This window comes from Patella vulgata, chromosome 9, assembly GCF_932274485.2.
Source record: "Patella vulgata chromosome 9, xgPatVulg1.2, whole genome shotgun sequence".
Lineage (NCBI taxonomy): Eukaryota > Metazoa > Mollusca > Gastropoda > Patellidae > Patella > Patella vulgata.
Window position 1 is genome coordinate 34,503,764 of NC_065887.2, and position 72,089 is coordinate 34,575,852.

General features: G+C 35.2%; 5 protein-coding genes and 1 long non-coding RNA gene across 12 annotated transcripts in view; 2 read left to right on the forward strand and 4 right to left on the reverse strand.

Annotated features, from left to right (window-relative positions):
* Positions 1–295: 295 nt before the first annotated feature.
* LOC126831889 (malignant fibrous histiocytoma-amplified sequence 1 homolog) lies at positions 296–13,430 on the reverse strand. Of its 2 annotated transcripts, none has more exons than XM_050562540.2 (5): positions 13,302–13,430; positions 11,408–11,509; positions 7,600–10,717; positions 7,041–7,139; positions 296–5,297 (listed from the first exon to the last, which is right to left on the reverse strand). In XM_050562540.2, exons 3-5 carry the CDS (start codon positions 10,697–10,699, stop codon positions 5,014–5,016), a joined length of 3,483 nt encoding a protein of 1,160 aa, XP_050418497.1. In that variant the 5' UTR covers positions 10,700–10,717; positions 11,408–11,509; positions 13,302–13,430; the 3' UTR covers positions 296–5,013. The 2 variants fall into 2 exon arrangements, with proteins under 2 accessions (XP_050418497.1, XP_050418496.1); XM_050562539.2 differs by having other exon boundaries at positions 13,380–13,424.
* A 5,288-nt stretch (positions 13,431–18,718) lies between these two features.
* On the reverse strand, positions 18,719–25,257 carry LOC126831876 (inositol oxygenase). Its single transcript, XM_050562525.2, has 2 exons — positions 24,393–25,257; positions 18,719–20,657 (listed from the first exon to the last, which is right to left on the reverse strand). Exons 1-2 carry the CDS (start codon positions 25,081–25,083, stop codon positions 20,482–20,484), a joined length of 867 nt encoding a protein of 288 aa, XP_050418482.1. The 5' UTR covers positions 25,084–25,257; the 3' UTR covers positions 18,719–20,481.
* A 1,564-nt stretch (positions 25,258–26,821) lies between these two features.
* Positions 26,822–30,147, forward strand: LOC126807798 (uncharacterized). The gene is made up of 2 exons (XM_050532626.1): positions 26,822–27,250; positions 28,353–30,147. Exons 1-2 carry the CDS (start codon positions 26,828–26,830, stop codon positions 28,797–28,799), a joined length of 870 nt encoding a protein of 289 aa, XP_050388583.1. The 5' UTR covers positions 26,822–26,827; the 3' UTR covers positions 28,800–30,147.
* Positions 30,148–32,201: 2,054 nt separating this feature from the next.
* Positions 32,202–42,464, reverse strand: LOC126807797 (bax inhibitor 1). The gene is made up of 9 exons (XM_050532625.1): positions 42,324–42,464; positions 39,988–40,096; positions 38,778–38,898; positions 38,422–38,470; positions 36,891–36,988; positions 35,749–35,828; positions 34,843–34,943; positions 33,880–33,949; positions 32,202–33,513 (listed from the first exon to the last, which is right to left on the reverse strand). The coding sequence occupies exons 1-9, from the start codon at positions 42,374–42,376 to the stop codon at positions 33,484–33,486; spliced, it is 711 nt and encodes a 236-aa protein (XP_050388582.1). The 5' UTR covers positions 42,377–42,464; the 3' UTR covers positions 32,202–33,483.
* Positions 42,465–51,798: 9,334 nt separating this feature from the next.
* LOC126807796 (CTD small phosphatase-like protein) overlaps positions 51,799–72,089 on the forward strand; it is a 28,904-nt gene continuing 8,613 nt past the window's right edge. The window contains exons 1-4 of one of the 4 annotated variants that reach the window (XM_050532621.1): positions 51,799–52,012; positions 68,098–68,252; positions 71,532–71,633; positions 71,957–72,013. In XM_050532621.1, coding sequence (XP_050388578.1) covers positions 51,937–52,012; positions 68,098–68,252; positions 71,532–71,633; positions 71,957–72,013 — 390 coding nt within the window. In that variant the 5' untranslated portion in view covers positions 51,799–51,936. Of the gene's footprint in view, positions 52,013–65,907; positions 66,128–67,679; positions 67,809–68,097; positions 68,253–71,531; positions 71,634–71,956; positions 72,014–72,089 lie in introns of those variants that run through there. The other 3 variants (XM_050532620.2, XM_050532623.2, XM_056103139.1) reach the window with 3 other exon arrangements.
* On the reverse strand, positions 66,658–70,500 carry LOC126807800 (uncharacterized). Of its 3 annotated transcripts, none has more exons than XR_007674175.2 (3): positions 70,393–70,500; positions 67,693–67,823; positions 66,658–67,513 (listed from the first exon to the last, which is right to left on the reverse strand). It is a non-coding gene; the product is annotated as an uncharacterized LOC126807800 (long non-coding RNA). The 3 variants fall into 3 exon arrangements; XR_007674174.2 differs by lacking the exon at positions 70,393–70,500 and adding an exon at positions 68,856–69,008; XR_007674173.1 differs by lacking the exon at positions 70,393–70,500 and having other exon boundaries at positions 67,693–67,976.

Genomic DNA, 72,089 nt, shown 5'->3' on the forward strand with positions numbered 1-72,089 from the left:
CTCGCTTCCGAGTAGGTCTTTAGCTGCCGGAAGAAAGAGAGAGAGAAATGGGGTTTAATGTCCACTCGACACAAGCTGGGTCATTTTGGGACTAACATATGGTTCACAATGGGGTCTTTAGCAGTGGGAAGAAACCGGAGAAAACCCAGGGGGTTGGGCAGTTGACCATACTCCTCGTTATGTCCAACTGGTGGGCAAATGTTTGTGACATTACACAATGTGAACGTCTAGATGGGGATAACATAAATTTCTTAACCAGCTCCTCTTTGCTATACATAACCAGATATATTTTATTTATTGTTAATTTTTTATTGCATTCAGATACAAAACACAAGACAACAATGAGTTCATTTAGACTTCTACAATTGATAGAAACCTTATAGTCAACATTAGTTATAGATTTAATATTTTATCTTTATAAGAATTAAAATATCTACATAATTCAGTCATGTATACACAATTTTATTTTAAAACAAAACAAATACTTGTAACCTTCATCGTTTTTATTTCTCATGTTTGTGGTCCAGGCCTTTGCCTGTCAATCAATATCTTTCAAATGCAGGGTTCAATTGAACTCTATTCAGTGACTCCTTGCATCCATAAACCAATATTTTTATGTTAACTGCTGCACTCAATGTCTACATTACAATAAAACATAACAAACATGATTTATAAATTGCATTAAAGAGTGGGTATACATGTATAATAAAATGTAACTTTTCAAACTCCAGGGTTAAAGTTGTCATATTAACTTGGTTAAAAAGCAAGATGTTCATTCAGTGAACTAACTGATATCTCAGCCACATATATACTCTATAACCTAAGTTCAAGTATTTGTGAAAGGATCTGGATTTATTCCTGGAATACATCTGTACCTAACATCACAGCACACCCACCCCTCATAACTTTACACACACACACATTTAAAAAGGCTGTTCAACCCTTTCAAACGTTTTCTTCACCAAAATTCTGTTTGCTCAATTGCTCTATATGTTCACAATGGACACTAATTAACAGCCAGTAATATTTTAGAAATTGATAATACACATTCTGACCATTATTCTCAGAAACAATTTTATTGTTTATAATAACAAAATCATTTAATTTCAAATTAAATATCTAAAATTTAATAATATTTCACCCACTCTTACTTTATTTTGTCCACTTTCCTAGTTTTTTAACTTCCAAATTATTCCAGTGTCCACACTTCTTCAAATTATTGGTTTTAAAACATTTATATTATAAACATAATAGACACAAATAAATAAAACTAATGTTTATATACTAATAGAGGTAAAGAGAGGTAGGGAGGGTTTAGGATGAGTACATTTGTTAAAACATCTCTATAATCTCTATTTATGTTCAATGTTTACACTGTATAACTTTGAGTAATATTATCCTGTTTCTAATTAATGAGAGAAAGACAATTATAGAATAAAAAATATTATCATTCTTCATATATTAAAGTAGCTAAGTCTCTAACTCAATATCATCCAAAACCTTCGACAATGAAAACACGAATTATTTGTCAATTTTAATCAACATTGGTGTTGTGATCTTACCGGAAAAAGATGGGCTTCTGATATCTAATATTTAAGACAAAAAAAACATATTACGATTGGTACACGAATCGTGTACCATAATGCGTTTCAGAGCAATTTGTAGCAAGCGACTCGAAGAACGAGGTTAAACATGTTCTACAAGTCATGTCAAACGGTGACCCCCATATTCGTATCTGGAGAACATGCGCAATAAATACTATCGGTGTAGACTAGAATAACCAGACACTAGAGATTGCCATTGGATTGAAACCTCTGGCGTATTTCGCCGAACATAACTGCTTTGAAATTAGAGTAAAAACGGGAACGATTGAATGTAAATCAGTTTATTTACATTCATATTACATTATTATATACATAGCGACCCATTTGTGTCAATTTGTAGGTCCCAAAATATTAGCGATTTAGCTCCTTTAAACTCAATTTAAATTGGTTTAACAGATGAAGAAAATAATAATAGTTTAAAAACTCTTATTATCATGTTTTTAATGAACAATAAAAATAAAATAATAGACTATAAATATATTATGTAGATAAGATGAGATTTTCTCAAGCATCACATAAGACATTGTTTTGATGTTAACAAATTTCATGTCAATGATTATTTGTATAGAATCTTGACCAACACTAGCCTTAATCAGTCCTGCCCACACTGTCTCAAGCAATGGATATTGATATTGGTCTGAAGGAAATATACTCAATAGTGGATATAGTAACAGGTTGTATATATATATAGTTCATACAATGATATATAGGATAGGAATTGATGTCTCAATCTACTAGCTAACAATGCATTCTGGATACTTTTAAACATAGGTCAAGGTCAAGGGTCATACTTATATTAAAGAGAGAGAGAAATGGAGTTTAACGTCCACTGGACATGTGTCAGGCCTAACATGTGGTTCAATTTTATTTCAATAATTCACTTGTGCAGAGGGGTCTTTAGCAGTGGGAGGAAACTGGAGGAACCCGAGAAAAACCACGAGGTTGGAAGTAAACCCTAAGTCCTTGTGATGTACAAACTGGGAATCGAAATCACGCCACTTGACTTGACAAGACCTTTGACGTTGTACAGAAAATTAACATTGTTGTTGCGCATTAGGCAATCTGTACTGGAGTGATCAAGGCTATATTATCAAAGGAATATTTCATTATCTTACATAAATACTAAGAAATGTCAAAAAGTTCTTGAATAAAAAGTTTGACACTCATGGATTATTAACTTAAAATAAAATGTAAAAAATATCCTGACAAAATGTTAACTATAGGTAAGTGTTAAAAAAAAGAAATCTGAGTGAAAACTTTAAACTCTTTTCAGAAACATAATTGTGTTGTTTACTTATTTCTACACATGGAAAGTGACAACCAATATAAAACTTGTAAAAAGATTACAACATTATTTTGAATATCTATAATACATAACCATAACCAACAGTAAAAATACTGTTGTATGATTATAGTGTCTATACTATCAAACAAAAAATTATAGAAACAAGAATTTCACCCAATCATCAACATCTTACTAATCTCAGCCTACTATTTTTTTCAATTAACCATTGATCTTTTCCATGGATGGTAAAATTTACAAAGAAGGACAATTATGTAGAAAAAAATATGATTATTAGTGGGAATGGGTGTAAGAATATGGCAGTAAATAGCCACCATAAGTACAATATGTTACCTGGGAAATTGGACACTTATAATCTTCAATATGTTATTAGTAAAACTAGAATTTTAAAATCTATCTTTTTCGGCATTTTAAAGAAGCTGTCCCAAGGCCTGAATTCAGTTCATAAAAAAATGACCCCCAGGTGAATAATCTTAACTTAGAATTTTTTGCATTTGACTGACTATCCATATCTTTAAGTAGTTAACTGAATATGAACCCTGATATGTTTTACCTAATAAAACTGCTTATATCTGCCTGAAACCATTATCCTATACTCAAGATAATTATATAAAGAAATACAAGGATTTAATTATCATCTGTAGATCCTGCTAACTATTTCTATAAGCTGATGTTAAAGTGATAGTCACTGTTATAAGGTCAATAATTACAATTACAGCAAATATAATATCACAGATGTCTAACCCTGTTAAATAATTTTGATTTTGAATTTAAAATTTCAGATTAGAAGGTTAATTGGATTAATATCTATATTTTTACTCTGTGAAAACCGTGGCTGATATTTATTTAGCTTGTACTATAGTACATTATATCCATTCAACAGATTATGGTATAAAAGTTACATTATGGTGTCTACATGTAACATGAGACAACAATAATAACAAATTAAGTCAAATTTGTTTCTATAGAAACATAAAAAATGATTAAATCTGTGATCTTTCTAATAAACAAAAGGTTGATGCGTGTTCAAAGTTTTATAAAAAAAATATATTTTACAGGTTTATGGGAAACAAAACTGGAATTGAAGGACTTAGCCCATTTTAATACCCCTTCGTAACTTTTAGAGACAGCTGTAACATGTATATCATTACAATCAACTCTTCTAGGTGACTACAAGGGCTATAACAATATCTCAATCTCTCATAAGATGTGTGGTGTTGATACCTCAATCAGTTATAGAATATTGTGGCAGCAATACCACCAGTTTCTATACTTAATCTGAGATACCTTAATCCTGATTCATATTTCAAGAAACAATTCAAGATGTAAACAAAAGAAAGCAGGGTTGTAGCTCAACTGAGTGTCAGTCCAGTAAACTCTATACTCGTAGTAGGATATACAATAAATACTGACTGGTTTCTTGCACAAGGCAGGGTATGCTTCCTGTTTTTGAATATATTGTCCAATACTACTTCTCATTCAGTAGGGAAATTGGGAGAGTTTATTGTCAAGCTAGTTGCAGAGGTCATTTGCATAGGAAAATTAAAACTATTGGAAATTTCAATAATTTTACATCTAACCCCTAGCCCAAGCTAGACATTCACAAGGCATTCCGTTAAGACCACATGAACCAGTTATCAGCAGTAAACTTAAACAATGGATTGGTATATAATTGGAACTTGTCTGACAATATACTGGAACTCTAGCCGAGAAGTACATCTAACTATTTCTATTGATACGTACATTAAAATTCTCATTAAATATACATAAACACACAAGTTAAAACTTGATCACTCTGTATACATTAAATATACATAAACACACAAGTTGAAACTTGATCACTCTGTATACATTAAATATACATAAACACACAAGTTGAAACTTGATCACTCTGTATACATTAAATATACAGGTTAATTTAAAATCATACACCAAAATGGTATACTTCTGTCTCTAACACACATGCTGTTGAAATCTCATTTACTCTTGAAGAGTTCTCCTGAAAGTCTGAAATTAGGCATCCACAGTTTCTTCTCCTAGTATTCCAGTTCTCTGAATTATTCACACCACAATAAACTAATGTATTAACTACCATACCTAAAGTTATCACAACTGAAACTTGTCTCTTATTTTTTCCACTATGTCCATACGCCCAATTTCATCACTTCCCAATACTCTTAAAAGTTCCTCAATTTTGTCATCATCCGAGTTATTGGAGCTATCCTTCCATTTACGTAAACAGTTTAAGATCTGTTTGTATGTTTGATTAGGATTATCTAGCTGAATGACTTCTATATGGCTCTGTGCAATACCAAGTTGACCCATCACCAATGACCAATTAAAACCAAGATCTGAGGCTATAAAAGCCAATCCTGCTTCAGATAACAAAACTGCAAAGACAATTTCAGAGTAAAAACAAAAATGAGGTTTTGTGTCTCATTGACAACATTTTGATCATTGTGAGACTAATACGTATATCAATTTATGATTTCTAAGGTTATGTTAGTTAAATTTCTACTGAGACTGTTTTGGCTTGAAATTAGTTTGGTTTGAATTGAACACATTTTCTATCCTCACTTCTGAGACAATAGTACTGGCCCATATTCGAAGCACTCAACTTTCCAGTTGGAACTACAATCTTGGCTCACTGGAAAGTTTATTTATTTCGCTACACAATAACCAAAATTTGATCTGTTGGTCAGAGCTGTATCAAATTTCATGTGGTATGTTTTAATAATATTGAACGAAAAATTTGCCAAAGCAGTTATAAATAGTAGCCTACTCTTCTTCTTCATGAGGGTTTTTACATGATAGTTTGACCTCATTCTTGACTAGAAAGCGTCTTCTTGTAAACCGCAGAAAACCACACCAGTGTTAGAATATCAGTAGGCCTAGTATAATATGTACAAGTATCTTTGGAGAAATTAGTCCGGGAGCTAGGTGGGTTTTCTTCAACATGGAAGGTGCGGAAGGTTTGGCATGCTAGTGGTGTATGGCTGGGCTAGGAGACCCCAGAAACCCAATTCTTAAGTTGCGCCAGTGGTGGGTGTGGTAGGAGGAGCCACCCATGGTACCCCCCAAAATGGGTTTATTCAACATGGAAGGTGCAAGTTCCACTTCAATGGCATTTGATAGAGGAATGTGCCCTGAATTCGGAAATATAACTTAAGAATAGGATTTTTTTGTTTATTGACTCCAGGCTAATCTTAAAATTTGACATCAAAAAAACTGTTTAGCAAAAAGGAGATCATTGTACTTTATTTGTGCAATTTAAAGAGCGGGTGAAATGGGGATTAATGTCCACTCGATACAAACTAGGTCATTTCGAGACTAACATATGGTTAAATATATTTCAATAATTCACTTGCGTGTAGGGGTTTTTAGCAGTGGAAGGAAACCAGAGGACCCAGTGGAAACCAACAAGGTTGGACATGCGACCCGACTCATTGTCACATATAAGCTGGAATTGAAACCACTCAACAACAGACCTTGTGATATAACATGCACACATGTAAGTAACCATTCGGCGAGTGTAATTTAAAGAGAGAGAGAGAGAGAAATGGGGTTTAATGTCCACTCGACACAAACTAGGTCATTTCGGGACTAACAAATGGTTTAATTTTATTTCAATAATTCGCTTGCGCGTAGGGGTCTTAAGCAGTGGGAGGAAACCGGAGGACCCGGAGAAAACCCATGAGGTTGGACAGGCGACCCTACTCCTTGTCACGTACAACCGGCGATTCGAAACCACGCCAGTCGACTCAATGACAGACTTTATGATACAGCGTGCGCACGCTAACCATTCAGCCATCCACCCCCCCTGTAATTTAAAGCTAAGAAAATGTTTGGATTGGATCAAAACAGTGAGTCACATTAGCATTAATAAGAGTTCCAGAAACAATTAAATACATGTAAACTAAGTGATTGTCTCATTGGAATTCTCCACTAATAACGTATAAACAGAACATACTACATGTAATTGATGAAATTAACCTGAACATCTTATTATAGGCTTCAGGTTAACACAAACTACAATACTTATACTGTCTTCTGATCTTACACAATGTATTATATATATCAAATAAACCACTAAAAACATATCAGTCATTATAAAAATATTTTAAGTTGTATACCTGATTTACAACTCATTCCATCTACATCATCAAGAGTTAAACTTGACATCAAAAACTCAGTAGCAGCTTTCATATGTTTCTGTAAATCAACTTGATCTTCTGGGGTATAAAAAAATAACAAAAGGAAATGTGAAAATAGGCTTCATTTTAAATTTCTGTGTAATTTTTAATAAGTCTGAAGCCACATGCACCTGTATGAGAATCTGGACAATCATGGTGACTGAATTTTAAATGTCGGCATTTTAGCTGATTTAACATCACTTATTCAACAAGAAAAATACCCAAGAAATAACTCTTTAATAAAAGAAATCAAAAGAAAGTACAATTTTGATAAATCAATATCATAAATCTTGCCATTAAAACGAGAAGATGATGACCTGATGATATGACATCCCGATCATTTCAATCTATACATGTATATCTATCCAACACTCTATATATTGAAATTGTTTTTAAACTCTAGCTGAATTTCTTTTTGTTAATTCATCATAGCTTTGACCAAATACTTATCTATAAACAAACTTCAGAAGTATTAAAACAAGTGAATTTTAAAGCTTACCTTGGTCTAGAGGATAAACAAAGCATGCTGGGATATCTTTGTTTTGAGCTTTCTTACACCAGTTTGCAACGTAGACGTTTTTAGGAACTGTTAACTGGAGCACTTCACCCGGGAATCGGAAAGGATCTTCTATATTATGCAAAATACAATGGCTACATACTAGACTTAATTCAAACCTAATAAATGGCCATTCTTGTAACAAGTTTAACAAATCCGATTTGGTTTTCAGAATAAGTCCCCACATTTCTTGTAAGTCTGATCCACGCACTGACACAGAAACAAACGTGGAACCGTCCACTGTTTTTCTCTTGACTAGCACTTTAGATAGATTTTTACGACCTAGAACTCCATACTTCCAGTTGATTCTGTCCGTGAAATAATTATGAAGTCGAACAGAAAATTTAGCAAAGAAATGTGGTGGTCTCTTATTCGTAAAATGTAAATGATAACAAAGTTCAAATTGATTTTGTGGTGTACGCTCCGGCCACGCATTTTGGACACTGTCTGGCATTTCTGGTTTGAAAAACCAAGGAAACTGCAAAATGCATACTGATGCTAGGCGATTTGGTGATAATGCTGATTTGGTAACCTCAAAGCACAGATCAAACTTCAACATTAATGAGATAAAGGTATCCAAATCATCGGATGAAAGATCAAAATGTAACAAACAGTAATGAAGAAGTTCATATGACATCAGTCCTTCTTCTAGAAAGTCTTCTTTCAGGGAATCAAATCTATTTCTGGTCAAACCAGCACTGTTACCATGAATATCTTCAAAGACTACTATCTCTTTAAAGTTATGTCTGAAAACAGCTCGGAGCATTTCTACCAAAGTTTCTGGTCGGTGAAAAATGATGGAGCGAAGCTTGGGATTTTTATCATACCAGACAATCTCTCCCATTCTGTGTAAGTACATCAATACCATAATCATACTAAGATCTGGAGAACCACCCATTGCTATCATTGATTGGTTAAAGGAACCCATAACTCTAATGAAAATATGAAGAGCTTCATTCCAAGGCAGGATTCTCTCTTGGTGAGCTTGTATCTCTTGTAAAAATCTATACCAGGATTTGGGTAGCGCCATCTCTTCGGTTTCTGTCAAATCATTAATCAGTCCTGCCCTAAACTCATCCAATCCTTCTAAATCTTTGGCGCAGCTGACTATTTGAATACTGTGAGGTAAAGCCGAGCGACTGCTCAGAATCTTCTCCATGTGATTCCTCTTTTCTTTTAATCTTTCAAGTCCAATTTCAGTGAATTCTCCACGGTTTAATCTAGCTTCTGGCATGTCCAATATTTTTTGTATCCGTGCAATCTCATTTTTCAAATCATCCAAGTTTGTCTTCTCATTCTTGTGAATTTTGCGCAAGATGTCTTCTACTTTTTCACTGATATCTTGAGAATTGCATAAATCAGCATGAGTGCCAACTATTTTAATCCTTGCTCCTGGTGCTCGATCCATGATGGCTTCCAACCAGTTACCAATTAATTCGTCGTATTCTTCGGATGTGTATTTCGACAAATCAAAGACTAAAAGGTGTAATGCTTCTGGCGTCAAGAACATATGGTGAGCTGCTGAGTAAATGTGATGGCCACCAAAATCCAAAATTTGAACACGTAATTCAGAGCGAGGTTCCCACAAATGACGCTCTAATACCCATGTTCTCTCATGTTCAGCAGTAAGATGGGAGTGGCCTAGAGTAAGAGCATGTCGTAGACTTGTTTTACCAGCTTTAACAGCTCCAATAAGAATCATCTTTTTGCGATGCTTGGCTTCGCTGATGCGTAACTCTTGGAGAAATGGAAACAAGGCGTGGACTCCCTGATCACAGATTGCTTGAGGTGGTCGTTTTAATTTGTTGTTCCACAAATGCAAACATTCGCTCAATTTTAATTTTTCTAGACGATCAAGCAAGAGGGGTAACTCTGTAAGATTGTTGTCATTCAAACTGAGATCGCTAAGGTTCTTCAACTGATAAATGAGTTCAGGGACTTTGTCCAATTTATTACTACCAAGATGGAGTGTTATCAGGGATTGGCACCGACAAATTTCATCTGGTATATCATGCAGACAGTTGCGTTCCATGCCTAGAAACTTGAGTTGTTTCAAATTTGAAATCCCATCGGGTAATTTTTCTATATAATTTTCACCAAACTCTAGAACCTCCAGATGACGTAAACTAAATAATTCTACTGGAAGTCGCAAAAGAGCATTTCTCTGCATGATTAATACCCTTAACTTTCTCAACTCACATACTTTGGAAGGTATTTCTGTGAAGAAATTCCCACTTAAATTGATGGTTCTGAGTTCTTCTAAGGTAAAAAGGGCTTCAGGAATAACAGAACAGTATCTTAATGCCCCTGTTAAGTTCAAATTAACTAACTTTTCACAATTGTGGATTTTCATTGATACGTACATCAAAAAATTACCACGTAGGTTGAAGATTCTCAATTTACGGAGATTACCAAATTGATCTGGAATCGTGTGGATTTTCTGCCAGCTCAGATCCAGTTCCTGTAACTCTGGTAAACTACAAACAGGTAATGGAACCAGTTCCAATCCTCCTCTCGGGTACCATTTACCTGCCAAATTCAAAATCTGTAATTTTTTCAGACGGGATAACTCATCTGGGACTTCTGATAAACAGTTGCCAGATAAATTTAATACACGAAGATTGGTCAGTTTTCCTATTTCTGGTGCTATAGACTCTATATAATTTTCTGCAAAACTTAACTCTATTAATGTGGTGAGGTTGTAAACTGCGGTAGGAATTTCCGAGAAATGATTGAAGCCTAGATTTAAGTCGGTAATGAGTGAACATTGATCAAAGGATTTAGGTAGTTTATAAAGGTAATTGCCAATTGCATGAAATATTAGCATGTCTTTAAGACTACCAAGAGCTGTGCCAGCTACAGGAAACGAGAACAGTTTGAGAAAAGGGACATAAAGTTCATCCACTTGGTAAGTATACAAAGCTTTTGGAATCCATCCCTTGTAAAATCCTTCTGGTATATTCAATATTCTTTTTCCATTTCTGTCTGTTAAAAGGAACTTCTTCAGTGTTTCTGAAGCTTGGCTTGTCGTCGGGCTGTCCATTATACAGCTTCTTATTGCCTGCAATATTAATAAAAGTAAATAAATATTTCTACAACCATTTAAGTATGTTTTGAAAATAAAGAGCTCATAAATAAAACTATAAATAAGCTTATACTTATTGATGTAAGTGCATTGCAAGATTTGAAAGTCTTCAATAAAACAATGTTGAATTGCTATAGTTTCATACTGTTGCTCCATGACATGCTAGGTGGACATTGGTGGATGCACTTTAAATTATGTTATCTACTTTTAATCTGACATTGCAGTTATGGTGTCTGGTGAACTACACTGTCCTTTACTCAACATACCAACATAACCATTTAACTTGTATGGGATACCCCGTCTTCATTAGCCCAGTTCGGAGCAGAACAGTAGGACATTAAACCTCATTTCATTTGTATGGGATACAACTTTTGAGACCAACCGAATTGCCATTGGGGTTATGCATGATGATGCTGTCCCTTGGTGCCAGAAAATGTTCATGCATACAGCATTATCTTAGGCTTTGGCCTACCACAGGTAGAATATATTATACTTTCTAATCTCTTGCTTATTTACATACTAATACCAGTTATACTAAAACAGGAGAAAAGGATTTTACATTCCTCAATTCCTATTCACAAATTATCTGAATACAAACATTGTTTAACACTTAAAATCCAAAAGGTTTCGATAAATAAAGGAATCATAAATTGTATTAAAACAAACCTTTGTCTATCCTCCTTGGTTTGTGGTTACAGTTTCTTCACAAAATTCATTTAGCTGTCTTTAGATGCCCATGCAGCCATGTTTTAAAATATTATACACCATCTGCAAAATTAAAACAAAAATCAATTTCCCTAATCATCGTTTTCTGTAAAGCCAATAAATTTTTATATCAACTACTAGCAATACATGTATGATCAAAGTAAACTGACCATGAGCAATTACTTAATTATAATTCTCACATCAGCTACATGTACACCTATTATTAGTGTTCATAGAAATATTCAAAAGGTGTCCAGAGTTTATTCAAATCAATTTTTGTTTTTCTTCAATCAATAGGAATTAAAACTAAAGGAATATTATCAATTTATACTTAGATTAAAGTAGCTAAGTCTCTAACTCAATATCATCCAAAATCTTCAACATTGAAAACACGATTTATTTGTCAAATTAAATTAACATTCATTTTGTGATCTTACTGGAAAAAGATGGACTTTTGATATCCAATTTTTAAGACAAAATAAACATTTTATCATTGGTACACGAATCGTGTACCATAATGCGCTTCAGCCCAGTTGTATCAAGAGACTCGAGGGACGAGGCTAGACACATTGCACCAAATCAAACAGCGTATGTAGACTGGAATAACCAGACGCTAGAAATTTGCACTCGCTTGAGACTGCTGGCTTATTTCGCCGAAAATAACTTATTTGAAATTGGAGTAAATACGGAAACCATTGAATGTAAATCAGTTTATATACATTCATACTACAGTATTATATGTGTTGCGACCTACTTTTGTCAATTTCTAGGTCCCAAATGTTAGCAATTTAGCTCCTTTAAACTTAACTCACTCAAAACAACTACCGGTATATAATGTCACCAATGTCTCAATGTTAATTAAGACAAATAGCAATTTTCAGATCATAGACTGTCATAACACTTTCACACATTTCAAAGCATCAACTCATGCAGACTTATTTATGCTAGTCTAAAACTAAAATATTTTCTCTGTATCACTATCAGTACAAACTCAGACTTGACATTTAGGAAATTTGATAAAGAACAAAGCAAAGGATATAATGTTTTAAGAAAAATCACGGTAATTATTGCAAAATTACAGCCATGGTGATTCCCGACAGCTGTGCCCAAGTCTTCCATCTAATAGCTTTATATCACTACCCTGTCCTTGAAACAGGAACAAGGTAGTGTTATCACTGCTAGCTACAATCCATCTTCAATAGACAATATAAATTTCTCTTCAATATGTATGCAACTAAGATAGGAATGATTATTCACCACCAGACTAAAATACAAATAGGTTAGAATATTTGTCACTTGGGTGGCAAATAACCATGCTGCCATGTACATGGAAGTGGCATAATACTGCATGTTAAAAGTTCTGTATAATTCTAGGGAAAGGGTAAAGTAGAATTATAAAGTGAAGTCAGTGAAGATAGTAAATAATGAACAACTTCTTGCCACACGGGTTACGAGTAGGCCTATCCTGAGATGACAGTACTAACTCATTCCTCTTAGCTTCATGTATTGGTAATATGACATACGGAAGTCAATCACTAGTAACCTAATCACTAATATTAATAACCACCAGTAGGCATATTCCAGTGCATATTTATCCTTTTCCCAGACAATCTAAGAAGTCTATTAGTATTATTCAGTAAATAAAACAGGAAAAGGGGAGGGGTGGGTCGCAATTGAATTTGGTGAAGTGCACACAAACAAAAAAATGTTATCAGTTATCAGACGGTCAACGACCTTTGGCTTTTGTCTTGGATTCGGAACCTTTTTTTTTTCAGTGTAGGCTACGACTGACGATGCCACGGCGGCGCACTTTTTTGTAGGTGTTGATACACTTAATGACGCGAAGAAATCATACCTAGAGTGAACAATGGCAGAGACTATGTTATTATTTGCGACACCATGCAAACTATATAAAAAGATGACATCAACAAACCAATCTGATCTTTGAAAACACCTTCTGATCACTACAGAAAATGGCCTAAAGGTGATTTCCGGTGACTTTGAGGAACATTTAAACAGAGTTATCTCTCTTGCGACTGAATTGGATTTGCTTCCCTTCAATCGCACTGAGGCAAACTGTATCATAGATAGTGTCTCGTAAAACTAAATCTGGTGTTCGCCAAGGATGTATTCTAAGTCCGTCTGTATATATAAACCAAAGGAATGTCAAGGGTATATTCACCAACGAAGATGATAAAGATATATATTATTAGGCCTATGTTGATGATCTCAGTATTTTATCTGATACAGTTGGCGATTTACAACGTAAAACAGATATTCTAAGAAAATTTTGTTCAGATTTTGATAAAGTAATATCGCAAAAACAAATATGGTTGCCTTCAGAAATGGAGGTATACTCCGTAGCAACGAGCGTTCTTATTATGAGTGACGGCAACGCCAACAAAGTAGAGTGTGTCTCTTATTACAAATTACCTTGGTGTCTTGTTTTCGCCCAGGTTTAAGCTAAGAAATCACTTCTTCCAGTACAAGCTTTGCTCCGAAAAACGAGATCGAATTCATTTTCTATCAGCTTTAAGATATTTGATTCAGTATTTAAAGCCGGACGGTTGTTTGGTGCAGAAATAATGGGCTATGAGTATAGGAAGGAAATTGATACTGTCCATTCACAATTTTGAAAATATGTCCTTCGAATACATCAAAGTAGTTCTCCGGTAGTAACTTTAGTAAGTAGTGTTGAATTGTTATAAATTTGCATCAGGTGTGTCGAGAAATGTTTCCATTTGGCGAACAAAGAAGAATCATGGTGAAAAACAAACAGCAAGGACTCCAAAATAGCCTTAATTAGAATTGAGGTGGTGTAAAGCGTTATTTTCATATTACTATAAGCATAAGGACAGGCAGTAACGATGAGAGACTAGCCTCTATCAGACATCGTTATTAAAGTAACTAGTTCTTCGGCAGCGGCGAAAGGTGAATTTAATTGGCGCATTACATCCTTTTGATAATAATAAAGCAAGGAAGTAGGCCTACCCATTATTTTTAGCGAATGTTATCTTTTTTACATTAATCTTTTTTTAGTTAACAATATGCTTAATGAATCAAACTAGGATATGTGGTCTTTTTTTTTTACATTCGTCCCGTCTATAAACATATTTGACGCATAGTATGTAAAAGGTTGGCCACCCCTTGTCTAGCCATCCACCTGCCTGTCTGTCTGTCTGTCGTCTGTCTGTCCGTCACACCTTTTGGGCCACGATAACTCTGCTCCTAATTGAGCTAGAATTTTCAAACTTGGTGCAGGTGTTTATTAGGTGAATGCCTTTACTGAGTTCGATGATGAGTATTTTCTGCTGAGGCTAATATTCGCATTCAGTAAACACGCATGTAACTGGTCTTGTCTAGCATTTGGTTCTTCATTACAAAAAAGGTGGATTTTGACGACTTTTATTAATGCGGCTCTGTTGTAATTAAGCTGCCGAGTCCAACCATGTTGATTAACCCTACTCTACCCACGTCAATCGGCCTATCAAAGTACATCGAATGTGGACGCATATTCACGGTGACAGTTTTCGTTATAGCATAAATGAGTATTTAATTTTAAAAATGATTCGCTGTCCGAACAAAATTACCCTTATAGCAGACTGTATGATGTATGTCCGTCTTCATTATCTCAGTCGGTGCAGGATAGTAGGACGTTAAACCCCATTTCATTTCATTCCTTTAAAAATTATGTCAGCGGATGACAAGAATGTCGGTCAACGGGTTACAAGGGTGGCTGTTCAAACAGGTTTGTCCCGACTGACATATGTTATAATTTAAAGGGACGAAGTGACTTCACCTAGGATTTAGGGTATCTTTGATAAGTTGCTATAAAACAGATGAACGCTCGCTCGGGAGTGCATAGATACAAATAATTTTTACAGAATAGATTTAAAATTAAGGAGTATGCCCCGACTGAATTGAAAAGCTACAGTCAAAAGCATGCATTTTACACACAGCGTCGTATAATCGTAAAGTTCGGTAGCTAAGTCTAGAGAGACCTTGTTGGACAGCTGATCTGAGACAGTGTTTTAAACGCCCGGTCTTTTGGCACTATCTATTAATAAAGTGAAAGTGCAGCTGATTAGCCTATATCAGAACATCGATTTTATTTATTTTATTTGTAGAAGAAAATATTGTGATGTATTATCTCTATGGTACTGATAGAGTGATATTCTTATGTCGTCTTAATTGGTCCACTCGTTGCCAAAAGTTATATCAGAACGGCCGTTATCGGCAACGTTATGTGTAGAATTCTTTACATGAATACGGTAACCGACCCTACTATTATATAATACACACATGAATGTGTCTTAAAGATGGGTTCCCGCGTACAAACTGGGTGATTTAATGGTATATATGGAGTAAAAACATATTCAAACTAATTAATTTGTCATAATTTTGCTTCAAATCCTTCTCAAACATTGTAATTGCGAAGGAATGTCCTGCTATAAAAATTCGATCAAACCAGGTCATGTTTACGTCACGTGACTTACCTCGCTTGGAAGTTAAAGGAGAATTCATTGTATACATAAGACGATGTTGTCTTTAATCGCTTACTATTTATTACAAATATCGAATCCTAATTAAATTCTTGGATTATCCACTACCCGCGTCTTTTTCCGTCATTTTTATCTCAGAAAGTGTTGTACGTCTAACTCTTCATAAAGTTTATCAACTTGTACATCAAGCGCTCAATGTTCGCGTGTGACCTTTGACATCACGCGTGCAGAAATTCCTAATCGTCGGGCTGTTGATTAGGGGAACCCTTACATTTTTGTCCTGTATACGCTCCATGAGTGTTTTTCGGGGAATCCAGTATTTTTCTAGTAAGATTGGATATCTCTACTTTCCATATATACCAAAATTACCATACTTTTATTGGAAATAACCTTCCGATAAATACTTTTCTGGGAACCCATCTTTAAATAAATGGACCATACTCCGTATCAGCTTACATAAACAAAATTTAATCGAACCGTATTCGACCCTAGATTCCGGAGTGGGTACTATTTGAAACGTGTACACTATTGAAAATTGGCTAAGTGGGTAAGACGCTAGCTCGCTAGCCTGGAGGTCGGGTGTTCGATCCCTGCATTGGCAGAGAAAGTTCATCCAGATTTTCCGGCGTGGTTCTCCCTTGTCAGTAATGCAGGACGGAGGGGCTGACAAGGAAAGCTGTCTAGTCGTTCGGATGGGACGAAAAACCGAGGTCCCGTGTACACATTGGCGTGCACGTAAAAGATCCCTTGGAAGTTAGAATTCGATATAAGAGTAGGCGGTAGTGCCGCTGTCCGGGCAAAATTTCCCTCATAGCACACTGTATGGCGTATGCCCGTCTTCATTAGCCCAGGTAAGGAGCAGAACAGTAGGACGTTAAACTCCATTTCATTTCATTTCATTTCTATTGAAAATTGTGCGGAACGATTCCAGGCTCTGATTGGTCGAGTGATACTGGGGTTAGGATATTAGTTTGCAAACATAACTCAGTAACTCATCCGGCTTCAAATCTCTGGTTGAACGATAGGCGTGCGTTTAATAACATTTTTTCAGAATGATTTCGTCAGTTATTTCCAAAGGAAACGACGGGGGCATTCAGCTCAGTTTATAACCTATGCCACCAGCTTGCACCGTTTAGATGCTTGTGTCATAAGTGTTTAACAGACGTGTTCAAAGTCTACTTCGGTTATTATTACCAAAATATGATCCTGATAAGTGACAAGTGACACAACAAAAGAAATCGATAACGGAATATTACGTTATATTTACTTGGGGGCCTGAGGTGGGTGTTAACCCCGGGAGCCACCGACACCATTGCATGATATTATCGCCCTTGATTCTAGTAAAATTGTCTGCGATATCACCTCGGTGGAAGCGGACGTAAAATACAACTAACTCATAGTAAAATAGGTTAACAAATGGATCAAAAACAGGTTAAGGTTAAGGGGTTGTATTTATTTATTCAAATTTCGACAGTTTGGGTTGGTCAAAGTGCATAGTATTGTCGAGGAGCTCTCCAGTAGGTTTAACAAGACGGGTATAGATTTGGACAAAGGCATTCGTGATATGTGCTTAATTAAAGAGAGAGAAATGTGGTTCAATGTCCACACTTCACTTAACACAAACTATAGGGACTAGACTAACATGGTTCAATTTTATTTCATTAATTCGCTTGCACGTACGGGTCTTCAGCAGTGGGAGGAAACCTGAGAACCCGGGGAAAACCCACGAGGTTGAACAAAAGAGCCTACTCCTTGTCAAGTAAAAACTAGGGATCGAAACCACGCCACTTGACTCAATGTCGACCTAACGATGCAACGCACACGGGTTAACTATTCGCCCCCACCCCCGTCATTAATTAAGTTGTTGTTATTGCTGTTTACATAATATAATGTCCAATCAATTTTATTCTATATTTGCATCATTAACTGATAAAGAATAAATAATCATAGTCACTCAGTGATAAATAATTCTTATGTCCTGTGTATTTGTAAATGCAATAAACCCAAGTTAGCCTTATTCAGCGAATTATCGTAGACAAGATAGATAGATGTCCGCCACGAGTTACATGACGACTTCTGGTTGTTGATCAATCATTATTATAATCAGTCATGTCAAATCTATAGTCAGTTATATCTGTGACATATGTCGGATTCAATCCGATTGTTAAAATGATGCTTGTCAAAATATTTCAGAAAAGGTTACAGGTAGCCCTGGCTATAGCTCTTGACGATATCCCGTTTATATTGTCAGTTGAGGATGTCGAATATTCAGTTCATATCTTTGTAAACACAGAACAGAATTGAACCATTCTGAACTAACATCCCTTTTATGGGCCCAGCTTTCACTATACACGCATTGTAGTTTCCATAGGATTCCCCAATCTCTTAAATGAAGTTCAGAGGCAATAGTAAGGGCGGTAATGTCAATTACCACTGCTTCGAGAAAAAGTCGGTATATGGGATTGTAATGATATACTCGTTACCACTGCTTCAGGATTGTGGGTGACGTGGTTCAAAAACCCAAATCTGGCGAAGACCGGTGAAATCGCTGAAATGCTATCATGGATGTGTAACGTGACTGAAATGTTCAGATTCTACCAAAATAGGTTAATGATACGGATATATTTAGACAGGTGAACAACTATATCTGCCTAAAAGACGTTGTCGGGTGCGGGGGTGGGTGTGTGTGTCTGGTTTAGCATATCCTTGTCAGCTATAAGCAACAAATAAAGTTTGGGGTTTTTTTTAAATTTCATAAATACCAAATAAATGTATCAAATATATTTTATTGCATTACTCGATAATGTATTATACGTTCAGACAAACATACAAAAGATATCTGACTAATATAGTCAATTAATTTAATATTCTTAAAATAATAAAGAAATCGTGATATTATTAAAAACGCAATATCCACAACAAATCTTGATATTATTAAAAACATAATATCCACAATAACCTCTGTTTAAAATACAGATGATATAATAACTAACATAGTTATAATGAAATTGTTTACAATCTAACGTTGAAGGAATTTTTAACATATAAAACGTGATATTAAATGGATAAAAAATGTAATATGTAAATAGTTCTATCTCTGTGAATATTAAATATAGTTTATATACTAGATAAATGCACACTCCTATGTAAATTGTACTACAAGAAAAGGGGGGCAGTCAACAAATACTCGATGCATTCGGGTACCCTATTATTTACATTCTCAACTGCGAGCGTGTTGGGCTCAGAAATATATATGCCTAGACATTTATGACACTGCATCTGATTTAACGGATTACTTAAAATATGACCTTGCCGTTAAAAAAACGCATCTAGAGGGATTTCAAATTCACAAGTGATAAGACATGCTGAAAAATGTAAGTTTTTTGAAGGGAGCATGATATGATTTGGTCAACACCGCACTGAAATTTTTCTTTTTGAACATGTTTGAACCGAACTTGAATCAGACATTTTATATCTATTTGTCTCGTCAGTGGGTACCGCTGCACACGGTGCCTGTAAGTTAATATGCTACGTTGTTTGGGTTGTTGTTAATAGCAGCCAAGCCAATCAATAACACCCTTTTCCGGACATACGATTTGTAAAGTTAGCACGCCAGGAGCTGAGAATATATAATATGGAACTAATGTGTCCAAGAAAAAAGATATTAAACGTTAACAAGTCAAATATCACTGAACAAACAGTAAATGACCACTGGACGTGGATGAGGCTGTTAGCCAATGCATTTAGAATACAATATCACTGTATAAAACGAAAAATAACGTAAACAATTTTATCCCTCCAAATAATCCCCTGAGATCCCCTGAATAAAAAATCAGCAACCCATAGTCTCACACGTATCCAAGTAACTTGAACATAATGTGCAGCAAGAAATTGAGCAAATAATTCAAAGATATGTTGTCAGGTAATGGAAGAGACGCCCACTACGGCTAAGTCGTCCGTTCAATCAATAACGCTTGTCGCATTGTGAATCTAAAAAAAAAATATGGAAAGCGAACAGGGCCAACGGCAAATACGACCAACTGCACGAAATAAGAAAACTTTTTGATCAACTTGCAACCAATCCATTGATACGATGGTAATTTAACCTTTCTTTTGGTCAACTATTACAGTTGCTAATATAGTAGTGGATAAAGGGGAAATCCATGATGAAAGTTAAACCATGGACCATATACGGACCATGGTTAAACCTTACAAATGTCTAACTCCAGCTTCCTAGTCTCACGAGTGTACATTTCTGAGGGGACATCTTCGATGCTACGGAACGAAAGATACCTGATAAATGCAGTGAACAGGAGTTGGGGTTCTAGTTATCGGTGGTCAGAATTTTGAAATCGCTGTAAATTCTATTAAATATTATAAAAAGAATCATGGATTGGAGAATTGGGTATTAAACTAATATCTAAATACAATTCTAATATTACGATTTTAAATTCATTGTGGGTCATGATAATAGAAAGAATTAATATTTTTATTTTAACCATATATTGGTTTTATTTGCCTTAACGGCAACTTTTACCATTTTAATTTTCCCGGGATGTATTTCTCAATTAAAGCCTCGTAATACGGCTTAATTTCTTCGACGTCTGGGAAATCGGGACTCTTTGTGTAAAGATCAAACTGATTAAACTCGTTTACCCAGGCTTTCATTTCGGTATCTTTGTTGTTACATAAATATTCATAATCGCCACCTGAAAGATAAATACAGATTTAATACGTTATGATAAGAAAACAAGATTTGTCGCACAACTTTAACATAAATTATCCCATAACTACCCAATCCTGCAATCCTGATCATTTTCTGAAAATAAATATTCTTATTCTAACTGATTCAAATACAAAAATACCCCATGCATTGATCATTTTCTTCCTCGGATTTAGATCATTATATTTTTCAGCGGATGCGGAGATGAATTTTATTTATTTTGAAAAAATCTATGTCAAATTTGAATCAGCTAAATGATAATGAAATTGACTTTCCATCAATGGAAATTTAACGGGCCGTGAACAAACGACACGTTAGCAAGATAACGACCCATTAGATTTTAGTGGATCGTTAAAATATATGCTTATTTATTTGTGTCTATATAATGTACATCTCGTCTCTCATAATTCTTAATGAATGGCAGTTTCTTTTTATTCTTAGTATATTATAATTTTTGAATGTGGTGTATTTATAACTGGTGAGACGTTAATAAACAACTACTACTATATAATTGAGTTTTGAACAATCGACACCTGGTGTCTTTCCATGACCTTTATTTGAACAGTACGAAAAGCTTGATTATGATGTGGCTGATTTCATATCACCAGATTTATTGAAAGATATATCTTATCGTTAACTATATTACTGGACCGTTTCCAGGGAAAAACATACATTAAAATGACAAAATCAAAACAAACTGTGGATGAATAAATAGTATAAAAAATTATACTATAATACCACAACAACTACATCAGATAATGATATATCCAATATATATCACATATTCCAATACATACCGACTTATATGTATTGACCTACCACAATACATGTTGGTCTTTATGCACTGTTGACTCTCAACTGTATTACCTGTAACTTAAGTCAATATAATGGCTGTGGGAATTTGGATGGTTGGTGCCGCCTTTAGCCTGAAGTTTATGCTAAAATTTACATTCATTCATTAGAGCATTCATTCCCAATTTGTTTAATTTATTATCCTGCAAACAAGACCGGTACATGTATATGATTAGATATTTATATATTCCTGCCAGGTCTATACATGATCTATTTCCTATTGTATTTAATATATTACCTCATTAAATATTCTTTAAATTTCTTAAAAATGAATACAACTATTCTTTATTCTATCGCGATTCATTCATTCATTATATCTTTCTAAGATTATCTTAGGCCTTATTCATTTTTCCGTCACGCCTCATGTCTACTGTCCACCTGAATAAAAATGATAAGGCGAAGACTAAAAATTACATTAATTGCAGACTTAAAGGGTATAAGCTCTGCTCTGGCAAAAATTTCTCCTGCACATACCAATAGACTATATTCGACATAAATATTGAAATGAAATCAAATGAAATGGGGTTTAACGTCCTACTGTTCTGCTCTGACTGACATACGCCAATACAGCCTACTCGTATGTCGAATAATAATTGCCAAGGGTTACTTTATTGAATCTTGGCCTTATTTACGATGGGGGGCCATGGTGGCTCAGTGGGTTAGAGGTTGGCTCGCTAACCTGGAAGTTCCGTGTTCGACCCCTGCGTTGGTCGGGCCTGGCAAGGGACAACGTATAACGAACGGTCTACTGTAGGCCCCGACTGGGCTAATGAAGAAGGGCATACGCCATACAGTGTGCTATGAGGGGAAATTTTACCCGGGCAGCGGCACTATGACCCTCTCTTACATATCGAATTCCAATTGCCAAGGGCATACGCCATACAGTGTGCTATGAGGGGAAATTTTACCCGGGCAGCGGCACTATGACCCTCTCTTACATATCGAATTCCAATTGCCAAGGGATCTTTTACGTGTACGCCAATGTATACGCGGCGCCTCGGTTTTTCGTCCCATCCGAATGACTAGACAGCTGTTCTTGTCAGGCCCTCCGTCCTGCACCATTAACACCACTGACAAGGCGAAAACACGTCGGTAAATCCCGATGAACTTTCTCTTCTCGGCAAATGCACGGATCGAACACGCGACCGCCATGCATTGAGCAAGCGTCTTACGTCGCCACTTAGCCACCGTGGCTATAAGAGTGTCCGGGCAAAATGTCCCTCATAGCACATTGCATGGCGTAGGTCCTTCTTCATTAACCCAGTCGGAGCAGAACAGCAGGACGTTAAGCCAAATTTCATTTTTCATTTCATATTTATTATAGTATCATTACAAACTTTCTATTTCCACGAGTCTCCAAATTCGATGTTATTGCCAAGTACCCGTCTTCATTATCCCAGTCGGGGCAGAACAGTAGGACGTTAAATCCCATTTCATTTTATTTCATTTATTATCGAGTGCCTAGATAACCGTGTCTATATACGGAAGTTTTAGTGGTTAGCCCTCAACGCGTTTACGTAACCATGTTAAGTAATTGTAGTGGTCTTATATTAATGGCTTAGTGTTTTGAACGGTGATTTTCAGTCTTTTGGGCCCTTTCTTCACGTGTGTGTGTGGGGGGGCGGGGTGGACTGGCCGAATGGTTAGTGCGTGCGCTTTGTATCAGAAGGTCTGCCTTTGAGTCAACTGGCGTGGTTTCGATTTCCCGGTTGTATGTGACAAGGAGTAGGGTCGCCTATCCAACCTCCGTTGGTTTTCTCCGGGTCCTCCGGTTTCTCCCCGCCCCCACTGCAAGCGAATTATTGAAATAAAATTAAACCATATATATGTTGTTCCCGAAATGCCCTAGTTTGTGTAGAATGGGCGTTGAACCACATTGCTCTCTCTCTATTTCGCTATTTCTTCACGTTTTGCACGTTAAATCAGAGACTGTAACGCACTGACCCGGACATTTGAAAGCAAAGATATTTTGGTTTCAGGTTATCGTTAATTCGCATGGCAGAATTTTATGTATGTTCCGTGTTTCATATAAATATTGTATATCAGTCAAGGTGAAGGAAAGTACAACCAACATTAGTCATAAATCGGTTACACTCTGAAAAAAGCAACACATCGAGTATTTAGTACACTACCTTCTGTGTTACACTGCACCAAATCTTGGACGAGAATATAGCAATACATATTTAGTGTTTAGCTACTTGTCAAGTATAACAGGGAATTTTGCCAGAGTCTAATTTTTTGCTTGTTAACATTTGCTACTATAAGAAATGGATTTTCCCAGAATCAAAAAAATTGAATCATTTTAAAGAACAATTTAACTCGATGACTTTCACAATTGAATAGAATTGGATTTGGATAGACTCGGTTTTGTTTCTTGTACATAGGTCTAAATATATAGTTGTCATAAATTTTGGGGTAACTAAATGAAAGGTTATGATAGAAATCAGCCGAGAAAGTTACCGATCCATATCTTACAGCTTCATTGAAATAATAATCACCTGATTTTATCGCTTTAGAAATATCAACATATGAGATTTATTCAGTCCCGTCGTAGCTGTTTCTGTCATCGCTTCAAGAAATATCGGCATACGTCATATGAGATTTTTATTTAATCTTATCATAGTCTTTTATTCAATCTTAAGATATATTTTGTGATAACTTAACTTTTTGTGATAGGCCACTTCTAATTCTAGCTCTAACCATAACAATGTGCGGTTTTGCAATTGATATTTGGTAATGAGAAAGTATTAGACAAATATTGAATAAATGTTAAAATATAGGCTACCGGTATTATTATTATGAAAATTATAAAATCATAAATTAATCGATCTAAAAATCAAATCAAAAGCATGTTAGAAAATATACGCACCTGTATGCCATGGGTAAAATGAATGAAATCGGATCATGTAAAGACCTTCTTCTGGTATCTTGCAATTATTCCCCTTCAACACCCTGTAAAGATATTCATCATGACCCCAGGACATAACAACATTGTCCAATCCACAGTGTTCATCATAAATTCCCAGTTCTGAAGCCAACTTCTCGTCTAGCATATCCGGGTTGTCTTTGAAGCTGTCTATGCCGAAAACTATCGACGGTGCTGGACAACATCCTACAGGAAAAGTGTCACCAACAACAGCCCACTGAGGTTCTCCCCAAATAGCCATAACTTTTCCTAGGTCGTGGATGAGTCCGACCAAATGGAACCAGTCTTTATCCGGGTGATGTTTTCGGATTCCCTCGGCTGTTTGATAAGCATGGTAAGAATTTGGGAAATCTGCATCCGGATCACTTTCGTCCACTAGTTCATTTAACATATCAAGTGCATCCATAATGTTCATTTCTGCTTTATCCAACTTGCACCAATCCTTTAATTTCTGTGTGGAGAATTCTAAAGTCTGTGAAGTGTGCATATTTGTGTATGTTTTCTCCACATAATCAGGAATGTTATGAATTCGGAAATCGCGATATTTGGATTTATCCTTCACTTCTGGTCGATATTCCGACGGATCGTTGAGAACGAAACCTTGAGAATCGTCAATTAAATCTATATTAGCCATTGTGTTGAAGCGCGATTCTACACCTTTTCTTTGCCTGGAACAAAATAAAATATAATTGGAGATCTATGTATTTGGGTAGCGTGATTGTTATCAGAAACCACTAACTACACTCTTAACTAGACCGATTTATATTTAGTAGACGAGGCCAGTGGTCTATGGAGTTTATCAGCCTAGCACACAAAAACCGGTTCAAACCAGTTTTCTTCGACACGAGGTTTTGTTGATATTTTAAATCTATTAATAACCCAGAAACCCGCCAATCAATGAAGGCGCAGCGTATTGACTATCGGTTTTGTAAACTATTGACCGTCGTTGCTATGTGAAACTACGAGGCGTAATGGCTGGGTAAAATCTAAATGTTAAGGCCCACTGCAGATGTCGTCAATGTCGCGAGATGTAATTAGGGTTGGGACAAATCCTTGTTGACGAGATTGTGGGTTAGGGAAAAGATTAGGGCTAGAATTAGGGTTAGGGTTAGCGCTAGCCTTGTTTACATCTCGTGACCTTTGACCAAATCTGCAGTGGGCCTTAACTTTTAGGACTAACCGTCTGTGTCCGTCTGTTTCACAGTGGTAATGCGAAAGGCGGCCAAGCGAATATTTATTTCTGACAATATTTTGTTGGCCTATGCGGTTGCGAAACAAGATTAGCACCCGGTTGGGGTGGAGGCAAACACACTCTTTATAGTCTTAAATTCGTCGCGTTTGACCAAATTGAGTTAAATTGCATTTATAACAAAGGATGAAAAGGACAATATTATATATAAAAAATAATAGTTGTATCGAATAAATGTTAAAATATGTATAATTTTAATACTGTCGTTCATATATTTCAAAAGAAAGATATTCCTGAAAAAAAGGTGAGGGCATGATTATTAATTATAGGGGACATCGGAGAGGGAAGGGAGGGGGGATGTTCTCGGACATTCAAAACATCATTTCCAGCGTATTTGTAGAATATTTAATGATAGTCTAAAGCAGCCCATACACGTTCAATAAAATCATCAATATTATTGACCCAATATATTGACTCAATAATATTGACGGGAATTGCCCACACACGATTCAATATTTCCATCAATAATTTCATCATTTTTGGGGCATTTTTCAAAGTAGATGCAGCGGTTGTTTCTCAGTTGCCATGTTTACTCTTCCAAGGTTGACGATGGAATGAAAATATTGACGTAATTATTGACAGATTCTCCACACACGATCAATATTGTCATTCAATAAATTGACCGAACCGTCAATAAAAATCAAAATGGTTTTGATCCGTGATGGTTATTGACAATATTTTACATCAATATAGCCCAAACATACGTTCAATATTATAGCCAATAATATTGACGGAATTACTGAACGTGTATGGGCAGCTTAACGGGAACGAAACCACACCACGTGACAATAGCAGACTATGACAAATAAAGAGTTCTCAACGGGCTTTACAATAAACAAAAAAAAAATAAACAAAAAATAAAAAAAAATAAATAAAAGGTAAAAAAAAAACCCAGGAAGTAAAAGGAATCACAAATCAATGGTAAAAGTAGCCTAGCAGTCCATACACATTCAATTGAACGTGTGTGGAGGACATTGACGGCGAATTAATTGAAACAAATCAATTAATTGACGGATCAAAGTTCCTTTGATATGTATTGACAGCTCGTCAAATAAATTGGCCGTGTGTGGGCAAAGCGTCAATGTATTGATCAATAATTCATTTTCATCCCGTTCGTCGAAGCGACAACATGAGTGACAAAAGGAGAGATACCGACCGCAAATTCTTGCTGGAGTTCATAGAAACGTACAAATCGCTACCGGCTTTATGGAAAATAAAATCCGATGAATATAGTAATCGAGACAAAAAAGCTGATGCATACAAAGTGTTGCTTCACAAATACAACGAACAATTTCCGGGCGCAACTCTTGAAGATATGAAAAAAAAGCTGAATGCCCTACGCACAAACTTCCGATCTGAACTACGCAAAATGGAACGTAGTGCTAAATCTGGAGCAGGGACAGAAGACCTTTATATTCCGAGTTTGTGGCATTTTGAAGCCTTGCTGTTTCTGAGAGACCAAGAGACAACCATTCCTTCAAGAAGCAGCATTATCGTCCAAGTACAGAGTCAGGAAGACGAGGAAGAATCAACCCAGGATACTACAATGCAGGTTAGTTGTTTTGAAATTAACTATTAACACTTCAGTTATTTCCATGATCGAGCAAAAATTGAAATCACAAAGAACAGTACACATTGCGTATGTTATATGTAAATACCAGAACAAGCATATTCACTACGTCAAGTATCCCACACTATATGATATGTTATAACCATACAGATAAATAATCAATGGATCATCCTACGGCCGTCACCAGTTCTAGGCGTGTATGCTAAACGCTGCCTTGCGTACAAAAATAGTGTCGAAAAGGATATCTGACAAGGCGCGCAGTATTACCGGCGTTACGGTTCATTGTTGCGTGAAGTCCTTCCATTTGTCCCTGGAATGCCCTCCATTCTCCAGCATGCGTCTAATGATTTGCATCACCTCAGTGTACAGCGCCAGGGCCTGTATATCATCTGGATTTCTTTCGGAGGAAATTGTGTAGATAACAGCATTACATTGCTATAAGTGTGTTTTTTTTCCTGGCGATACCTGCATGGCCCTTTGAAATACCCCAAACCTGGCTGTCAGAATGCCCAATATATTTTCAGACACTCGTCTAGCTCTGTTCAATCGATAGTTGACTATTCTCTGGTTCGGCCTTGGCAAATGCATAGCAAAGGCGTCATCGGCAACAAAAACGTACGGCATAGATGTAACATCATTCTGTCAAAGAAGGGCGGGTTCGGGGAGGACCCAACTTGCCATCATCAAGAACTCTCACGAATTCTGTCGCAGCAATAACCCCTCCGTCATGAACTCGTAATCCGCACCAAGGAGGGCCACCAAGACTACACTAAAAAAACTTCTTATAGTTGAAATAAAAAGAACCAGACAGTGGCGGTTTTTTAATCGCAGCATGCTTGCCATCGAGTGCGCCTACAAAGTATGTGAAATTCCAGGTTGTTGTGAAAGCGTTGCTGATCTCTATCCATTCTTCAGGTTTACGTGGAATCTGAAAACAAAAACGTCGAGGAAACCTCAATCTATGTTATTACGCTAACGACATGTTATGATCTGTAAACATTTATTGTAAAATCAACTATAGGAACGTATCATTGAATAACATATATTTCGATTTATACTATTCAAAATTTGCTTTATATTTCAGGATGAGGACTTAGTTGAGGTGGATGAAGTTCTCACTAAGTCGGTTCATACCGGATCCACCCAGAAGCCAGGACATCAACGGCCGTCGACCAGTCGTGCTGATACAAACATATCCATACCGCCTATACTTGGAATTGCAGCTTCGAAGAAACGCCGGGTCGAAGTGAAAAAGGACGAACTTATTTCACTTGCAACAACTCGTCTTCTACAAGAATCGTCGGAAGACGAATACGACAACCAGACAAAAACTTGGGCCAACGAACTACGCAAGATGGATCCAAGGCAGCAGCTCTATGCTAAAAAAGCTATTAATGATGTGCTATTCGAAGGTCTCTGTGGCACTCTGACCAGAAACTCGGTTCAGATCAACTGCACTAATGAGTTTTGTGAGACTACTCCATGTAGCATGCACAGCATTGGCAGTGCTTCCTCCACACACAGAACATAGCCTGTCTTTCAGGTGAATACCCAGGAAATTGGTAGCAATTTTGTTGGAACAACACGTCATGAACTTGCTGACTATTTTGCAAATATTGAACCTCCCACTCAGTCACTTTCATAATATATACTTGGGAGTGTCTGGACTGGATGGATCTCCGTATAGAGTTGGGAGTGAATGTTGTTGTAGCTGTACAAAGTACACATGTATGTAACTTGAAATTGAGCCTAAGCTAATTGTAATTGCTATGACGAACACCAAGATGTGAGATTCGGTAAAATAAACACGTTCGTGAATTGTATAATTTTCTTACCTTGATAGTTTGCTGGCGTTTGAGACATTGTATAGTGGCTCCGCTATATCAAAAACAATCCCTCCGATTGCTTGTGGTGATGTTCTGGTGGGGAATTTTAGATCTTAGAAACAATCTCCAGTGGCCAAAAACCGCAGTGTGATACTGAGCCGTTCGTTTGCTGATATGGCTTGACGCATGATGGTATCTTTTTTTACTACTATTGGTCTCACTAAAGTTCGTCATACGCAGCGTCCATTCTCAGGACATTCCTGTAATCATTCGGCTAATCGTCCTTTAACTTACTTAGCAATCGTCCATGTCCGAGTTCTCTTCGACGCAGAAACCTTTTTTTCGCCCACTTGCTCCCCATTTTCGGTTTGGAGTGTTCACCAGGGCAAAAACTATTGCTAGTGCCAGAGATGCTTTCAACTCGAAGTTTTCTATCAAAATGAAAATTGACGATAAAACATTGATCGTGTGTGGGCAAGATCAATTTCAACAATAAATCAATTGACATCATTTAATTGACGAAAAAATTGAACGTGTATGGGCCGTTAAAAAGTAAAATATAAATTATTGACACTGTAAAGGTTGTTTTGAAAATAGGATACAGTTCTACAATGACACAGATAGGCTTAATTATACATTAACTTTTTAAAATAAATTAATTTTAAGATTTATTTGAAAATTTGATTAGAAATTATGGGTTGTTGCGAATAGAATATGATTAGATTAAAACCATAATTATATATATAGTTTGCAGTCCATTAAAGTTTTCCTTGTTGTGGAAAAGAGTCAGTAGCAACACAGAACAGATCAATTTAAACATTTATAAGAATAATACATGGCATCAAACATGTAAATTTATAGATTATATGCACGGTCAATATTAATAAATGTGTGTGTAAGTCCGTGTTCTTTGTCTTTATTTTTTCCCTAATATATTATTATATTAATTTATTCAGCAGGCTGAACCGCCATACTGTCCTACAACAATAGTTCATTCCTGTGTGACTAGATATGAAGTTCCCTTCCTTAGTTTCCTAGTCATGCGTTGCTCTATTCTGCGCCACTAACGCAACAGTTAATTCCCGGTTCTGCTATGAATTTCCCCGAGGGGGTGGGGGTCAGGGCCGTATCTAGCGGGGTGCAGGGGGTACATTGCACCCCCAGAAAAATAAGGCGCCCGTGAAATGGCGCCCCCTCAAAAAAATTGACAACCTTTCAATTATAAAACAATACACTTGATTATAATCACACAGTGATGCTCTTAAGGCACTGATGAGTCGGTCGGTTTTAATGGCACCCACCTGATTCGTTTGCCCTAATCCAATGGCACCCACCTGATTCATTTGCCCTAATCCAAACTTTCCTATATCACTTATGTGGAGGCTATGGGGCGCCACTCGTTTGGAAAACGCGTTTGCGGCAGCCTAATTTTTAAAATTTTCGGGGACACACACACACACACCGCTGCGCGATCGTGGCGCTCGCGGGCTCCCGCTATCGCCGGTCGCCGCTCCGCGCTCAGTAACTCGGGCATTATATCGGCGCCCCCCCCCCCCACCACTCTACTGCACCCCCACTTTTAAAATGCTATATACGGCCCTGGTGGAGTGGGGGTAAGTAAATTTTGGAGGGAATATTGAAGTTCGACATCATCCATTGGATTTTTACAGGGAGTCTTTACTCTTCCAGTTTATTGCACACAGTGACGACATGATTAACGGTTAAAATGTGGCCGCAATCACACTTTCATTGGTTTATTATAGTTATGGTCGATTATTACATCTTTGGTTCTCAGCCATGTGATTAACCCAGGGTCTATTTTAACGTGTCTACAGGCATGAACGTGCCTCTGGATAACAAAATCCGTGCTTTGAAAATCTGAAATCCGAGGTTTAAATAATTGCTATGTAGCCTTGTGAAACTCGCCAGATTGTATGGGGAAATTTAGCTATAATTATGACCATCGACTACTTTCGATTTCTGTTTCGAAAGTTTTGTATTGTCAACTTATTCCCACCGCCACCTAAAGCACGAAAATTTCATATCAGAACATTTCTATAATAAACAATATTTTATTCTCAGAAAATTTCAGAGCAGAACATCGTTATATAGGTACAGGTGACAGTGAAGGTTTGTTTGCCTTTGTGTCGACTTTGGACTGTTAATGACACTGACACGCGGTTATAAATATAAATATGTTAATTCTGTTATATTTTGGTTATAAGAGTGTAGTCAAATTCTGGCAATTTTCACGGAACTCCAAAACACCGGAAACTGTGTTTCGCCAATAAAACCTTAAAATAGGCCCCGGGATTAACGCACAAATTTTACACGACGGGTGATTGACCTCCTTTTATACAACTAGATTGTTATTTAATTTGAAGTTAAAGGTATTTGCTCTGGCCAACAGATTTTTCTATTCTGATTTAGTTTTAGTTTTAGCAATGCTATTAAATTCCTGGACGTTATGTTTTAAGGCTTCGATCTTGCAGAGTCCGTTGCGTGCAAGATAGTTTGCAGACTCATTTCCTAATATGCCCACATGGGATAGTGTCCATGTAAATTCTACTTAAATTGTTAACCACCCTAGAGAGGGATTATGTAGGTTTTGCCTGTTTCCCAATCCTAAAATTAAATAAAATATTGTTTATAAAAAAAAATCAATAGATTACTGGAAGTAAGAAATGTAATAACTACAATACTGCACTATTTTTGTTCTCTATAATACAGTGGTTATCCCTAAATCTGTGGTATTGTCTAAAAGATTAAGGGGAGAGGTACTAAAGAGACAATAGCTTAAATGTTAATGGGCAGCTAATATTTTCTTTATGGATTGGTCTGGTGAGAGAAAGCGAGGAATGGGGTTTAACCTCCACTCAACACAAACTTGCGCTTAGAGGTCTTTAGCCGTGGGAGGACACAGAAGGACACAGAGAAACCCCATGAAGTTGGACAGGCGACCCTACTCTTTGTCATGTTAAAGTGTGGTCTCGAAACCACATTTCTTGACTCAATGACAGACCTTATGATCTATAGCGCATGTTTTAAACCAACTGGCTACCCAACCACCCGATTTAACTGATAGAATGACAGAAAAAAACAAATGCTTGAAAATTATATATTTACTTCTTTAATCAAGGACAATAAGAGTTACACACAAAAACAATAACATAAATCACAGACATATATAAATTAATTGAATTTCAAATTGACACTTACAACTACACCGTCTAAGCAAGGCGCCATTAGCATCAAAAATTTCAAATTTGGTAAAAATGTTTTATTTTACTTATAAAATATCAATATCAATAAACCTTTATTTGAAAAATGAAAGTTTAGCAGAATATATTAAATTGTAAGAACCACAATTAAGCTAAAGTTTTGTGTTATCTAATCTTAAAATCTGAGGAGTTTTCAAAACACCAATCCTAAATCTTGTGAAAACACATCTGTAAGATTAGACTTGTTTAGTATGCGCACTCAATTTCAAGGTAAAAATCGGTTAATATTATGGTCATGATACAAGTACATTACTTTCTGGTTGACAAAGACAACTTTATTCCATGCAGTTGAATTGTATAATATTTTTCTGTATTCTTATTCATAAAAACTTCTTCTAAAATATTTTTAAGAACACAACCTTTTCATTGGCAGAGCCTTAAAATAATAATACAAATTAGAGGGTTTGACCAATGAAAGATTGCATTATTATGATATTTTAGTTTCCATATTTTTGAATATAGCTCCAAATAATTAGTGTTTCCTTACTACAGACTATTTTAGTTTCAGAATCGCTGCATAATATTTTTTAAAAATTCAACAATACTACCTAATATATCCCATTCTACTGGTCAAATGTTAAAGTTAAGTTAAGATTCTCAGATATAAATATCAACTAGTGTTATCTATTAGCATATAATTCATGGTTAAGGGTTACATTTAAAAACCATACAGTAAAATAAATCAAAATATTATAACAAAATAGTGGACATTAATCAGTGAAAGCTCTTTCACAAATATTTTATCAAATTTTCATCAGTTTTGCAATTAAAGACTGATTTTTTTTTTTTTTCAAAAAAACAAAAAAAAAAAATAATAGGGTAATGTTGGAAATCTTAATAAAATTTTTTCAAATTTAGTACAAATATCAATTATGAAAAAATAACTGTCCACATAAAACTTGAAAGAGAAAAAATGCAGCCTTCCTTTTGATTACAATGAAAGGCTATCAAGTCCAAGACAATTTTAAGTTGGTAGATAAATCTAAAATCAGTCCTTAGAGCATTTTCAACAATAAGTTGATGTTCTTCTGTGGTGTGAAGTCCGTTGTTTTTACCTTTTTTTTAATAGTTTATCTACCAACATAAAAATCAGCTACAGAAAAGGAATTTAATTTCTCCTTTTTTTCTTGTCATCTTCCTGGAAATAAATAATAAATAAAACTCATTTTCAGATTTATCAAATGACTTCCTAGGTTTAGAGATTTTTTAAGATTGGACTTAGTTAAAAAAAACTTGTAGCATCTTATTCAAATTGTCAGCTGCATTATTCGTTTCTTTGAAAGCACAAGTCTCGAAATAACAAGAAAATGTCCAAAACAGTAAGCCTATCCTATTATGTGAACATCCATCACAACTTCTATAGGTAATTGAAATAATGGCTTTAACTTTGATTACCAAATTGATTGTCTAATGTACGTTACCTTTAAAGAGCAAATGAATATTTAATGTGCGGTGTACATTCCAGAGGAAATGATTATTTAATGACTATTATGTGACGTATTACCTTTCTAGAGAGGATGATAAGAAGTCTTCTGAAAATCTGGATAAAATCAATGAACAGATCAACTGAGTGCCTGAAATAATAACATACAACAATAAACACCATTTTATCTGTTGGTTTATTACTTGTTTGTGATGTGTTTTGTGTTACTCTTCATCGTTGCAAGTTTGTCTGGGTAAATCACTATCGATACCCAGACCTGACTGATGGTCATATTATTACACTATCTATCAATCAATAGTTATTTCGTAAGAATTTTATGAAAGATGCCTTCCCACATAGCATACAAACTGTGTGATTTGATGATACATTTGGACTAAAAACATATTCAAACTTATTTATCTATCAAAAGTTGCCTTGAAATCCCTCCCAAAACATTTAAATCAGAAGAAAACTACTTTAAGATGTAAAATTTTATTTTAAACAACCTTATTTGTAATGTGACTTGATGGAGTGGAAGTTACGTTGTCCATTTAGGCTACCAAAAATATCGAAGCTTAAGTAAATTCTTGGATTATTCTCTGCCAACTTCTTTTTCCAAAGTTTAATAGCAAAGTCTGCAGTCTCTAACTGTTCTCACAACCCCTAGCTAACCATTTGATTAACAAAACCAAGTGCCCCAATATCATTCAAGCAGACAACAAATGGACAGACTGCCAGTTAGTTATCCTCTTACATTTGGTCCTGTGCACGCCTTATCAGTGTTTTTCAGGGAATCCAATATTTTTGCAGTAAGTTCGGGCGGGGGTGTCGGGCTTAACATCTACTTCCACCTTGGGTGATATTGCATATCCAGTGGTTATAGAAACTTTAATATAGTTTTAATTAATGTAGAATCACAAATACTGAAAATTCAGCCTTGAGAAAATGTTTATCAATACAAATATTCTGTTTGAAGATAATGTGTTATGCTTTGGACCAATCCCATGTATGATGATGGAAAATTAAAGCTTTACAATTACATACCATACAAAGTCATCATCACCACGTCTGCGTTTTTCAACAATAAGTTGAGTGTCATAAAGAACAAAGGCACAGAAGATGACAAGTCCACCATACAAATTAATCTACAAAAATTAAAATAAACTTTTAAATAATGCCCTAAAGTACACTGGACATCATTGGCAATGATCTAGTCCAGACTATGGTGAAAAATTATATCATTCTTTAGTATAAAACTGGGCTTAATTAGCCAATTATATTCATGTAATGAATATTGACTGCCAGACATGTTTCAATTGTCTGGTATCTCCATGACTACAGCAACATCTATGGTAATGGAGCCAATCACTTCCTACACTAGTGAAATTGTTAGGCTTACGGCAGGACATAAATTTCAATGCAAAAGTTCCATTCACACCAACTGAACGAAATTAAAGGGGCCGTTGCAGATTTCCAGTAAAACTTGGCTCAAATATGCAAACCAAACAATTAAATATAAGGAACTAGCCAACGCAGATTGTCTTGAAGTTTCAGCTAAAAATATTGAGCTATTCAGAAATGATAGCTAGATTTGTTTGTAAAATTGTTTAAGTGACAATCAATTACCATTATGAGTATCTAGGGACTTGTCGCCAACCACATAAGGAAACTGTGATGAAGTACCACAATGCTTTACATACTTGTACAGGACCTTGGATAAAATTTTCCACACAGAACTTACTAATTTGATTCACATAAATACATCTGAGATAGTTCCTTAAAACCCAAATTTAATACATAAATACCCCATTATTATGTGTCTTAGTAAGTATTGCTGGCTGAATTCATTAAACTAGAGACTGATGTTATATCAACTGCATATTATTTTTGACTAAGAAAGACGTTAAGAATGTAATTTGTGTAAATAATTAGGATTGTATTATGACTTACATCAAAGATCAACTGTGATCTGAAGAACAAGTTACCAATAGACAGTAACAGTAGAAATGACAACCCAGACATAATAAATCCTGTAAAAACAAACATATACATGTAAGTAATACTAATTACTTATACAACATCTTGCTGGATAAATTTATAATTTTAGAACAGTTATATGGATTCTCATGAATCGAACGATGCACAGCAATCTTTATGTGGATGGATACATATTGAAATTCAGACCCTGAAACGGAGTCAACCTAGACGCCATACCGTCCCCAAAAAACGAAAATATTTTTTTTTTTATATTTCAACAAAATAATATGGATTTTAAAAAAGAAACTGACTATGCAAAAGGGGAGACAAATCTATTTTTGTCATGATTGCCAGGGTTGGACCAAGACATTTTTAACAAACAATTAAACATACATTATGCAAGAGCTAAATCTGCCTATTGCAGGTCTTTCTTAAGGTCTGAAATGTTATCTAAATTATTAATTAGACATTAATTAACTTATCCAGACCATAATCAAGTCTCGATGTCATCGCTAGCCTGTGATGTTTATTGGATTAGGTTCTGATTTGCTGTTCGTAGTGTTCGACTTCTATTCATGATTTAATCATGAAATGGATAATCAAGACTATGTTTTTTATCATACCGACTTTAGTAATGATGATTGGGGCTAGGCCGAAAATTCAATTGCTAAAATCTTGGTTCAGAGTGAATCAATTTGACTGAAATTTTCAGCAAATTCCCTTTACATAATCTAGTTTTTAACTATTATAGTGAGAACTGCCAGCTCTTTATCTAATCTCTCATAATGTATGTTTAAATTATCAATCATGTCAATACTTGAGATTGATCTAACACTTGAAACATTCTTCATTTCAAAATTTTAACACCAGATGATGTTATAATGTATCTAATCTCTCATAATGTATGTTTAAATTATCAATCATGTCAATACTTGAGATTGATCTAACACTTGAAACATTCTTCATTTCAAAATTTTAACACCAGATGATGTTACATTTTGTCACTTTAATTTAAAACCAGCCTAATTACATCATCTCATCAATCATCATCTTGTTGATTACCCATCTACCTGTCAATCAATGATTTTGACAGGTGATTATGTAACACTACTTACCTCCAAGATACAGGAAAGTTCTGTTGGTATTATAGAGAGCTGCTAATGTAAAGCTGATGAATACAACAGCGGTACCTAACAGAGCAGTTGGAATGATGCTGAAATAATTTAAGAAATTAATACACAATTAATGTGGGTACATAAAAAAAAATGATTTTTAAAAATAACATTACATGCCGTATTCAGAATAACGCATGCAATGTTATAACTTAATTGACAAGACAGATTTGTTTTTTTTCTCCTTTAACAAAGATAGGTTGCCAGGCAACGAAACATACGCCCACAGCAGCTAAATCGTCTGGGCAGTCAACAAGAGTTGTCGCATATTTTTACTTTTTTCGATAATAAAACATTTATAATACATTAAAATCTGATTAAGAGTAACAACTCATCAAGTAATTATCAGAAAACCATTAGAATTTGTTTGGTTTTTATAAAATTCTGCCCCATGCTAATGTTTAGTATACAAAACTTTTAACATAGTGGATTTAGCTGTTCAAGTCGTAAAGATTTATTGAAAATCAATATACTTGTTCGTCTCAAGACCTTAAACACTGTGTATAAATTTAAAGTCAATCTGATATTAACTTTAGCCTCTAGAGTGTCCACGAGATTTTTCAAAGTGATCAAGGGCCATAACTCTGGCAAAAAATATCGGAAATCGCTGAAAATCAATAGGCTTTTTCGTTTCATGGTCTTCAACACTGTATATAAAGTCAATCGGATATTAACTTTAGCCTGTAGAGCGTCCACAAGAATTTTCAAAGTGATCAAGGGTCATAACTCTGGCAAAAATTATCGGAAATCGCTGAAAATCAATAGGCTTCTTCGTCTCATGACCTTAAACACTGTGTATCAATTTAAAGCCAATCGGATATTAACTTTAGACTCTAGAGCGTCCACAAGATTTTTCAAAGTGATCAAGGGCCATAACTCTGGCAGTAATTATCAGAAATCGCTGAAAATCAATAGGCTTCTTCGTCTCATGACCTTGAATAATGTGTATAAATTTAAAGTCAATCGGATATTCACTTTGACCTCTAAAGTGTCCACAAGATTTTTGAAGTGATCAAGGGCCATAACTCTGGCCATAATTATTAAAAATCGTTGAAAATCAATAAGCTTCTTCGTCTCATGACCTTAAACACTGTATATAAATTTAAAGTCAATCGGATATTAACTTTGACCTCTAGAGCGTCCACAAGATTTTTTGAAGTGATCAAGGGCCATAACTCGGACAGTAATTATCGAAAATCACTGAAAATCATTAGGCTTCTTCGTCTCATGACCTTAAACACGTGTATAAATTTCAAGTCAATCGGATATTAACTTTAGCCTATAGAGCGTCCACAAGCAATTGTGGATGCCGGATCGACGGACGGACTGACGGACGGGGGCAACAACAATATACGACCATATTTCAATTTGTGGGCGTATAAAAATAAAAAAAATGGTTTGGTCAATGCAGAATCTCCAATGACTAATTTCCAATAGTTTTGTTTACATTGTTGGTAAAATAATATTCACTTACCTTGGGTCAATCATGATGGCCATATCAAGAAGTGGGCCTAGAGAAATTCCTAAAATATAAAAGCATAAATATTTATTACTAACTGAATGGTAGTCACACCTGAGCTGCAAGTGCCTACTATATTCCAGTAGTTTCCATGAACGAGCCTAATCTTACTCAATCCAGACTTGAACTTGTCCACAGAAGACGGGTGGTCTTAATCCAAGATGTGGTTAATCCAATAAATATTTTGGTTGTGTAAAAATGAAAACTAAACTTTATAGGGGGGGGGCCCCAGTGAAAATAAGGTTTTTGTTTTCAAGATGTTAACATAGACCCCAACAAATTTTTGATTTTTTTTTGTTCTAATACAATACCTGATAAGAAGGTGAAACCACCAAAGATAGCAATTCTCTTTCCCTGTGTTTCTTTACTGTGATGAATGGAGGCCAACCATATCATTAAACCAATGGATCCAATAGCTGTCAACAGACCAGCCTAAAATAATCAAAAAATATTTTCTATTAAATTTGTTCAAAACCATGAGTGAAATATGTTCTAGGTACATGTATATTTAAACATGCATTATGCAAGAGCTAAATCTGATTATTGCAAGTCTTAATTTAGGCTTCAGATGTTATAGAAATTATAAATTAGATCTTTATTTAAAAAACAAGACTAAAATCAACTCTGTAGACCCACGGGTGGCTCGGCTACAGCTCGGATTTAAATAGGATTTCACTAATTGATTAAATCAAATAAGGAGTAACCTGATGAAAATACGTCAGTAAGATCGAGGCTAAATGATAGAGTGCACTTAGCGAGGCCGCTGTAAAGCGTTTCCGTATGCCATTGAAAACTTTACTTGATAATCGAGATATGTAGGTGGAGTTAACGCCTGTCAATCAAACGATCGGCGAAGGTGAATACACATTTCGCTACCATTTCTAGGCAAATATTACAACGATGATAACTATGTTCAGAATAAAGTAATTTGACTGAATTTTTCAATATATTCTTCTTTCATCATCTACTTTTGAACTGTTATAGCAAGAATGGCCAACTCTCTATAAAAATCTCCCATAATGTATCTTTAAGTTTTCTAGTATGATCTTGGGGTAATGCGTCGAGTAGTAAGCTACAGGTAAGTCAAGAATTGCAGAATAACTCATTTTCTTTCATGAACATCTCAGTCAAGCAGATGGCATCTAAGTTAGATGTCATCTGCTTGACTTAGATGATTTAACCACAGTATTTTTATTTTTTTCATCATCTAAAGCTAAAGCAGTAATGGGATTTCAAAATTTTTCTTAATATCCTTAAATGACATTTAGAAACATTGCATGTACTAAACCACGAAGTAGTAAATCCATAAAGTTGTGTTATTATGAATAAAAAATTTCTTGTCGGACATTTTTATCGAAAATAAAGGGACATAACTCTTATCGTTATTTAGGCAGGCAATTTTAGACAACACACAAAAATCTTGTGTCAACAAAAGTACTATCTAAACACTAGTAATCCCCACAACTTGGTGCATTAAAGTCATCAAAAGGTACTTTAATTGAAGAAACAATTGAAACTAACCTGCATTAAGTTGGTGAATACATGAATATAGGCACCAACTGCTGCAGACAACATACCAATACCCAAACATCCATACACATTCTTTAAATGTTTCTGTACATAACCTTCCCTGAAAAACACCAAATCATCATCTTACTTTATATCTTCACATACAATTATTAATTCATACCACAATAGACAAAAAAGATAGAAAATAATCTGTTTTATTCTACTAAGGGACATGAAAATAACCTTTATCTCCCAATAACACATTCTACAGTGGATATAGCTTGTGTGATACAGTACACGGCTAGAGTTTCAGACAAAACGGCGGAAAAACACCAAGTTCCACGGGACATCCTTAGCGAATCGCTAGCGCGCCAAATCACAGAGTTTCGTGGTGAAACACTGTGAATCACTTGCGCGCCAATATGGTCCTGATTCTAGCATGTTGAAGAAAAATGTACTTTATTTAAGTTGAATATATGTATGTTAATCATCAGCGAGGAAGCTAGGGTCAAACTAATATTGGCTACAATAAATTTTAATGCTGCCGTGAAAACGTGTACTGGTACATGTATAATAATTCAACGTTCACCGGCAATCTATATCGGTTAAAATTTTGAACGTACATATATTACGTTTTGGCTATACAGTGTACATGTATGTTTCATATTCTACATAAATTTGATTGGTCAATTAAAAGGGATGGCAACAGTTGGGAGATAACTAAAGTCTTTTTTTATATAAAAAAAATATCAACACTCATCGATAAAGTAATAAATAACTCAGAAAAACCTTGTTCTTTTTTACATTATCAACTTGTGTTTATATAAAAAAAAAAAAAAAAGACTTGTAGGAGATTCTCTATGTAACCAACAGTAACATTCGAATTTTGATAAAAGTTCTAAGTCTTTTTGTTTAAAACGCAAAATGATTTTGAATACCCCTCATATGAACATTATTTGTAAAAGATCTATCGGCTGTGTTATTGGTTTGAAAATTGTGATTATCACATTTTAAAAAATGAACCAAAATTAAAGAGAACAAGAAAAGGAAATGTATCTTGGAAACTACTAAACAAAATAAAATAATTGGAAACCCCTCTTTAATTACCAAATATGGTGGGTTAAACTAAGAATTTCGAAAAGGTACAAAATTGTAAACACTAATAGCAAGTTTAATTTCACTGAAACTAATTGATGTGGTCTCCTCAATTAACTTGGATAATTACGTATACATTGTTATTTTAATACATACTAGAAAATCAATAAAGTGTAATCAGTAATGGATTCACCTCACAGTTTCTCATCATATGACCTATTAGTCAAACTGTGACAAAATGTACATTGTCAATAATTTATAATCATGAATCAATACGATCTATAAATAGAACATAAGCTTATTACTTTTCTAAGAAATCTCTGCTCTCTGTCTTATTATTTTCAAAAAGCGCACTCAAAATTAACCACAACAAAAACCCAGCAAATACCGGCATCAAAATATTTTTGCCAAAGCAGATCAAATAGATGTTCCAAGTGCTCATGTAATAAAACTGCATAATTTAGACCAAACACTTTGAGAAATTTATTTTAATAAGACATGATTAAGTTTAGATATGGGCAAACCATTAGTAGCCTCCTGAGTCCTAGATATAATCAAGGTGGCCAACAACACAAGCCATTGTGTAGACCAAAGAAAAGGTATAAAGTATAAATTTAAAAATAACTGAGATTTCGTATTTTATTAGATTCAATCGAGAACAGAACTACATGTATTGAACTCAAGAAAGATGGGTTTATAAATTCAAAAATATGACAGCATGTTATTGTTAGATCTAGTCAATATAAAATTGACAAAATAAAGAAAAAAAATTGAAGTAATAAATTAATTATGTAAAACCAATTTTAAAAAAAAAATGACTTTAAATAAATGTTTAAAAGTAAAAGTCGTGCCTTATCTTATCTTATTTATAGCATGGGTCATGGATGAGACGAAAAGTAAAGAACTGTTTTTCTTTAGACCTACGGTACTCGTGCAACAAATAAAAGTATTATTTAAAGGTTACCATAACAATATAGTTATTATCATTTATTCTTAAAATAGATCGTTTGAAAGTACACGTAGTTGATATTACAAAATAGATCTTTCTGGAGAACAACAATTCTACTTCGACGGACTACAACTAGTGACATACAAATCATGTATTGTAAATATTTCCGGGTTGATGTATTTTCCATATAAAATTATCTATTTAAACATTACAAAAACGTTTCAGATTTTAAATTTTAGAAACCGATTATCTTTGGGCTTTCTATGGAATAAATCATTCAACAAAATCAAACATATTTACTTACAAATTATCAAATTTGAAGAGGGCCTCTGGTAGAAACTCGTTCCTAGTCGCCATTTTGTTTTCTTCACTAATTTTCTAAATGGAGTTGTGTCCCCTTAAATTGACAACCGGTTGCTGTCAAAGTGCCACGTGTAATAAATAAATGTGGGAAGGTCAACGCGAATAGAAATATCTAAACCGTGTTGCAGCAGACAATTTGGATCATTCATTTCTTACATAATATAGTATGGGGCGCTTATCTATAGGCTATATGCCGTCGGCTTTATGACGTCACAATGTCCGTCGGTCCGTCAGTAATTTTTACATAATTTATAATTATCTGTACTGAGTGATAAAAACTTACCGGTGGTACAAAAGTACAAGGAAATTTTCGGAATTTGGCGATCTGTACGTATATAAGGCTGCCTATTCAGAAAATTTCTGAATTTGGCGATCTGTATAATTAATATACGATGCTGACAATTCAGAAAAATTTCTGAATTTGGCGATCGGTATAGGCCTAATAAGAAGCTCACAATTTTCTGAATTGTCATGTGCGCACATTATACTATACAGATCGCCAAATTCAGAAATTTTTTGAATTGTGAGCTTCGTTAACGATCGCCAAATTCAGAAATTTCCGGAATTGTGACATCTGTGCATATAAATTGTACAGACCGCCAAATTCAGAAATTTTCTGAATTGTGAGCGTCGTAATATTATACAGCTAGATCGCCAAATTCAGAAATGGTGTCACTTTCGGTGAATTTTAACTTCATTGGATTACTCTAAAAAAGAGACGACTCCTGTTGGCAATAAGATAAAATTAAAGAAGTTGGAAATCCGACCTGGTTTTGAAAAGGGAGATAATCGGAAAAAAATTGACATTTTTGACATAATCCTACGGTGGCTGGAAAAGGACATTCAAAAAGTTACGCTCATAATTTTAACCAACTATAATTTCAAGCTCACAATTAGGTCATGCGATTGCCTTAACACTGGTTGCAACCCGCGACACTGGCGCGCTCGCCATCATAGCGTCCGGAGGCCCCGCCGCGATTACCTGCCCGGGCTCCGATACCTTGACTATGAGAGCCTCAAACGGAACGAGGACGGACTGGGGTCTCACAGCATGAAGGCCCGGACAGGTGGTTTACAGTTTTAAATTCAACAATTTTTCCAATCCTACCCACGCCACTAGGTACAATCATTTAGAAAAGTCATCGGTTTTCTTCTACTTAACGATCAAGTACCAGTATATTTATTGTCCCCCGCCATTCGAAGAAAGCAGGGGACTATTAAAATGGGTTCGGCCGTCTGTCTGTCCGTCCGTCCGTCTGTCTGTCCGTCACACTTTTTGGGACACAATAACTCTCCTTCTAATTGAGCTAGAATGTTCAAACTTGGTGTAGGTGTTTATTAGGTCAATGCCTTGGTGGAGTTCGAAGATGAGCATTTTCGGCTTAGGGTAAGCAGAGATAAGCAATTTGATTGGTTGATGCTTTGGGACACGATAACATTAGTTCTAATTAAGTGAGAGAGATGAAACTTGGTGTATAGTTTCATTACATCAATACCTTGACCAAGTTCGATAATGGACATTTTCTGCTCAGGGTAAGCAGAGCGATAAGCAATTTGATTGGCCGAGACTTTGGAACACAATAACCCTCCTTCTAATCGAGCTAGAATGTTCAAACTTGGTGTAGGTGTTTATTAGGTCAATGCCTTGATGGAGTGTGAAGATAAGCATTTTCTGCGTAGGGTAAGCAAAGATAAGCAATTTGATTGGTTGATGCTTTGGGACACGATAACTTTAGTTCCAAATTAAGTGAGAGTGATGAAACTTGGTGTATAGTTTCATTACATCAATATCTTGACTAAGTTCGATGATGAGCATTTTCTGCTCAGGGTAAGCAGAGCGATAAGCAATTTGATTGGCCGAGAGTTTGGAACACAATAACTCACCTTCTAATTAAGCTTGAATGTTCAAACTTGGTGTGGGGGTTTATGAGGTCAATGCCTTGATGGAGTGCGAAGATCAGCATTTTCTGCTTAGGATAAGCAGAGATAAGCAATTTGATTGGTCGATGCTTTGGTACACGATAACTTTAGTTCTCATTAAGTGAGAGTGATGACACTTGGTGTATAGTTTCATTACATCAATACCTTGACTAAGTTCGATGATGAGAATTGTCTGCTTAGGCTAACGAGCAATACGCATTTTGATTGGTCACGACTTTGGAACATAACAACTCTTCCTCTAATTGAGGTAGAATGTTTAAACTTGATGTAGATGATCGTCTTGACTGAGTTCAATGATTAACATATCGAGCTAAAGCTAAGCAAAGATAAGCAATTTCCTGCTTTGGGACAAGCTATTTATTTGGGGATTTCGGCGGGGGACATCAGCCTCACTGTTGGCTTGTTTTTATTAATTTATACCTACACAAATATATTTTTTAAAACATTACTCGGCATACCTCTAGACCCCTCAAGGTCCCACCTATCCACGCCTCTCACAGGTCCTGCTCTATGGCGTCACAATGTCCGTTAGCCCGTCAATAATTGACTTGTGAACACGATAGAGAATAATGTCTTTAAACAGGCGTTATGCAAGATCATGTAAGACTACTGCTAGAATTTTTGCTCTTTTAGTTATTAGCATTATATTAATATTTTCTAATATGCACTTACATCAAACTGAGTGAATGAGTGACAGATTGTTATATAAAAAAGAGTATAATTTAGTCAACATTAGCTGGTTCCGTGGGAATGAGAATATCATGGTTAACACGACGTGTTCGGAAAAGTACTATTGCATCATTTGGCTTAATTAACCAATCTCCATAATTATTTACATCATATTTCACCAATTAGATAATTGAAGGTCCAAAACCCAAAGCTACAAAACAATCATATTTGTGAGCACTGGTCAGACAACAGCTTGATTCTAGAAGAAAAAAGATGTAGCAATTTCTATCAGCGAGTCTGACTGGATGGGGTTTGAGAGAATGACCTAAGTATTGTAATCTACTATGCTTGTATCTATGTATCCAGCTATGATATATAAAATGTAAAAACGGACTGCTGCATTGTTATTCCTGGTAAGACAAACGTCTTAACTACCGAGAAGACAAACGTCTTAACTGAGAAGACAAACGTCTTAACTGAGATAGATAAAAAGAAGTAAATACACAACGTGAAGTGGAAACAAAGACGGCAGGTGAAAATACGAGACGATCACAAGGCTACTAAGATATGTACGTCGTAGTAAGAAAAGATGCATGTGTCATACGTAGGATGTGGCGATCGGTATTAGTACGCGGGCCGCTTTCCACGTCTGACAGGCGACCCATGGTGCTACAAAGAGCCAATTTTCTCATTTTGCAAGTCTTTCGTTAGGCCTTAATGTTATATAAATTATTAATTAGACATTAATTAACATACCAAGACCGTAATCAACTCTCAATGCCATCGTATAGTCTAGATTTTCAAATAGATTTAAATACGTTTTGCGGTTGATGATATACCGTAAAAATGGATAATCGGGACTGTTTATTAAGTAACGGTAACAATTATAATCAAGGCTAACGAGGATAACTCTGCTCAGAGTGAAGTAATTTGACTGAAATTCTTAACATATTCCCTTTTCATTATCTACTTTTGAACTATTATAGCGAGAACTGCTAGCTCGTTATATATAGCTTACATAACGCCTGATAACGCCCATTTAACTGAGCTTTTACAAATTTCGCCATGAGACGAAGAACCCTATAGATTTTCAGCATTTGTGACGCCACGCTCCCCAGCCCCGTAAACTATATAATTTATTTTTCTCCCAACATAGTGTGAAGGAATAGGAATGTTAAAAGGTGATCCCTATTGATTTTCAAATTTGGTGTGAAGCATTGGAATCGGAGAAGATGAACGCAATTGTTGTTCAGCATTCTACCTAGAACTTTCTGTTTCAGTGAATACGTGTCCAGAAAAATCCGCTCTATAGTTTTATGTTCTCTGTTCTGATACGTTTGTTTGTGATTTTTGCGTATTGTGGCTTGTCCGTAAATTTGTCTTGTGTAATTGCTTGTGTGTGGTGCAGTCCCCGCACTTATGCACTTACTATTAGAGGTATTTCAAAATAAGAATTTTAAACAGCGCTCTTTACAAAATGAGAGTTAGACTCTCGTTCCCACCCAGTCCTGTAACATTTGTGGAATGTCACACCATTTACTAAAATAAACAGTCTACAATAATTTGTCCTTTGATATAAAAATATGGAAGTAAATTAAAAACAAAAATGGAATAGAACCGGATACAAAGTCAACCAATACAGAAGGAACAGTATGGGAGGTCGGTAAAGTATCAGGTTTCAGCCCAAACTTGCGTAAACTAAATTTGGATAGCCTGTTGTCAGGAACTTAATTGGATTTCTTTTTTTTTTTTGGCCTGGGGTTTAACCGTGACGCATCACTTTGGCACAGTCTATATCGGTAGTATTTATTGCGCATTCTCTCCAGATACAATCTGATTAAAACACAGATCCAATTTCGTTTCGTTTTTTATAGTTCAAAATTTCGTTTTACTTGTCTTTACTACACTAGGCAGTGTAGCCCATCGAAAGTATAAAACAAAACGAAACGAAATGTAGATCTGTATTTTAATCAGATTGTATCTGGAAAGAATGCACAATAAATACCACCGGTGTAGACTGGAATAACCAGACGCTAGAGATTGCCATTCGTTTGAGACTTCTCGCGTATTTCGCCGAACATAACTGGTTTGAAATTAGAATAAAAAGGGAAACGATTGAATATAAATCACTTTATATACATTCATATTACATTATTATATGCCTTGCGACCCATTTGTATCATTTAGTGATTTAGCTCCTTTAAGCGATTTTGTTTGGCTAGTGGGGTAGTTGTGGACCATGAATTGACATCCAAATTGGGTGTTTACGACAATGTTCGATTAAACGAGATCCGTGCCAGGTGGTACTAGTGCCTTCTTAAGCATAGATGTTGGTAGTTATCACTTCTGAAGAACACTAAAACTAGGTTCTAGTATTCGATGACTCCATCCCCCAAGAATGAAATGTTTGCGTCGCATTTCAATTAAAGTCGAATTTCGCGCCAAATCGGTGATGCGTGACGGCTAACCCCCAGAGAGGAAAAACTTAAGAAATCCATATTTTTGGATCACTTACCAACATAGTTTACGCAAGTTTGAAAAGAAACTTGACCTAGCACCTACTCTATTATAAAATAGCATTTGTTTTATGTGCAAATAGCCAACTTACTATTTAATTAAGGAAGCGGATAAGTCCTAGAATTATTTCGTGAATGTGCTGATTCAACGTTGGTTCTCTCTCTCTCTCTCTCTCACACACACACACACACACACGCACACCCACCCCTCCCCCACCCCCAGACCCCCAGACACACACAGGGTGTACATATATGGAAGGGTATCGCTGCCAATATTAAATTCCCTGCTAAAATGTCCTTTCCATTGATTACGTGTAAAAAGTACAATGTACAAAATCTTAATACCGGTAATGATATAGTCAAAATACCTCGAAGAGCAAAGTTAAATGTAAAACGTCAAATGCAATGTGTCAAATGTCAAATGTTTAATGAAAAATGTCATTTCAAAAAATCCATTTGATTGCATTGCCAGTTTAATATCTATAACACTCATAATTTTTTTATTGTAAAATTTCTCTCTTCATGGGCCATATACATGTTTTTTTTTAAATTAATCCTAATTCGTCGTTAGGATTCATGTTTTTTTATTTTAATGCAAGACTTGTTGGATTTATTGCGGGAAGGGGCACAACTCTTACTTGACTTGGCCAAAGATACTGGATAATCAACCACATTAAAAACCAAACTCCCGGTTATGCATGGGCAATGGACTTTTCGTCAAATATTGACAACGGTCCCGGACCCTCCGTACGTTGGAGACTATCAGGTTCTGGGTGACCGAGACTAATGACCACAAGTTTTCGGAAAAGGGGGATTACTCTGATACGAAAGGGCGCGGAACGTTGAATATTGATATAGTTCGTCCCCTTCATGAACACGATGCTTCACTCTAATTTGAAAAGAATCCGTCAAAAACTGTAGCTTCTATCGCGTTCACAAGCCAATCTGTTAATTTAAACTAAAGCTTATCGCATTCACAAGGTTCTCGACAACGGGAGGAATACTCCGGAACGGAAAGTCACGGGAAGCTGAAAATTGATAGTGTTCATCAGTAACCGTGCCAAACCGGTACAGGGGAGATCTTGATAATGAAATGGGGTTTAACGTCCCACTTTTCTACCTGGCTAATGAATACGTACATACCATGCAGTTTGCAATGTGAGAAATTCTGCCATGACAGCGGCGCTTCTGTCCAATATTCGACAACATCCAACTGCCATGCCGAGGGCTCCTTAATCTGCATGGCATGACGGCAACGTGTGCACGTACACGGGACCTCGGTTTTTCGTTCCATCCAAACCGAAGAGGCTGTTTCTTGCCAGGCTTTCCGTCCTGCATCACTGACAAGGGAAACCCACGCTGAAAAAACACAAGGAGCGTTTTTGACCAATACAGTATCGAAGCCGAAACCTCCTGGTTTGTGATCCAACTCTATCATGGAAGTATCGGGGACAAAGCCTGAAAGGGAAGAAAAGCGAGTATTTTTTTTTTGACAGCTCTATTGTCATGCTAATTTAAAGCATAATACATGTATGTACATTGATCATTGTTTTTCCGTTTTCACTATGTTTGGGTCATAATCTTGATGGAGACACGTCCTTTTTATTTTTGTTGTTTTAAAAAATATATAAACCGTATTGGTGTAAAAAAATTAGGCTTAATAAATAAATAAAAACGAGATATAATTAGCGGATTCTACCATATATAGCATATTAACAATGACATAATTAATTCCGATTCTATTGTTTTACAGGTTAGGAAATCATGTGTTATTTTTTTTTTTTTTTTTATTATTTTTTTGGATTTAATGATATAACAATGAAGAGAACTAGAAAAGGGTGTTGTTAAACAAATAGGGCGTAAGAGTTTTTAAATGTCGTGTTTTTTGCGAATCTTGTTTTTTTTCCATTGCGGTGGATGCGCAAAAAATCACATATTATCAAGGCACAATGTCATAATAAATCACGTCGTTGTAATTAGGGTATAATGAGTTATTTTAGTTTTGGGTTAAAAGCAAAATTAAGTTGTGCCGAGTTGACCTGGCATTCAGTTATAGTGTTGAGTTGGTGCCGAGTCAGTGTTGATTTATTCAACAAATACAGGCTGTAGTCTGTCCGTTTTCACATATATCTTTTACACTTCTTCCAAACTCAGTAATTCCGGTTTTAACTATGTCGCTTGAAACCACACCCAAGAGGGTTAAGGCCCGTAGCTATTGGGGGGGGGGGCAGCTTCCATTGGACGCAATACGAAGCCAACAACCAGGGTGCCAATATCAGTATTAAGCCGAGTGACATTGCTTGGGCGCCCATAAAGCCGAGTAACATTAGTTGGGAACCCACGACGAGATTGACGGAGCGCCCAACCAATGTCACTCGCCAATCATGTCGTTATATAAAAGGCGCCCCCCCCCCCCCACCAAAGGCGAGGCGCCTCATAATGAATCACACGATTAACACCACAACGTGATAGATAGGGCGACCAAATCGGCGCGATCTGTGGGGTGCCATTCCTGAGGGGCGCCCATAATGACATGATTGGCGGGGCGCCTTATAATGACAATATATGATTGTCGGGCCGCACATAATGCATAATGCCGGATGAGATTGGCTGGACGCCCACGCCTTGATCAATGGGGCGCCTCATAATGAATCACACGATTAATACCACAACGTGATTGATGGGGCGCCCAAAACGGCGCGATCTGTGGGGTGCCATTCCTGAGGGGCGCCCACAATGACATGATTGGTGGGGCGCCTTATAATAACAATATAAATCGAACAATAATAATAATAATAATAATAATATATGATTGTCGGGCCGCACATAATGCATAATGCCGGGTGAGATTGGCTGGACGCCCACGCCTTGATCAATGGGGCGGCCAAAATGACATGTTTGGTGGGGCGCCTTATAATGACAATATATGATTGTCGGGCCGCACATAATGCATAATGCCGGGTGAGATTGGCTGGACGCCCACGCCTTGATTGATGGGTCGGCCAAAACGGCGTGATTGATACCCATAATGCGGATATTGGTGGGCCGCCCACAACGAAATCATAGGCGCCCAACCAAGAAACCGACCGCTTACCGACGCCCGAAGAAATCTACCATAAGAAAGCCAACTGGAGATTATAGGAAATTTTCAAGGTTATATTCACGAAGGGGGTGAGATTGATTCAAGCCCGCACCATGCGTGATAAACTTCAAAATTCAAACAAGTCGCACTCAAACGCGATTCCGAACTTTTCATTTTCTCATAAATTATTATAGGTACGCTAAAGTCATATTCCTTCCTTCAAATATTTATAATGTTTATATATATGAACAATATCAAAATATCATAATACGCCAATATCGCAAATTCAGCCTCAAAATTGATATTTTCCGTCATTTTCATAGTTCCTCTGCTCAGGTGCAAACCCTATTTTCCAAAATTTTCTGGGAGGAGAGCACCCTAGACCCTTCTTTGAAGGGAGATGCTTCCACAGTACCGTTCGCCGTGGACCGCCAAGTGTAGGTACATCGGCGCCCCCAGAGCCCCCCCCCTCCCCCAACATTTTTGGGCTAGCTACATTCCTGGGGTGCGGTGGGGGAGGGTGCATTTTTTTTTTACGTCGGCATGGCCGGTATTTGTGCTCCAGATCGAATCTCAGTGGCGGACGCTTTTTTTGAAATAATACGTAGAAAAGCCTTTTTTTTTTATAATATTATGAACTTGATGATGAATAATATGTTGTTAGTAATAATAATAAAAAATAATCAAATCAATTCATAATTTTCATTATAATTTCCTCGTCCGTTCATTACATATTGCAGTAACCTAGTAACCCAGCATCAACGAAATTCAATGACCTTAAAAATATTTAATTCAGGCAACCGCGCTTGATATGTGATATACTATAGTAAATACAAGCTATTGTATTCTATGATCAAGGTGACATTTTCTTCATCCAGACGATCATCTAGAATGAAACGTCTATAGAATCTTTTTTCAGACTTCATCTTCCAGACCGTTTCCTTGTAGCGTTAAAAGAAACGGATAAAATCCTTAGTCGGCCATTTTGATTGGTTAGCGAAACTCTAAGCTGAAAAGATATATCTTTTATACCTCAGAAATTCAATTAAACGGAAAAGAAATATCTATAACAAAAGTCATCCGGCGCCCTGTTAATAAAACAAAAATGTCTAATAAAGTTTTACAAAATAACAATCCAAATATCCAACTATTTCAAGCAGTTGAACACGCTCGCTTCAAGAAATTCCGCGACTCCGCTCGAGCTAATTAATATTCATGAGTTTATGATCCTACCAGCCATGTTATTTACTTTGGAAGCAACAGTTGATGTCTATTATTGAGTGTTTTCTGATTTTCCACGATATTCAGCAAAACGTCGTCGTTTAAAGGATTTAGTTATTGGCTAAATGGACAGTACGTCCATAATAACACAGGTCAGTCGTGATGACGATCTCCACAACACCTTCACGCAGCCAGAAAAAGGTGAGTTGTGCACAAGTGGTCGCTCGAAAACATGGCGCATTTCATGGTTGTAATTTTGACAGGGCACCTGCTCACTTTCAATATCGAATATACGAGATATCGATCGTGCATTGGCTTCATTGAAAATGTATACGTATATTTGAAATATTACTATTCAATATAAACATGATTTTATTGTGTTTTTAGGAGGAAAGGGGCGTAAATTTGTCAAGATTACACATTGTTTTTCTTTCTGCCCTACATTATCAAAGAGCATTGTGGGATTGCATGTGGAGTTATCCCCATGTTATTTTGCTCAAATATTGTTATCATGATTATGTTTTCATGTTTTACCTTCAGTTTTAGGTAAATTTACTGCTTGGTTTGCTATTCCAATATTTATCATTGAATTTGACAGTTACTTGAATTTAACAAATTGACCAATTCAATATAAAATGTAAATCTAGGCCACACAACATTTGATTCTTAGTTACTATATTATTAGACCTAGTACTAGTAGTACAACCAAAAGAATGGCAAGATATTGCTTAGGATTTCAGATTCTGGCCACCAATTTTTTTAACAAAGAACTCATATACTTGCAATGTTGTCCATCGTATCTGTAGTGTAGATATGATGTGAGATTCAGATTGTATCTAGCCTTGTTTTTGCAGAGATTTACCAATTTTGGGAAATCTATATTGGCATTTATGATTTATCTAGATCGCACATGGCATACGTTTAAAAATACTAAGTCAAGTAAAATGTGGCATGGCCTAGGATTGACGATTTTCCATTTCAAAAAAGGTTTGGAAATATGAGCTTGATTACTTTTTGAACATAAATGTACAGGTCTGGATGAAGATATATTTGTTGATTAAAATCTGATTCTTTGAATATTTGTTGTCTGGATTTTGGGAAACATAGAGCATTATCTTTGTTTATTTGGTACCATAAATGAGTGGTTTTAATGAATAGGTATGGTTATGATTTTTGATTATTTGAAAAGCTCTTCCAAGTTCCGAATATATATTAAAGTAAAGTAAAGTCACCAATCTTTAATAATATGTTCTCCAAAATATTGACTGATTTTGGCACAGACACTTAACTTTAGGCTGGCCACCCCAGTCCTTAAGCATCTAATCAACGCCGGAAAATGGTCATTGGACAGAATATTAGAATAAAGATACATTCCTGGGTACAAACTGGGTGATTTGATGATATATTTGGACTAAAAACATTCAAACTAATTAATTTATCATAATTTTGCTTCAGATCCTTTTCAAAATATTGCAATTGTCAGGGAATACCCAGCTATAAAAACTCAATCAAAAGAGGTTGTATCACGTGACACAACAGGTGCAATGTCGGAGGAGAATTCATTGCATACAAAAGACGATGTTGCCTTTATCGCTAAATATTTATTCCAAATCAAAGCCTAATTAAATTCTCAGATTATCCACTGCCCACGTCTTTTTCTGTGATTTTCATCTCAGAAAGTGTTGTACGTCTAACTCTTCATAAAGTTTATCAACATGTACATCAAGCGCTCAGTCTCCGTGTGCAACCTTCGACGTCACGCGTGCAGACACTCCTAATCGTCAGGCTATTGATTAGGGAAACACATACATTTTTGTCCTGTATGCACTCCATGAGTGTTTATCAGGGAATCCAGTATTTTTCTAGTAAGATTGGATATTTCTACTTTCCATACTTTTATTGGAAATAACCACCCGATAAATACTTTTCTGGGAACGTAGCTTTAATATTTTGTCATTTTACTATGTACATGTATACAAATACATGTATATGTACAGTGTGTGGATAAAAAAAGGGTACTTGTATTTTGTTTTGATGGTACATGTACCTCTCTCGCTAGTCTCGCTGCCCCTGCTTAGATCGATCCTTGAGTGGTATTGCCAGTAGAATAAGAATAAAATGTTTAATCTATGAAAGTATAAGACTAGATGTTCACTAATTGTTTTTTTAAGGCGGTTGGGCATCTGGATTTAGGAGAGTTCTTTATCAAGTACATGTACATTTCAGCTGAAAATATCTTCATTATTTTTTTTACATCATTTACAAATCGTCAAAAGTTAATGAGTAATTGTGCAACTATGCTACATGTATTTAGATAGAAGTCCTGGCTGGATAGACTCTAAATCTTGTACCTCTGCCTCATAAATGAAAGGAATCACTCTCAGAAATAACTCTCCTTACATTAATTAAATTCCTCACCTTGTCCAAACTAGGAGAGTGATTTTTTCAAATTAAGGAGTGCTCTTTTCACCTACCAGCCAATTATAGGAAACAGTGACTGGATGTTAGATTTTTACCTTTTTGTTTGATGTTAAGATATGCTTTTCCACTGACAAGCTGATGATGTATTTGGAAAAAAAACATATTCCAACTATTTTATCTATCAAAAGTTAACTTCAAATCCCTCTCAAAACATTTTAATCTCAAGCTATGGCTTTGATCAGATCTCTGAACATCATTAGAATATTGTGAAAATTTAGTCCTTAAGAAAACACCAGTCCAAAAATGGTCCAATTAAGTTCTGTATTTACAAGGAACAATATGGTCAACATCCAGTGCACTGGTAATCTTGATAGGTCTCTTTTTAATCCGATGAAAACAAGTCCAGGAGATTATCTACCATTGCTATCCTGGAGGGACCCGTGTTTGATCCAGAGTGCAGAGAAAGTTCCTCAGGCTTTTTGGCGTGGTTCCCCCTTGTCAGTGGTGCAGCACAAAGGGCCTGGCAAGGGATAACTTATAGTCATTCGAATTGGATGGAAAACCAAGGTCTTGTATACAAATTGGTGTGCATTTAAATGAACTTGAAGGTCATAGTTCGACAGTCTGGGCAAAATGTCTGCACACTGTATGGAGTATTCCCATCTTCATTAGTTCAATTGGTGCAGAAAAGTAGGATGTTAAACCCCATTTCATTTCCTATTTTATTTTCTTGAATAAAAGTTAAACATGGATTATTCAAGAGCTAAATCTGCCTATTGCAGGTCTTTCTTTAGGTCTGAAATGTTATATATAAACTATTAATTAGACATTAACTAACTTACCAAGACGGTAATCAACTCCTGAGCTATTTGATGCCTGCGATATTTAGTGGATTCAACTTTCAACTACGTTTTCTAGTGGATGCGGTTACCGTAAAAATGGAAAATCAAGACTGTTTACTAACTTAACAACGGTAGTAATGACGATCAAGGCTAGCCTATAATTCTATCGCTAATATCTAGACTCAGATTGAAGTAATTTGAAATTTGCAGCATAATCTCTTTTCATTATTTTTTTTAACTATTATGTTGAGTACTGTCCGCTCTTTATCTAATCTTACCTACATGTAATGCCACTTTAAGTACAATTTGAGTACAAGAAATGTAGATTTTACTATGGAGTAAGTCTCTTTTTAATCTGATTGAATCCTGGCCAGGAGTTTATTTACCATTGCTAAGGTCTAAATATGGTGATTATGCTCCAATATATACGGATGGTTCGAAAGATGATGATCGGGTAGCTTCGGCTACTGTGACACCATCTGAGACAATTTCTGTCCGTCTTCCACCTGCTTCTTCCATCTTTACAGCTGAACTCCAGGCCTTTCTACAGGCCTTGGAGTTCATTCAATCATCATCTATATTTAAAGATATAATATTTACTGATTCTTTGTCCTCCCTACAAGTAATAAACAACAAACAGCTTGATCACCCATTAGTGGCAGACATTTATCGTCTGCTACTATCATTCGAGTGTACCAGCAAGGACATTGTCCTTTGCTGGCTCCCCAGTCATATGGATATCAAAGGGAACGATCAAGCAGACTCGGCTGCCAAGTCTGCTTTAGATCTTCCTGTATCTGAATTTTATATACCTTTTAAGGATTTTAAATCCATTATAAATACATTTATTTATGGCTGTTGGCAACGGTCTTGGGATCTTGCAGGCACAAACAAACTTCATCACATTAAGCCTCTCTTAGGAGACTGGCCAAGCTCCTATAGAACCAACAGGAGAGATGAGGTTGTTTTGTGTCGCTCTCGCATAGGTCATACCTTTTTAACACATATTTTCATCTTAAAGCGAGAGCCTCAACCAGAATGTGAACATTGTCATGTTCCTTTGACAGTGAAGCACATTTTGATTGAGTGCAATCATCTCAAAAATACAAGATCACAATATTATCGTTGCCAGTCACTACATCACTTGTTTGCCCAGCCTGGGTTATATTGTGAACTGCTAAACTTCTTAAAAGAGAGAGGTTTTTATTATAAATTTTAATTTGTTTATAATATATATATATATATATGTAATATTTATTGTTTATATGCATAAAAGATTGTTTTTATTTTTAAATTTGATAAAACTGTGATATTGTTTTTATTTATGCATATAAATTTTTGTGATATGATTTAGCTTGTCTCAAAGAATCAATATTATGTTTGGCGCAATATAGCCCGGTTGGAGCTGACGTGCCATAAAACCACATTTCATTTCATTTATTTACCATTGATATTTTGATTTTTTGTTTCCTTAGTAAATAATCTCAATAAATTACATCATCACAATATGTAAATTTTATTGACAATAAAATAAATATTTGTTACCATTGACAGTCCAGTTTGTATAACTTACATGTAAGTCATTCCTTTACTCCAAACCCTATCTCATACGGTTGAGTATTAAAATTTCGATAATTCACTATGATCAATGTCCTGTACACCAAAAAGCTCATGTATGAACACAATTTACAAAATAAATAAGCCAGATGATGTGCACATGTAGCAGTATTGTACTTTATAATATATATCTGTTGTTAATCAAATTGCATTAATATTCAGGCAAGTACTAGATTTACATGGATTATAAAAATTTTGTTATTCATATACATATATACTCTAGATCTGTCGGTTACAAGTAGGTAAATCCCAGACAGATTAGGCAGGCTGCTGAATGGTTCCCAGGGTACCATTTCTCACCCTTGCAATAGGTACCGACAGCGAAGTTCAACACCTAACCCCCAAAGCTCAGCCCAAACAAGAGTGACCTCATCTGCCCTTGATCATCACATCCGGTTACATCATTTGCGGAAACGGTTCACAACAGTGACCTCTACTGCAACAGCAATTCCTGGACGGCGCAGGGTCCCAGACCAAACAGTTCGTAAATGCTTACGTTAAACCGAATTGCAAGCCAGAATTCCTGTCAGAGCTGCTGTTTTGAAATACGCTGACACTATCAAATCCGACTTCAATGGGTTCAGACACAGAGGGTATGGCAACAGCAACGCCGGAGAACAGTTTGGTTCAGCGACGAGTCATGGTTCCTGTTGCAACGAGGCGATGGTAGAGCAAGGGTGTACTGACGATGAAATGTCACTTTGCGTTTCGTTTTTTTAAGAGTATATAATCTAAAGATGCAAGCGTGGATAAAAATGGTCTGTCTGATTCAAACTAATAGTTTAAAAGAAGAGACTGTTAAGTACATGTATATATATATATATATATATATGTACATGACATGCACAGTAAATCATTGATTCAATATTCTAAAATATTAGATCATGATGCAATATGATAAAATTATGATTAAATTAATGTGGGATGAATAACATGTTCTGATGTAGTCTACTTTTAGCTTTCAATTTATAAATATTGAAATAACATGCTTGCAACATCAATCTTAGCATATATTTAGATGTCAATAATTCATATTACATATATTTTATAATACAGTATGTGTTGTCCTTCAAACACATTGTAAACATCTTGGATGATCTTATTATCGGTCATCCAAAAATACAAGTAAAATACAGTCATTACTACTTTACTAGTACCATGAATTGTACCATGTCTGAGGTGAGTGGATGGTTGCTTTCTTAGTTTTCGAATATAGTAGCGTTGAAGCCTGGGATCAGTTTCCTATTTTGACATGGTCAGCATTCAATTATAAATATTTTGAATAAGAGTTATTTTCATAACAAACAAAGAGTAGAATTTTCTGCCTAACCTTAGCGGGTTTTTTCTAGGTACTCTGTGTACTCTATTTCCTACAACTTGTAAAGACCCCTTAGTGCTTACAAATTATATAAATATTACATGTAATTGGTCTTGAAATAACTTAGTGTTTAGTGGAGGTCAAACCCCATTATTAAGGATCTTTATTGTAAAATGGCAGTCGCTTTCTAATCTGGATCAAAAATAAAATTACAGATTTCACTGAATTTGGTCATTTGTTTTGTGAGATGTTTTTCAAAATTTGGTGCAATGTCTATTTTCTGTCTTGTCCGCCGGTTTATCTTGTAGATTTTTGTTTTGCATGTAGTGCAGTCCTGTGCACTTGCTAATACATGTAGATAGAGAAAACTTTAATAACAATTAAGACCTAAAGAAAGACCTACAATAGGCAGATTTAGCTCTTGCATAATGCATGTTGAAACAAATATATTTGTGCCAGTTTGTGGACACTGGTATCTATTATGTTTATCTGTGAAACTAGGTACTGCTAAATTACTAGAAGAATGCTGACCTTGACCAGGATTTATATTAATCTCTTTCAGCACACTAAGACTTTCCTTTCTGGGAAGATATCATTACGCTTCACAGATTTACCTCATTAACTTCATAAGACGATTGTTCAAAATATGGATTGACTGAATAGGGTCGTTTTATAAAATTATTGGTATCGTTACATTTATAATGATAATATGATTGCTATTTATTCAAACTACTAGTGAGTAGTGACAGCTAAAAATTATGCTAACCGGTCAGATTTTTAAAAATCTCCAGTGATGATTGGTGAATTCTTTCAATATTTAAGATCATGGTTACTTGTTGAGTTACTAAAATGACGTGTATACTCATATTCAACAATGTTTTTTTGTGTGTGGAGGGGTGGGGGTGTCATAAGAATGCAGCTATATCAAAATATTGTGTTCAGCATACTTGTACCACCAATGTACAGAGACTTATTGCCCTACACAATGAAACATTGTGCACTCATTGATTATAATTTTATTTTCAAGACAGCTTTAATTGTGAGCTTTTTTTTGAAACAGTAGGTTGTGTGTTATGGCATCAGATCACTTTAATAATCTAAGCATCCAATTATTAGATTTATTTATTTATTAATATGCAAAAATTTAATATTCCACAAAATTAAAGCACAGCATTCATGAATTCAACCACTGGGTTTCACTATTGTTCATTAGACTGAGCATTATCTTTTTCTTTCTTTATTATTACAGATCCTAGATATCGATGCAATGTAAATCAATATCAGACAATGTTATCTGATAATAATTTAAACACCAGGAAATACATGAACATGCTTCATGTTTATCATGTTTTTAATCTTTCCATTAAAACATTAAACGATAATCAATATTATAAACCAAGGGATGTTAAAAAAACATATTCCCTAACCCTAGTAGATAATATTGTGGACCGATTAGAGAGAAAAACAAAGTTGAGAGTTTCAGTATAGCTTGGCCCATGTTCTGATGTGGTGCTGTGTGTAAATTTTTTAATAAACAACAGATAAATTCTGAAGTGTGGTGGTATGTTGCTGTCGCACCCTCCTGTCCATCCGTCCGTAGTTCACAATTTCTTGTGAACACACTACAGACTATATTTATCATCTGATTGTTTTGAAATTGATATATGTTTACATCAGTTAGTTAAAGAATCCTATTTAATTTGGAGTTATGGCCAATGTTTCACTTTGTTGAACCTTGTGAATGCTCTAACAACAAAATTTATCATTCAATCTGTATGAAAGTTATATGCATCATTTAAATTAGTGAAACGAAGAAGGCTATTGAATTTCAGCAATTTCCATTAATTAGGTCTAGAATTATGGCCCTTGCTTCACTTTATTGAAACTTGTGTATGCTACAAATGTATAACAACAAAAGTTATAATGTGATCTGTATGAAATTTATATGTGTCATTTAGATTAGTGAAACAAAGAAGTCTTTTGAATTTCGGCAATTTCAGCTAATTTCTTGTAGAGTTATGGCCCTTGTTTCACTTTGTTGCGCCTTGTGAACGCTGAATGACAAAAGTTATCATCTGATCGGTTCAATTTCCGTTAATTTCTTCAAGAGTTATGACCCTTTTGAATGATCGAATGACGAAAGTTATAGTCTGATCTGTTAGAAATTTATATGCATCATTTAAATTAGTAAAACGAGGAATCATTGAATTTGAACACTTTCCGTTAATTTCTTCTGGAAAATGGCCCTTGTTTCACATTGTTGGACTTTGTGAACGCTCTATCGACAAAACTTATCATCCGATCTGTATGAAATTTATATGCATTATCATTAAAACGAAAAAGCCTGTCAAATTTCTACAACTTCTGTAAATTACTTCCAGAGTTAAGACCCTTGTTTCAGTTTTTAGAACCTCGTGAACCCTCAAACGACGAAAATTATAATCTGATCTGTATGAAATTGCCTTGTGAATTACCCCCAATTACAGTAGAATCTGTATCGGCAGCCCCTACTATTCAGCGACATCTCCTTGTAAGCGGTCACGATAAATTCCCCCCGTAAAAATTCCATTGTTTCATCTCTTTAATCATCAGTCACTCCTCTAACGCGGCCAGCGGTCACTATTTTACTAATAAATTTAACAAAACATCGCAAATTCAACGGCCATTGTTGATTGATGCCATCTTATCGTACTTCGTTAACTTCGTCCTGTGATTAATAGTTAATTACCTGGTCCCCCACCGATCACTTAAAAAGAACTGTGAAAATAACAATCTGTCTGTTAATTAATCTTTTGTTTTATTAAATGACAAACCCGATCTGCTGATCATTGTTTTCACACGTAGATTCAATAAACTGAAAGTAACGTCAAAGCCGAGTTTTGTCACGATCATCTAGTATCTATTTTCCATTGCCACTGTGTTGCTACACATAAGTTTTAGCGCCCCTTATATTACTTACAGAGTTACACCCCCTGAAAATCGGTGACAAATTCAGCGATGTTTTTTTTTAGTTTGACATGTGCTTTTTCGATAAAATAAAATGAATTCATGGATTTTCATCACAAAAATGGATAAATATTATCGAATACATCACAATGGTAGACAGTAGTATCAATGTTGGTACAAAATGACACGTTTACAGAAGTTATATCAGACATTTGAGTCAAAGGATTTTCGTTCCAAGCAAGTTTCAGCGACGGCCAAATTTACTGATGCAAGTATTTGTGTTTGCTCAAAATGCATCCCAACGTAACATTTACTTGATGTCAGCACTAACAAACACTGAGATTTTATTAAAGAGGTCACTCCCGTTGAGCGGTCAGTCATGCAAATTCCCTGGAGTGGCTGCTTAATACAGATTCTACTGTATCTACAAATGAATAAACATGCGACAATCTTTGTCGACCGCTTGGACAATTTAACTGCTGTGGGAGTATGTTTTGTTGCCTGGCAAGTATCTTTTTCTGTCATGGAAATTTAAAAATTTGAAAAAGCAGACTAGACACAAAATAGTTATTTTATTAGATTTATTTGATTATTTTGGGAGGAAGATGTATACCAACTCTGTCTGTATTTTATACTTCCATGTATAGTCTTCAGATTGAGCTAAGATCTCTTGACAGTTGGAATTCGGTATAAGAGTAGGCCATAGTGCTGCTGCCCATGCTAAATTTCCCTCTTTGCACACTGTATGGCGTGTGCCTGTCTTCATAAGCCCAGTCGGAGTAGAACATTAAACCTCATTTCATTTCATTTCAGATTGATCTAATGAGAGTTGTATCCAAAAGGTTGTGTGAACCTTTAAATGGACCTCTTTGTAATGCAACTGAATGCAATCCGGGACCGGGAGATAATCGACCTTTGATATTTTTTTCGTAATTAAATGTTAACTAATCAATTTGAGTACATTTTAACGTGGGTTTGAATGTGGAAAATGAATATTTTCTGAGGAATGCAAATGACGCACAGAGCTTTTAATATGTGCCACTAGCAGAACCTGACCATTACCGGTAGCTACAAAGAACTGGTTGATGCTTTGTTGTGAAACTATACACTTTAATTGAATATGAAAATACATTAACTGAAAATACATTAACTTAATTGAGTATATCTGGAAACTTGATCGAGCTGGATATCACAGCATGGCCCATATTACCCCCCCAACCTCCCACCTTTCTCTAGAATAATAAATCAAACATCCTTGATTCCGTCCTTTTCAGGTTTCTCTGCTTTAACATTCAGTAGACCTGGCAAGATTTACTCTGTCACATACGAGGGCTAGCTGAAAAGTTCTAGACCTTTCTGTGAAAGACATGTACAAAGTCGATGGTTTTCATTTATTTTCCCACATAGTCCCATTCGAAGTGTACACCCTTTTGCCAACAATGTTGCAAGGCCTATGTCACCACGGTCTGTCAAGACCCTACAATTCCCTTTCTATGGTTGAGTTAATTATGGGTTACCTTACTACTAGTTAAGAGGACTATGGTCTAAGATGTCATATCAATATTAAGGTAACCCATAATTAACTCAACCATAGAAAGGGAATTGTAGGGTCTTGACAGACCGTGGTGACACCTAGATGCCAGTCAAAAAGAAATTTTCTTCAGCCACCCTAAAAAAGTCGTTCAATGCTGACATGACGTCGTCATAATTAGGAAAATGACGACCGGCTAGTTCCGTTTTCATTCTGGAAACGGGTCTCATCCATGGTTACAAATCTGGTCAAAAAATTATCAGGATCTGCTTCAAAATGGCGCAGATTGCCACATCCGCCATCAAGGGTTTAAATTCTGCAGCTCACTTCTTTACACTGAAAAAGGAAGGGCATCATCCCCTAAAGTGGAGACCATGTTGACATGTATCTGTTGGGGTTAGTCCTTTCAGTTGCAGGTACTTGATGACTGCCCTATGGCCAGTTCTGTCCATTTCTGGTGATTTCAATGGGTAGGTTCACAAGATGGTCTGGTGCAGTTCTTATGTTAATTATCGTATTTGTTGGTGGCAAAAGTTTGTTTCAACCCAATTAATCTATCCTTTTTAGGCTTAGAACTTTTCAGCTAGCCCTCGTACATGGACATACCCTACATGCTCTAACAACTGCTGAAATAAATAATTTGTACTGTTTTGATAAGGGAGCTGTAATATGGGAGATAACCCTGGAGTATTTTTTTGTGTCTGTTACGAATGTTAAAGTAAATTTAGATAAGAATTGTAAAAACTTATGGGTGTTAGACATATAAGATTGTAAAAATAAAGGCAAATTTATTATGATAATAATGTTGAGATGGTTAAAATTTGGCAGCTTAGTAAGATTTACTACTCAATGAATTATGTACTTGTACCATAGTATGTAAAATAAGCCATCTTCATTGGCCCGGTGTGGTGCAGAAGAGTATGACGTTGAAGCCCATTTCATTTCATGTAAAAAAAAAAAGAAGCTTGCACTTATATAGGATGGAAACTTCTTCTCTGGTTAGGTTTGAATACTGGAATGGTCCAAGAAGTACCTGACAAAGAAAATGTGTTTACTCAGCTAAATTGAGCTAACAGTCAATTTTTCAAACCCACGACTTTGTTTCATAAAGCACATGTAACACTTACATATACGCATAAATCAAACATTTACATATACAACTCTTAAAGTATGTGCATTGTGTGAAACAGGTCCAAGTTCCATCAATTTGTGCTTCCCCATAGTAATTGAAGGGTACTGTAAGTAAGTATGCAACAAGTGGTTGTACTTGTCTTATTTGAATAATGACGGTAACAGACTTGGATTGAATCCAGAATATAATGGAAGATACAAACACCAGATAGAAAAACATGAAGAAGCGAAACATTGAGTAACTTATGGTATACATATTGTCTATTAACTCTTTATTATAACATATAAGACTTGTTAAAAAAAAACCCTAGTTAATTTTTACCATGTCCACCAAATAACTTCTTTAAAACTAACTAACATTGAGAAAGCTGCTCCATTTCATTTGGATTTTTTGAGATCTACGATGCCCATCAAAAGATTTCATTTAAATTTATGAACGAAACAGTGCTAATCTTTGTTATTTATAGTATGAATTCAGGGATATAAATTCAGATAGATTTTGACCACATTGGTCATTTTGACTGGTGAATTTTGTTTGTTATTTATAGTATGAATCCAGGGATATAAATTTAGATAGATTTTGACCACATTGGTCATTTTGACTGGTGAATTTTGTTTGTCTGCTTTGTGAAATGAGAACTAACATGCCTTCAATTTAGGGAATCACGTGGCTAAGTGGGTAAGATGCTGGCTCGCTAGCCTGGTGTTCGATCCCTGCATTGGCCAAGAAAGTTCATCCAGATTTTCCGGCGTGGTTTCCCCTTGTCAATGATGCAGGACGGATGGCCTGACAATCACAGCTGTCTAGTCGTTCGGATGGGACAGAAAACAGAGGTCCCGTGTACATATTGGTGTGTACGTAAAAGATCCCTTGGCAGTAGGAATTCAATATAAGAGTAGGCCGTAGTGCCGCTGCCTGGGCAAAATTTCCCTCATAGCACACTGTATGGCATATGCCTGTCTTCATTGCCCAGATTAGGAGCAGAACAGTAAGACGTTAAACCCCATTTCATTTCATCATCATGTCATTTCATTTCATTTCAAACCTTTAATATAGAGTATTTGAATTTTTACAACAAACTACATTTTAATTCCTGGATTCAATCAGAGAAGAATGCTTTCACCTTTTAAAGTAAATAGTTTTACTGGGTGATCAGCTTTATAAATTGTCTGGTAACTACATTGTACATCCATCTGGTTTACTTCAATACTGGCTGTATTTTACACTTCAAAAATATTATTCCACTCTACTAGTTTATTAAAAATTGATAGGCAGTACCATGGTAACCATTACATCAACATCCAAATTGAAATAAATGGGAAACAGATCTAGTTTTTATTACTTCATCAGTGGCCTGTCAGATGATTTTATTCAATTTATCAGTATCTGGCAGCAAGTGTTCAAGCTATTTTTACATATTGTATATTTGTCAATGAGTACATGCTTTATGCCTGTATCAGTTTTGTTTCATATAAATGGTAACACTATCAATTATATGATTAAATAGATGTCAAAATTCCATGGTTAAATGTTAAAAGGCTAAAAATATGTGTGAAAATAAAATAATATAATATTGAGTAGTACCAGGATATTATGTGTAAAGTTTCACATAGTAGAAATATTTGGTGATGTTCTCAGATAAGATTCAAAGAATGTGTGACAGATGCTTTATCCATCATGTGTTGTGGCATGGTTTTATTGTATTCATAGAAAATGTAACTAGTTTTTAGTTTTCATGATTAAAGGGGTACACCCTGTCTTTTATTTTTGAAAACTTGCCATGTTTTTATTTTTTATTCATTAGTTGAATGACATGTATTTTAAGAAATCTAATTGTTATAAGTGCTTTAAAATATTGGTCAGGTATTCAAGACCTAAATATAAACTTAAATTTTACACGTCATGGTTTATATAGCATATCAAGAGTGACAGTACAGAGATCAGGACAGTACCAGTACTGCAGTACCGTACAGAGATACTCATTCAAAATATATTTACTGTAATATCATATACTGTTAAAAGGTAATTTCATTTATTGTGTTTTTATAGAGAAATAAATTCATAATATTTTATGCACGTAATATATGCTATACATCAAAGTGTCAGTTTCATTTTATACTGGTATGTCATTGGTTGTTTAAGCATATTACATTTTATTAAACTCCGACAGCTGTTACTGTTAAAGGTTCGTCATGAAAATAATCAATATTTTGTCAACAATACTCTACGTACATCTGTCGTTAATATAGATCTTTATATACGTAAATTTAAGCTTGACTAATCTACTTCATAGCAGAGCTTTCACATTATTTCAAAATGGCTGTTTCGTTTATACTCTTTCGTGTCTGGATGTTGCTACACTAGAGATTCCTGCCACCTTTTCGCTTTCAATCAACTGTTTTTTTTGTGGTCACAATTATGGAGGTAGTTGGTTGTTGGTATTGTTTATCAAGACGTGTCAGTTCCATGTTAAAGTGGATTTTTCAGTTGGGTTCGTCTGAAGCTGCAGGTAAACAGATGTCTAGGAATATAACTTGTTTCTATTGCCATTCATATACTCACTGATCCATTAAATATATGTTATTGAAGAATTGATTGTATATGAGAGTATATCATTCTCATTATGGGGAGGATTCTAAAGTAAATTTGGTGTACCTATTCCCTGTACTGATCAAGTATATTTGATTTTGTTCGTGTTTTATTATATCTGTTTGTATAATATATATGGTTATCATGTCATCACTAGGGTTTTGTAAAGTTTGTTTAATAAACCAACATTACAGTGAATGTACAATATATATTTCTTGATTAATTGTTGGTTCCTTACTGAAACAAAATAATCTATCAAATTGATGGTCTTTAAATCTATTTTTTCTCTGTTTTGCATTTGGTGATAAATAATATAAAATAGTTGATACAGTCAATAGTTCCGACAAAATTTTCTTTATTCAAATTAATGGGATGTGTCAGAGTTCAAAACAGGCCATTTAATGTCGGAAATTGACATACTTGTAGTTGAATGATAACGAGTTAAATGTATTCTATTTGAAGCTGTATTAAAGGTTTATTTGTCACTATATATTAAAACTATAATAATGTAAAACAAGCTTTTTTGCAAGACAAACAAGAGTTTTCAGAAAATGAGTTAATTTGATTTACAAATTAAAATAAATGTAATGGATACATATTTATAATCAGTCTGACTAAAATACAGATCTATATTTCGTTTTTTTTTTCTTATATACTTTTGATTGCCAACACTACATGAAGATCTGACCAATTGTATTGGGAGGTCATGTCAGGGGTCATACGAGTGGCTTTTCACCCTATGACGTCAGGCATTGATTAATCGATCAGCGTTGACGTTTCTAGTGGTTTACCCACAGTTCCATGCAGAGCACGCCAAGAACTCGCCGTAACAGACTGTTTCGTTGGCTAATTCCTCACATCAACTAGAACGACTGTTATATATAACAACTCTTGGGGATCCTAGTGTTGTGAAGACAAGAAAAACAAAATTTTGAACTATAAAAAATGAAACGAAATAGGATTTGTGTTTTAATCAAATTGATTTATAATTGCATTACAGAAAGTTTTGTTTTTATTTGTATCGGACTAGCACTTAATCATAAACTAGGTGTTACTGTTGAAAGTTTTGCATCAATAAATATAGTTCAGCTTTCATTTAAATCTGTCAAGGAAGTATTATTTTCTTATAGGTCAAATTCCTTTCACAATGATTTATATTGTAAGCTTTGTTCAGTTCAGTTTATTAAGATTTTTGTGGTTAGTCCTTTGAACATTAGTCTTGTTAGAAGTCAGCATTCACAAAAGTATAGTTTGCAAGGTATTTTGCAAGGCAATCTTTAATCCCTTAAATGACTACAGAAATTTTCTGTAAAATAAAATATATGAAATATAATAAAGTAAAACTAAACCAGTTGAAGGAGGTAATATAAGCTTGAAGAGTAAATAGTGTTTTATGATCGACATATCTCAGTGACCTTTATTTCTGTCATGCATATTTATATCATGTTTTAAAAGGTAAAAGTAGTGTACATAATATATACTTACATGTTATCGCAAGATTTATCTTGTCTGTTATTGAGTTGTGATCACCATGATCAATTGGTACGTACCAGCAATTTCTTGTACTCATAAATGGGACCATGGTGAAGTGAAACTTGCAGGTAATACTGTAGACTCTACAAATGGATTATAGGGATTACAAAGATGTCTTCCTGACTTGTATGTCTATAGGAGTTTATTAGTCTGTAGGATTTTTTAGACTTTAACATTGGGTTGAAAAATGAAGGTCATTGTATGATTTTACAAAATCATGGCCTGGCTGTAGCCATTTGTTGGAGTTTCTTTAGAGGAGACTCAGACAAACGTGTATTTTAGTCTCAGAAAGACAATAATCCTTTCTTATTTGTAATTGCAATAAATTTTTTTTATCCAAATCTTAATGTATTTCAGGCTCTGGAACACCAGTCCTGAAGAAACCAAGGAATAGATTCTTAAATTCCTTACTTTGTTGTTTTGGAACAAATAATAACAATAACAACAACAATAATAACAATGCCCAAACAAACTGTCAAGTGCCTCAAGTTGAAGAAAATGGAAACCCTAAAGTAAGATTTTTGAATTTTTCTTATTAAAATAAAACAATTTCATTTGTCCAATATCTGGTTCTAATTCGTTGTTTTATCTCCCTATATCCATTTAACATTGATTATCTGAAGTACAAAGCCCAGCTGAGGCATGGGCCCAGGCCAAGGGCCCCGCAGTTCATGGCAAAACGAGAAAGAAACTATTAAATTCCAAATGCAAGTTCCACTCATCGGTTTAGCAGCGCAATTGGCGGAGACTGGATGAGTCCGCCTATCCCTCAACCTTGTCTGTGATTGGTCGAAACCTGTGACATAGGCGATCGCTCGTATGCTAATTATATGCCATTTAGAACTGAATAGATTTCCTATTTGATCAGATATTATGTAATTCCTTATTATACTGCAGACCGTTTAATTGTATGTTAATTGTTACACATGTGTGCCATTCGAAAGGATATAAAATAATATTTTCGTAGCGGTTGGGCCCCCGCGATTCTAGTCTGGCCCTAGTATCTGATTGGCTAAAATATTATAGGAATTTAAATTTCAAGCAGTTAAAATGAACTGTTTTTAGATTATGTCAAATAGTTGTATCAAACTGATAGAAAATTGAATTCTTCTTACTGGTAGTATATAGATGTTGAAGTATTCACTCTTGACAGGATGTCCAATATTTCTGTCACTGTCAGACCATGATCGACCCCAAAATACTAAAACAATTTGAACACGACCATTGACAGGATCCCAAATCATTTCTTCCAAAATTTAGAAACCGAGTAAGTTTATATTTCTGAGGTTGTCTAATTTTGTTTTCTGGAGTGTGTGTAATGCTAGATGGAATCAAATAATCAATAATCATGTGAAATTATCTAGTACCCAGTAATATAATAATTTTGTTTTTATTACGTGTACATGTAGCCTGATATTATTGAAATGTTTTTAATATAAGTTTTATAAGATAATTTGACAACTGCCGTGCACTGATAAGAGAATATTAAGTCATGTGTTATAGATTATTATTGTGTAGGCTGGGGATCAAATTCCATAGTGCTCACTACATCAGTGAATACATGTATAGAGAGTTTTCTCTACACCATTAAATACATGTATGTGGATTATTTAAAAATTAATCAAGCAATTTTAGTGATACCATTGATGTTAAGAGTGTCACCTGACAGTACATGTATGGTACATAATAGACAATCCGCGTGATTAGCTTACCGAGAATTATAAACATAATATTGTGTGGTATATTTAAATAATATCAAGTTTAAAGTGGATATGATTATTATACATTTCAAAGAATCCATTTCTTGCCCTAATTTTGACTGTTGAGTATTCTTTTATTTGGTATTTGGTATCTTAATTCATGAAATTGGTGAACCAAAGATATTTTAATTTTATATATTTTTTCTGATTTAAATTAGCTGTCACTGTCTGAGTTACTCAGAATCGCAACATTCAGTGTATTGATTCAAACATTACAGCATGACACAAAACTGTAAATGAAAACAATGATTTAAAACAACTTATTAGGCTACCCAGTGATGAATTTGCATATTCGGTTTCGGTTTGCGTAACCCAATAGTTAGAGGAAAGTTTGGGAATTTAGAAAAAATAGAGGCTTGCGGTCACATCTGCACTAGGATAAAATTCACTAGTTCTAGGACAATATTCTAAAATAAACTGAGGAAGTCTTCTTTAAATGATAAATTATTATGAGTTATATGTAATTAGTATATAACGGAAGAAGATCATGTGATAGTAAGTAATGCAGTTTGTTATTGTTGTATTACTAAAAATAACACATGACTCATTAAACAACAGATATACATGACAGATCTACATGTACATTATATTGCAGCCAGTAAAATTAGGTTATCTTATAGAAATGCATAATTTGAACATTGCAACATAGTAGAGTTTGTTTGCTAGCCTCTCGACATAAAGAATTTAATAAGTTAGGCCTAAAATACATCTTAAAAAAATGGTTGCAATACACTCGCTATCAAGGACCATAAAACTGTAAGAAAAGAGCCAAATTTAGGTTAAGTCAGTCTTAGGCACAACATTAATGATTCAAGATCAAAAATAGCCAAATTTCACACCATACACAATATAAACTAGTTTTGTCAATAAATACATCAGTCAAATAATTTACCAAATCGATCAATTCAAGTGTGTTCAGCTAAATGTTCCTCTTGTGACACCATCATTATTTCTCTTTGGTCATTAACTGATGCCTGAACGATATTCTTGTTTTATCAATAATGGCATGAACATTGAGGCCAAAATGGCATCTAACCAGTATTTTTTGTTTGCGTTGTCTGGATTACTATACAGGACATTATTCACTTTACAATTAAATAAAGAAAATGGTGATTGACGCTTTGGGTCTTTTGAAGTCAATGTACCACTAACAGAAATAGAATATATAGATAATTACTGAATACAAGATATTTTAATTATAAATTTTAAATTTATGTATAATACAAATTCAGTTTTAAATATTGTTGACAATCAGTAATGGGGTCAACAATGAATACTTATTTGTGATATAAACTAGGTTAAACTGTGCTGGTTATTGTGACATGTATTGACATTAAAAACAATAAACATGTTACTGCAGTCATTCACCTTATAGCTATCTATTCACAGTCAACATGTATAGTTATAGGGAGTTGTATGGGTAAATTTTTGATTAAACCAGTGGATATGGGTTCAAAAATGTTAAAAAAAAAAATTGTTGATATTGCCTGAAAAAAAATATTGCATATCAGGAAGTTAAATTGGATATCATCCTTCCCACACCTTCCATGCTAATATATGCCCATTTGGTCAAAACTATTGATTTAAAATTGTAGACTAGTTTGGCCCTTTTATTTTGATCAGAACCTAAATGCACATTTTGAGTCGAATAATAAATCTTTTGATATTGTGTAATATGGAAAGTTTGAGTTACATGTAGTAGTGTGTACAATTAAGAAATAGAATTAAAAGACAGAGACATTAGAAACATATATGTATGGGTGGACTTTTGCCCAATTTTAACTAATATTGACTAATGACAAAAAAAAACAAGCACCTTTCCCCAAAAATCGATTGATTATTGCCTGAAGATAACTACCCGCTTTTACCAGAAAATTTTCTTCTGGAATATTCCAGGACTGACGACTCCCCCTCCCCTTTGCCGGCTTAATTCACCTACAATGCTATTGATTGTGTTTGTAAAATTCCTAAAGGAGTTTGGTGCACCATCACATTTCTGTAGTAATAATAATATGAATATGTATATTTCAGATTGGGGAGAAATATTTATTACCACCCGTACGTCACACTAATATGCATAAGAAATGTGTAGTTATAGACCTTGATGAAACCCTTGTACATAGTTCATTTAAGGTAAGACATTCTGTGATATAAAGTTTTCTAGAAATAGGTAGCATACCATGTCTACACCACTACAGCTCTACACTGTATGTACTCTGTGAAAAACTAACCAAATAATCAAGTTCCATACACAGATTGATATGTATAATATTTATAATAAATCAGATCGAGAGGAACAATATGTTCTTTTACGGTTAGATTCATCAACACAGAACCAAATAAAGTGTAAAGACTTTTCTTTTTTTTTTTAAAAAAGTATTATAAAATATGTACATGTACATCTTGACACCAAAATAGTAAGAAATAAAACTATTGAATTTGTCTCATGATTTCAGCCAATAAGCAATGCGGATTTTATAGTTCCTGTTGAAATAGATGGAACCGTTCATCAGGTAAGAAAATTAGATATATAAATAAAAACCTACTGGATATCATTTTCATATCCCTACTTTAAATTATAAGATATAA

Coding starts and splice junctions, on each gene's coding strand:
- LOC126831889 (XM_050562540.2), bottom strand. CDS start 10,699: ATGGACAGCCCGACGACAAGCCAAGCTTCAGAAACACTGAAGAAGTTC. Junction 7,140..7,599: donor TGTTTATCCTCTAGACCAAG/GTAAGCTTTAAA, acceptor TTTATACCCCAG/AAGATCAAGTTGATTTACAG. Junction 5,298..7,040: donor TGGAATGAGTTGTAAATCAG/GTATACAACTTA, acceptor TTGTCTTTGCAG/TTTTGTTATCTGAAGCAGGA.
- LOC126807798 (XM_050532626.1), top strand. CDS start 26,828: ATGAGTGACAAAAGGAGAGATACCGACCGCAAATTCTTGCTGGAGTTC. Junction 27,251..28,352: donor CCCAGGATACTACAATGCAG/GTTAGTTGTTTT, acceptor TTTATATTTCAG/GATGAGGACTTAGTTGAGGT.
- LOC126807797 (XM_050532625.1), bottom strand. CDS start 42,376: ATGGCGACTAGGAACGAGTTTCTACCAGAGGCCCTCTTCAAATTTGAT. Junction 38,899..39,987: donor TATTCACCAACTTAATGCAG/GTTAGTTTCAAT, acceptor TGATTATTTTAG/GCTGGTCTGTTGACAGCTAT. Junction 38,471..38,777: donor TGGTTTCACCTTCTTATCAG/GTATTGTATTAG, acceptor TTTATATTTTAG/GAATTTCTCTAGGCCCACTT.
- LOC126831876 (XM_050562525.2), bottom strand. CDS start 25,083: ATGGCTAATATAGATTTAATTGACGATTCTCAAGGTTTCGTTCTCAAC. Junction 20,658..24,392: donor ATTTTACCCATGGCATACAG/GTGCGTATATTT, acceptor TTTATCTTTCAG/GTGGCGATTATGAATATTTA.